Source organism: Neomonachus schauinslandi, chromosome 11, assembly GCF_002201575.2.
Source record: "Neomonachus schauinslandi chromosome 11, ASM220157v2, whole genome shotgun sequence".
Taxonomy (NCBI): domain Eukaryota; kingdom Metazoa; phylum Chordata; class Mammalia; order Carnivora; family Phocidae; genus Neomonachus; species Neomonachus schauinslandi.
In genome coordinates this window covers 95,960,517-96,028,163 of record NC_058413.1, presented here as the reverse complement: position 1 = coordinate 96,028,163, position 67,647 = coordinate 95,960,517, and the positions used below count along the sequence as shown (strand labels likewise).

At 48.1% G+C, this 67,647-nt stretch overlaps 7 protein-coding genes across 14 annotated transcripts in view; 4 read left to right on the top strand and 3 right to left on the bottom strand.

Annotated features, from left to right (window-relative positions):
• Nucleotides 1-3,599: 3,599 nt before the first annotated feature.
• On the top strand, nt 3,600-5,443 carry UPK2 (uroplakin 2). The gene is made up of 5 exons (XM_021696535.1): nt 3,600-3,675; nt 4,151-4,282; nt 4,470-4,608; nt 4,864-4,934; nt 5,307-5,443. Exons 1-5 carry the CDS (start codon nt 3,600-3,602, stop codon nt 5,441-5,443), a joined length of 555 nt encoding a protein of 184 aa, XP_021552210.1.
• A 7,855-nt stretch (nt 5,444-13,298) lies between these two features.
• FOXR1 (forkhead box R1) lies at nt 13,299-22,526 on the top strand. Its single transcript, XM_021696543.1, has 6 exons — nt 13,299-13,435; nt 19,685-19,759; nt 19,872-20,134; nt 20,351-20,577; nt 21,807-22,045; nt 22,498-22,526. Exons 1-6 carry the CDS (start codon nt 13,375-13,377, stop codon nt 22,524-22,526), a joined length of 894 nt encoding a protein of 297 aa, XP_021552218.1. The 5' UTR covers nt 13,299-13,374.
• A 6,669-nt stretch (nt 22,527-29,195) lies between these two features.
• Nucleotides 29,196-35,831, top strand: CENATAC (centrosomal AT-AC splicing factor). Its single transcript, XM_021696310.2, has 11 exons — nt 29,196-29,378; nt 29,495-29,658; nt 30,063-30,161; nt 32,207-32,273; nt 32,345-32,407; nt 32,733-32,797; nt 32,944-33,049; nt 33,989-34,019; nt 35,185-35,274; nt 35,354-35,486; nt 35,571-35,831. The coding sequence occupies exons 1-11, from the start codon at nt 29,259-29,261 to the stop codon at nt 35,641-35,643; spliced, it is 1,011 nt and encodes a 336-aa protein (XP_021551985.1). The 5' UTR covers nt 29,196-29,258; the 3' UTR covers nt 35,644-35,831.
• Nucleotides 35,749-38,122, bottom strand: RPS25 (ribosomal protein S25). Its single transcript, XM_021696308.2, has 5 exons — nt 38,010-38,122; nt 37,698-37,793; nt 36,982-37,165; nt 35,886-35,985; nt 35,749-35,790 (listed from the first exon to the last, which is right to left on the bottom strand). Exons 1-4 carry the CDS (start codon nt 38,010-38,012, stop codon nt 35,891-35,893), a joined length of 378 nt encoding a protein of 125 aa, XP_021551983.1. The 5' UTR covers nt 38,013-38,122; the 3' UTR covers nt 35,749-35,790; nt 35,886-35,890.
• A 338-nt stretch (nt 38,123-38,460) lies between these two features.
• TRAPPC4 (trafficking protein particle complex subunit 4) lies at nt 38,461-41,550 on the top strand. Of its 5 annotated transcripts, none has more exons than XM_021696353.2 (5): nt 38,461-38,681; nt 38,857-39,031; nt 39,865-39,968; nt 40,596-40,722; nt 41,211-41,550. In XM_021696353.2, the coding sequence occupies exons 1-5, from the start codon at nt 38,507-38,509 to the stop codon at nt 41,287-41,289; spliced, it is 660 nt and encodes a 219-aa protein (XP_021552028.1). In that variant the 5' UTR covers nt 38,461-38,506; the 3' UTR covers nt 41,290-41,550. The 5 variants fall into 5 exon arrangements, with proteins under 5 accessions (XP_021552028.1, XP_044775265.1, XP_044775266.1 ...); XM_044919330.1 differs by having other exon boundaries at nt 38,464-38,681; nt 38,857-38,902; XM_044919331.1 differs by having other exon boundaries at nt 38,464-38,681; nt 38,857-38,924; nt 39,920-39,968.
• Nucleotides 41,551-42,436: 886 nt separating this feature from the next.
• On the bottom strand, nt 42,437-48,859 carry SLC37A4 (solute carrier family 37 member 4). Of its 2 annotated transcripts, none has more exons than XM_021696378.2 (9): nt 48,782-48,859; nt 47,237-47,579; nt 46,197-46,429; nt 45,646-45,889; nt 44,999-45,157; nt 44,664-44,749; nt 44,040-44,153; nt 43,284-43,422; nt 42,437-43,153 (listed from the first exon to the last, which is right to left on the bottom strand). In XM_021696378.2, the coding sequence occupies exons 2-9, from the start codon at nt 47,382-47,384 to the stop codon at nt 42,987-42,989; spliced, it is 1,290 nt and encodes a 429-aa protein (XP_021552053.1). In that variant the 5' UTR covers nt 47,385-47,579; nt 48,782-48,859; the 3' UTR covers nt 42,437-42,986. The 2 variants fall into 2 exon arrangements, with proteins under 2 accessions (XP_021552053.1, XP_044775287.1); XM_044919352.1 differs by lacking the exon at nt 48,782-48,859 and adding an exon at nt 43,759-43,824 and having other exon boundaries at nt 42,506-43,153; nt 47,237-47,560.
• Nucleotides 48,860-66,975: 18,116 nt separating this feature from the next.
• HYOU1 (hypoxia up-regulated 1) overlaps nt 66,976-67,647 on the bottom strand; it is an 11,612-nt gene continuing 10,940 nt past the window's right edge. For all 3 annotated transcript variants that reach the window (XM_021696564.2, XM_021696563.2, XM_021696565.2), the window contains exon 26: nt 66,976-67,647. This exon is cut by the window's right edge and continues 779 nt beyond it. The gene's annotated coding sequence lies outside the window, so the exon portion shown is untranslated.

Genomic DNA, 67,647 nt, shown 5'->3' with positions numbered 1-67,647 from the left:
TTAAATAAATTAGCTTGAGTGATAGTCATAATATCTCAGTAAGACAAATTTTATACCCACGGGCACGTGAGCCTCTGATGGGGACTATTGTCCTCCTGTTGATAAGCGATATCATCTGACTTTAGGCGAGTCATTTTGAACCTCAGTTTTCTCACCTATAAAATGGGAAGACTCGTTCCTTTTCAGTCATCTGGCGAGATGTGACAGATGTCAAAATGCTTTAAAATAAAGGGGTGGAAGGAATGCTGGAGATCAGCCACAAAGCTGGGAGAAGATTTGGAGTAAGTGGTTGCATCATAGGGAGAATTAGAAAAAAACAAAGGAGCATCCAGGTCTCTTCCAACCCTACATGACACAGATTTTTTTCTCTCAGCCTTTTCCTCAGATCTCAAGGATAGAGGCTCTGCCATTTCGCATCAGACCAACATTTGGTGAGCCCTGCATCTTACTTCTTGGTTCAAGTGCCCAGGGTTCCCCGTCTGCTCCTGCTTAGTTATGACAATGATCTCCAGCATTCCTTCCACCCCTTTATTTTAAAGCATTTTGACATCTGTCACATCTCGCCAGATGACTGAAAAGGAACGAGTCTTCCCATTTTATAGGTGAGAAAACTGAGGTTCAAAATGACTCGCCTAAAGTCAGATGATATCGCTTATCAACAGGAGGACAATAGTCCCCATCAGAGGCTCACGTGCCCGTGGGGTCAAGTGGACATGGTTCTTTTTTTTTTTAAAGATTGTATTTATTTATTTGGAGTTAGAGAGAGAGAGAGAGAAAATGAGTGAGGGGGAGGGGTAGAGGGAGAGGAAGAAGCAAATTCCCCACTGAGCAGGGAGCCCAACGAGGGGCTCGATTCCAGGATCCTGGGATCATGACCTGAGCCGAAGGCAGACGCTTAGCTGACTGAGCCACCCGGGCGCCCCAGTGGACATGTTTCTAACTGACTGGCAAGCAGAAGAGCCGCATTATAGAACAAGAACCACTGGTACACCAGACAGACCTGGGTTCTGATCTGAGAGCCTCTGGCTACAAACCTACCACAGTTCAGGAACAAATACAAAGTACTGTAGTTCAGAAAGAGTAGGTCAGTTTTAGGAGCTAATCTTTCAGTCCAGGTAGAATAGAGAGATTAAGAACTCCCTGAGGCAGAAACTTACTTTGCCTCTGTAGACCTGATGCTTAGCACAGATCGGGTGCTTCATAAATGTTTGTTGACTTGGGGATGGGACGGGGAAGGAAGGGGGCAGAAGAGGAAACTTGAGTGAGTTTAGAATCAAGACTCCGAGGGGAAGACAGCCTAGAAAGTGTGGGTCCAAGAGAGCGACTCCAGGCATTTGTGGCCCTGGTTCCCTTACTCCAAGCCGGGAGGACATCCTCCAGAGGCACAGGGTGCTGTGGCTTTAAATGACTTCAGCGTGTCAATGAATCTGCTCTGCTAAAAGAGTTATCCTCTTGCTTCTGCGCTTGGCCTCCCCCTCCTCGCAGCTCCCCAAACCCTCCTCGCCGCTGTGATGGGATAATTAGATGCGAGAGCTCAGCACAGATGATGCTCCAGTTGCCTAGCAACTAATGGTTTCCATGGAGACCACAAAGCACAGCCTCCCGAGCAGCCAGTGAGCAGCTCGGCAGGGCAGGGAGAAGACGCAACTCTCAGTTCCTCCAGAAACCTGGGGAGGGCCGGGGTGGGGAAGGGGGGCTGGAGGGAAAAGGGAGGGCTTAAAGGCACAGGGCCCTGTTATCCCTACCCTACTCTGTCCCACTCATAATTTCAGATGGGATGTGGGCTGAGGCGTGGACCCAACACAACCCAGCCCGCTATAAACCCAGCCTCTTCTTTCTGCTTCCTGGTTTGTGACTGAAATGGGAAGAGACACCTCCCAAGCCCAAGCGTACACATCCTGCCAGGTTAGTGGTGGGATTTGACGAGCACCAGGAAGATCTCCTCACCCTCAGGATGCCAGCACCTAGTGTGTTCCCTCTCTCCAAAGTTCTCCTCAATGTGCAAACGGTCCTCTTTCAGTTTGTAGAATGATGGTAGGATCCCACCAGAAAGGGGACAAAAACCAAGGCATAGGAAAAACAGAATTCAATTCTTCACCTCAAGGCAGCCTATCCTGGGAAACTGGGGGAAAAACACCTGCCCCTGATCTCCATCAAAGAGGATCCAGAGTGTGTGTGTGGGGGGGCGGGGTGCAGCACAGAGCATGTGGCAATTCAAAGTCTGGGCCTCTCAGACTAGCATCAGTCCTTGTTACCTGGAAGCTCGATAGAAATGTAGACTTTCAGGCTTCACCTCAGACCCACTGAATCAGAAACTGCCTCTCAGCAAGATCCTTAGTGATTCAGAGGCACAGTAAATGTGGACAAGCGCTGGTCTAAGGCCCACCGACCCCTGTTTGGGTCCATGAGTTCTATCCTCACCGTCACCCCATGCTTGCACTCCAGCTTTGAACTCCCCCTCTCACCGTGGGGGTAAGAACATGACCTCCCCTTCCTTACAGGACCCTGGCCCTTCTCTGGAACTGGGGAAGATAGAAGGGTTCATGGTGCGGAGATATCCCTCAGGGCTCCCTGTGTAGCTCTCGGCCTCTCCTAGCAGTCTCCCTCGGAGTCTGCTCCCGCATCTACAAAAGGGAGCAGGTGTTGTGGACAGCCCATGATGGCCGTACGGATAGGTATGTTGGCACATGCCCTGTGCCCAGGGTGGGTACTTTCTCCTCATCGCTCCTCGCTTTCCACAAAAACTCGTCCCTCACTTCTGTCTATTGAGCACAGGGGTGGAGGATGCAGTCAGAGGGGTGGTGTCTCTCTTTATTTTCTCCTACCACGTCTCTCTCTCCTTCATTCTCAATCAGTTCAACAATGGTTGCTGACCAAGGCTGGTGGCCCATCCCTGCTGGACTGGGCTGGTGCCTACCTCTCCTGTCTTTCTGAAAGTCTTCCCTAGCATCCCTTTGCCCCTCTCCCCAGAGGAATCTGACTCCCACACGCTCCCTGGCACCAACACCGCTCTGCCTCTCCCAGAGCAGCACTGTCTGGGCCTCACTGGACAAAGTGAACTGGAACCCTTGGCTCTGCTGCCCCCATTCCCTACTACCAGCCTCAGTTTCCCTCCCATCCTTGCCCGGCCAAGGCCCTATCTGGAGCCCCTTGGCGTTCCTCTCCTCTTCGTGCACACCAGGACAATCTCAGAACTTGCTACCCTTCTGGAAGATTCCCACCATCTGTGGGGAGCGGTCCTCAACAGGCCACACTCCAGATGCACGTGCAGGCAGGAACACTCAGGCCTTAACATGTGGGAGTGCCAGGGGAAGGGGTGATTTCCACCCCCACCTTAGTTACCCTGCCCCTCTGCAGCTGACTAAGCCATCAAGATCCAGCCAGGGCATCCCTACTTCTGGCCTGAGAGCCAGTTCCCCGTCTTGAAAAACCTGTCTGGGGGGCCTGCCCTGAGGCTGTAGAGCCCGAAGGGCAGGTTGGACAGGATTCCCCTCCAGCCACTCCCACCCCAAGACAAAATCAGCCACCCCAGGGGCCTGGCCTCACTTGCCTCCGGAGGCCACAGCCTGCCAGCACCCGTTCTAGCTCCCAGCCCAGCTATGGCATCCCTGCTGCCCATCCGGACCTTGCCCTTGATCCTGATTCTGCTGACTGTCCTGGCCCCGGGGGCTTCAGGTCTCTGCCATCCCTGCTGGGGTGGGGCTAGGGACTCTGAGGCCCAGGGAGGAGGCACTGTGCCCTCCAAGGCCCTCAAAGAGGAGCTGGTCTGGCCAGTTGGGGTTGGGGGGCTGGTGACGGCAGTGACCACGCATCAGTCACTGAGCCCAGAGCACACTCCTGGTCCTCTTCCAAACCCGGGAGGCAGAGAGGTGTGGGGAAGGGCCCCCGGCTAGGAACTGGGGTAAGGTTGGTCGCTGCCCCCTGCTTGCGCCCAGAGTGTGGCCGCTTGGTGGACAGCCCAGCTTCTGCAGCCCAAGCCTGCCACCTGGTGGTCAGACCAGCAACGGCCTGTGTCCTGCCAACCCGAGGTAGAGCAGACCGGGAGGGGGCTTCATCCTTAGAAATGGCCCCCAGGGGTCAGGGCTAGATCTGATGGTGGGGAAGGGGATTGGTTGCCCCTACCCGGAACTCCCTCTTGGCCCCCCAGCAGACTTCAACATCTCGAGCGTGTCTGGTCTGCTGTCTCCGGCGTTAACAGAGAGCCTGCTTGTTGCCTTGCCCCCCTGTCACCTCACAGGGGGCAACGCCACGCTGATGGTCCGGAGAGCCAATGACAGCCAAGGTTTGCTACTCCCTCCCCAGATGGCCCCCTGGTTCCCAGAGACCCCTACCCAGGACACCACCCGCACCCCGTCCCCTGCTCCTGCCTTCCTATCGACCCTTCTCCTGGGCCACCCGTATTCTGCTGCCCTTTCTCCTTGGGGCCTCCAGAAACACACCCCTGACTTCACCCCCGATTTCCTGCCCAGTGGTGAAATCTAGCTTCGTGGTGCCTCCGTGCCGTGGGCGCAGGGAGCTGGTGAGTGTGGTGGACAGTGGGGCCGGCTTCACGGTCACCCGGCTCAGTGCGTACCAGGTGACAGACCTCGTGCCAGGAACCAAATACTAGTAGGTACCAGATCCAGGCCACCTGTTGGAGGGGGTGCAGGGAGAGAAGATGGGTCCTGACATTTGCTGGTGGGGAGGAATCTGGTCAGCTTGGGGTAAGAAAGTGAGGATACAGCCGAAGGGGTCAAGAACGGGCCTCTCCTGGAGGAGGGCACGGCTGAGAAGGGGGGAGGCCTGGGCTCCCTCCCTCTTTTCCCAAGTCCCAGATAATCACTGAGGAGTCTCTCCTCTCTCTCCCAAACCCCACCACAAAAGCATTTCCTACCTAGTGACGAAGGGGACATCCACTGAGTCCAGTAGAGAGACCCCAATGTCCACACTTCCTCGTAAGTAAATCAATGCCTCCCAGATCTTCCCTGGCCTTTCCACCCCATCCCTCCCAGCTACCCCTCCCTGGGCTCCCTTAGCTTCTTTGCGTACCTGTATCCTAGCCCTGAGCCCTTGGCCTTTTAACTGCCTGTTGACTCATCTCGTAAACTAAAGCTTCCACGTGGGTAGGGATTGTGTTCAATTAATTTCTGTGTCCTCAGTGACCAACACAGGAGATGCTTCATAAATGTTTACGCGATGGATGTGTGGATCAGTTGATTGGTTGGATGAATAAATGGGTGAAGGACAGCTGGATGAGCCAGAGAGCCTTGGGTCAGGACAGGGGCTCCTCCTGCCCACCAAGGCCTCCCCCCTCTCTCTTCCGACAGGAAGGAAGGTGGAATCCATTGGGCTGGGAATGGCCCGGACGGGGGGCATGGTGGTCATCACAGTGCTCCTCTCTGTTGCCATGTTCCTGCTGGTTCTGGGCTTCATCATCACGCTGGCCCTGGGCACCCGGAAGTGAGGAGGCCAGTGCCAGGCCGCAGGCCTCCAGGAGGTCCAGGATGCTGTCCACTTCCCCAGGCCATGGCTTTGCCCTGTGTGCCTGCCTCCTCTCCTGAAAAGACTGCCTGCTCCCAGGCCTCAACCATGGCTTCCTCGGGGCCTTCACCTCTCCTCGCTGCCCCCTCTCACCGGAGCCCTCTCCTCCCTCTGCCCTCCCCTAGGTCCCCAGTGCCTCACCTCCCAACACTCCCTATAATCCTCTCAGCCCACTCCTGTCAGAATCGACGCTCCTCCCACTTCACCCCTTTAATCCCTCCCCCCCCAACAATTCACTCTTCCCTCAGTGACAGAAATCCCCTCAGTAAAGTCTGACTGGGGACAAAGAGGGCCACCAGGGTGAGACCCTGGACAGCAGGCTGGGGGGTGGGAGAAGTGGAGAATAGGCTAAGGGGGCCTCGGAGGAGGGAGCAGAAGTGGAAGAACGCTAGGTGGAGGAGGACAAGAGTGGGAGAGTCTGGTAACTGAGGGAAAAGAGCAGGAGTGGTCCGCTTTCCGGTACACGTCCCTTATAAGGATCAGTGACCCTTGCATTAATCTTAGGGGAAATACCAGGATCTTTAAGGCGACCTTCAAGACTAGCCCTGGTCTTTCTCCTAACAGCCCCTCTGTTCTCACTGTGTTCCCTCCAATATCCTGTGTTCCCTCTTGCCTCGGGGCCTTTGCACAGACTATTCCATATGCCTGGCTTGCTCTTTTGACTGCCCCCATCCCCACCCCACTCCTATTTGCACAGGTAACCCACCTTCTCCAGGGAAGCCTCTGACCGCCATCCCCTCACTAGGTTCCCCTATCCTGTCTTGCATAGCATTACTATGGTTTATAATTATATGTGTATATGATTACTCAGTTGTCTCCCCCAGTAGACTGTATGTTCCCCAAGAGCAGTCATTTTGTTCCCAAGGGCCTACAGTACCTGTGCTCCACAGTGCCTGGGGCATAGTAGGTACTCAGTAAATGCTTGTTGAATAAGTGAACAAATGAACGAACGAATGAATGAATGAATGAATGAACAAGCCCCTGAAGAGAAGGTGGGGACTGGGAAGGCGCCAAAAACTGTGAAAACAATAAAAAACAACAAACATAGAAGATGCTGGAACAATGGTCTTAACGACCGACCCCTTTCTAGAGCAGCCCAAGAGCCTGGGAGAGGGAGGCAATGGAAGAGAAGAACAACAGTATTTATTCATTCCACAAACATTAACTGAGCATTTATTACATGCCAGATGCTACTAGGAGTAGTGCTAGGAATAAAATGTGGAAAGACATTTTTCCTCCTTCATGGAGTTTATGTGGAACTTAATGCAAGAGACAGATCCCCAAAATGCGAACAAGTAAATAAGTTAAATAAAAAATGTGATCAGTGTGGGGCACCTGGGTGGCTCAGTCAGTTAAACATCTGCCTTCAGCTCAGGTCATGATCTCAAGGTCCTGGGATCAAGCCCCACATCAGTGGGGAGTCTGCTTCTTCCTCTTCCCTCTGCCCCTCCTCACACCCCACTTGTGCTTTCTCTCTCTCTCTCTCTCTCAAATAAATAAAATCTTGTAAAAATATGGTAAGTGCTATGAAAAATGAGGGAGGAGGTGAACACTGGGACCTTCTTTGTTTGGGTCGGCCTAACAGAGCTGAGGCCTGAAGTCAGAAGAGACGGGCAGGGAGGATGTGCCCTGCAGAGAGAATGGTCTGACCTGTGCCCCCCACCCTAACTGCACCAGCCAAGGGAGGTTTGGGGGCCCAACCTTACGCTGGGGGAAGAGCACCGGACTGGGAGCCAAACTCCACTGCACACTGGATTCATCTAAGGGGCTTTTAAAAAGCCCCAACACCTAGGTCATACCCTATACTAGAATCAGAATGACTGGGGTGGCAACCTGACAGTATTTTTTCAAGATCAGGAGGTTCCAATGCTCAACAAAGTTTGGAACTTACTGATACAAACATTTTTTAAATTGTGGTGAAATATACATAACCTGAAATTTACTATTTTAACCATTTCTGTTAAGTTCAGTAGCATTAAATACATTGACCTTGCTGGGCAACCGCCACCACTATCCATCTCCAGAACTTTGTCAGTATCCCAAAGAGAAATTCTGTACCCGTTCCCTCCTCCCCACAACCCTCATCAACCACCATTCTACTTTCTGTCTCTATGAATTTGGCTCTTCTAGGTATCTCATTAAAGTGGAATCACAATTTGTCCTTTTGTGTCTGGTTTATTTCACTTAGCATAATATTTCCAAGGTTCATTCGTGTTGTAGCCTGTGTCCAAGCTTTGTTCTTTTTTTTTTTTTTTAAGATTTTATTTATTTATTTGACACAGAGAGAGAGTTAGCGAGAGAAGGAACACAAGCAGGGGGAGTGGGAGAGGGAGAAGCAGGCTTCCTGCTGAGCAGGGAGCCCGATGCAGGGCTCGATCCCAGGACCCTGGGATCATGATCTGAGCTGAAGGCAGACACTTAAAGACCGAGCCACCCAGGCGCACTGAGTTTTATTCATTTTTAAGGCTAAATAATATGCCATTATATGTAGAGACCACATTTTGTTTATGCATTCACCTGCTGATGGACATTTGGGTTGTTTCCACATTTTAGTTATTGGGAATAGTGTTGCTCCGTGGGTGCACAGATATGTTTAGGTCTGTGCTCTCAGTTTTTTGGGGTGTATACCTAGACATGGAATGGCTGGATCATACGATAATTCTTTTTTTTTTTTTTAAGATTTTATTTATTTATTTGACATAGAGAGCGAGTGAGCAAGAGAGAGAAAGCACAAGCAGGGGCAGAGGGAGGGGGAGAAGCAGACTCTCCGCTGAGCAGGGAGCCTGCCATGGGGCTCGATTCCTGGGCCCTGGGACCAAGACCTGAGCCGAAGGCAGACGTTTAAACGACTGAGCCACCCAGGCGCTCCTGGATCATATGGTAATTCTATGTTTAATTTTTTTTTTTAAGATTTTATTTATTTACGGGGCGCCTGGGTGGCTCAGTTGGTTAAGCGACTGCCTTCAGCTCAGGTCATGATCCTGGAGTCCCAGGATCGAGTCCCGCATCGGGCTCCCTGCTCGGCAGGGAGTTTGCTTCTCCCTCTGACCCTCCTCCCTCTCGTGCTCTCTGTCTTTCATTCTCTCTCTCTCAAATAAATAAATAAAATCTTAAAAAAAAAAAGATTTTATTTATTTACTTGACAGAGAGAGAGAGAACAAGCACACAAGCAGGGGGAGCAGCAGAGGGAGAGGAAGAAGCAGGTTCCCCTCTGAGCAGGGAGCCCGAAGCCAGGTTCAATCCCAGGACCCTGGGATCATGCGAAGGCAGACGCCTAACCGACTGAGCCACCAAGACGCCCTTATGTTTAATTTTTTGAGGAGCCCCTGTACTTTTTTCCATGGGGACTGCACCATTTCACATTCTCACAGGCACTGCACAAGGGTTCTAACTTCTCCATATCCTCATCAACCCTTGTTATTTCCTGTGTTTTGTTTGTTTTTATAATAGCCATCCCAATGGATGTGAAGTATTTTTATGGTTTTCATTTGCATTTCCCTAATGATTGGTGATGTTGAGAATCTTTTCATGTGGCTATTGGACCTTTGTATATCTTCTTTGGAGAAATGTCTATTCAATGTCTTTGCCCATTTTTAAATCGTGTGTGTGTGTGAGTTGTAGTTCTTTATATATTCTGGATAGTAATCCCTTATCAGATATATTACTTGTATGATAGAAACATTCTTAAATGGTAGACTAATTTGAAAAGGCCTATTAAAGAGTAGACGCATTACAATAACTTTTTTTTAACAAAACAAAAATGAAACACCCATATGGAGAAATTTTGGAAGCATATACATCAAAATGTAATCAATTATTATCTCCGAGTTGATACAAAGAATGAGTTTGGCTTTATTGTTTTTCCTTTTGTGTTTTCTATATTTCCACATTTTCTGCACTGAACATGTATTATTTTTTCAATTTAAAAATTTTTTTAAATTTTTTAGAAGATTTTGTTCATTTATGAGAGCGACACAGAGCTCGTGTGCACGTCTGCCCGCAAGCGGGGGGAAGCGCAGGGGGAGAGGGACAAGCAGACTCCCCGCTGAGGAGGGAGCCCAGCATGGGGCTCAATCCCAGGGCCTAAGGTCACAACCTAAACTGATGGCAGACGCTTAACTGACTGAGCCACCCAGGTGACCCCCCTTATTTTATTTTTTTAAGTAATCTCCAGGGGCACCTGGGTGGCTCAGTTGTTAAGCGTCTGCCTTCGGCTCAGGTCATGATCCCAGGGTCCTCGGATCGAGCCACGCATCGGGCTCCCTGCTCAGCAGGAAGCCTGCTTCTCCCTCTCCCACTCCCCCTGCTTGTGTTCCCTCTCTCGCTGTCTCTTTCTGTCAAATAAATAAAATATTTAAAATAAATAAATAAATAAGTAACCTCCACACCCAAGGTGAGGCTCAAACTCACAACCCCAAGATCAAGAGTTTCATGCTCTACCCACTGAGCCAGCCAGGCACCCTGAACATAAATTATTTTTATAATTAGAGAAATAAGCATTAAAATTACTATTATTGGTATTAAAGGTAGGGAAGCTGTTGTTTTCACAGTAGTTAAAACATTTATTGAGGGCCTCCTATTTGCTAGGGACTCTCAAAGTTTCTGGGCTCTTAGACAAGCCACAGGCAGCTCAGCGTAGGCTTTGATAGGGAACCCAGGATGCACAGAGCACCCAAAGGGGGCTAGTTCACCCACTGGGCAAATCTGGGACAATTTTAGAATTATAGAATTTTATAATTATTATAAGTTGTTATAATTAATAATTATAAATAATCCACTCTAAGAATCCTTCGGGTCCATACTGACCATAAACAAACAAATATGAGATAAGGGGTGCCTGGCTGGCTCAGGCGCTGGAGCATTCAACTCTTGACCTCAAGGTTGTAAGTTCGAGCCCCACATTGGGTATAAAAGTTACTTTAAAATCTCTACCTCTTGGAGTTAAAAAATAAATAGGGGGGCCCAGGTGGCTCAGCCCGTTAAGCGTCTGCCTCCAGCTCAGGTCATGATCTTGGGGTCCTGGGATGGAGCCCCGTGCCAGCTGGCTCCCTGCTCAGCAGGGAGTCTGCTTCTCCTTCTCCCTCTACCCCTCCCCCCAACTCGTGCTCTCCCTCTCTCTCAAATAAATAAAATCTTAAAAATAAACAAATAAATAATAGAATAAAATAAAATCTTTTTTAAAAATAGGCGCACCTGGGTGGTGCAGGCAGTTACGCCTCCGACTCTTGGTTTCAGCTCAGGTCATGATCTTATGGTCCTAGAATCAGGCTCTACATCAGGCTCCTCGCTCAGCAGGGAGTCTGCTTAGGATCCTCTCTCCTTTTCCTTCTGCCCCTCCCACTTGTGATCGCTCTCTCTCTCTCTCAAAATAAATAAATAAGTCTTAAAATATATGTATGAGATACAGAAAAAGCTCTTCTTTATAATAGAATGTCAATTAAATAAATGGAAAAGGAATCATAGATTTAGAGAGATCATCATTTTACACCCATCCTAGTAATGATTGATTCAGGCAAGAATCATAAATGGATACTAGAATTAATGGGCCTAAACTTGATGAGGAATAGGATTTTTTTTTAATTTAAATTTTTTTTTCAGGAACAGGATTTTATTTTTATTTATTTTTAAATTTTATTTATTTATTTGACAGAGAGAGTGAGAGAGCACAAGCAGGGGGAGTGGGAGAGGGAGAAGCAGGCTCCTCGCTGAGCAGGGTCCCAGGACCCTGGGACCCTGACCTGAGCTGAAGGCAGACGCCCAACCATCTGAGTCACCCAGGTACCCTTATTTATTTTTTTAAATAAAGTTTTATTTAAGTAATCCCTACATCCAAGGTGGGGCTCGATCTCACAACCCTGAGATCAAGAGTCACATACTCCACTGACTGAGCCAGCCAGGTGCCCTGAGGAACAGGATTCTAGATCAAAGTATCTCCTCACAAATTACTTACTAATTACAAAAGAGAAAGAGAGAGAAAAAAAAGGTAACTACCCTTGAGAAACCTGGTGGATAAACCAAGTGATTGAAATTAACATCACTAATAATGAGACATGCTGACATCGTGTGCCTCTTGATGTGAGTTACTGAGAAGGAAGCAACATCACTCATATGATATTCTTGCCCAGAATGCACAAGTCTAATTATGAGGAAACGTCAGACAAAGCTAAACTAAGGGACATTCTACAAAATAAATGGCCTGTACTCTTCCCAAAATGTCAATGGTATGAAAGATTAAAAAGGCTGAGAAACTGCTTGGGATGAAAGGAGAGCAAAAGACTTGAAGATGAAATGCACTGCGTGAGCCTGACCTGAATCCTAGACCAGAGAGCAAATTTATATAAAGGACGTCATTGGGACAATTAGTGAAATTTTAATAGGATCTGTATGTTAAATATAGTATTGAGTCAATGTTAAATTTTCTGGTTTTGATAATGGTCTCATTTCTGGTTTTCTGGTTTTCTGGTTATATATGCCAATATCCCTGTTTTTAGGAAATACCCAGTGAAGTATCTATGGGTAAAGGGCATTATGTCTGCAAATTACTCTTAGATAGTTCAGAAAAATACAATAAATGTCTTATATACAGAGAGAAAAATTAAAATGTGATAAAATGTTAATACTTGGTGTCATTGGTGAATTATAAGATTCAGGTATACAGGAATTTTTATACTATTCTTGGGATTTTTCTGTAAATTTGAAATGATTAAAAACCAAATTTTAGGGCACCTGGGTGGCTCAGCCGGTTAAGCGTCTGCCTTCCGCTTAAGTCATGATCCCAGGGCCCTGGGATGGAGTCCTGCGTTGGACTCCCTGCTCAGCAGGGAGTCCGCTTCTCCCTCTGCCCCTCCCCCCACACCCTGTGTGCACTCTCTCTCGCTCTCCTTCTCTCTAATGAATAAAATCTTTAAAAACCAAATTAAAAAACAAAACACTCTCCTGGGACTCCTGGGTGGCTCAGTAGGTTAAGCGTCTGCCTTTGGCTCAGGTCATGATCCAAGACTCTTAGGATCGAGTCCCATATCCGGGTCCTTGCTCAGCGGGGAGCTTGCTTCTTCCTCCGCCTGCAGCTACCCCTGCTTGTGCTCTCTCTCTCTCTCTGACAAATAAATAAATATGAACTTTATTTTTTATTTATTTTTTAAGATCGTATTTATTTATTTGAGAGAGAGAGAGTGCGCGAGCACGAGTTGGGAGGAGAAACAGAGGAAGAAGTAGACTCCTGGCTGACCGAGGAGCCGTGATCCCAGGACGCGGGATCATGCCCGCCGCCGAAGGCAGACGCTTAACCATCTGAGCCACCCAGGCGCCCCTAAAAAAAATCTTAAAAAAAACACCATCCCCCAATTCTATCTTCACCAAGTACTACGGGTAAGATCTTGGATAAGCCATGAAATCTATCAGAACCTCTAGAAAGTAGCTATTAATTCTATCATGGGATCATTCATCAGTGGTGTTGGTAGAGAAACTTACTAAACACAGGCAGAGCTTTGTGCAAATACAGAGGGGGAAGAGGGCCTGGGATCCCTCCCTTCGGGACCCTCAGGTACCCCAAGCCCCAAAATCAAAGTGTAAGGGGTTGAGGAGAGAGGTCGCAGAGAGTAGCCGGTGGAGGCCAGAGGCGATGAAGGGCGTCAAATTGGGGACTCTTCACACCTGAGCTGGCGCCAACTAACCGGATCCGAGCCCGAGCCCGGGGCTTTGAGGAAGTGGTGCGAGGCCTCAGCCTCTGTGTCTCCGAGTCTCCCACCCCCTGCCGGGCGACCTCTCCTCTCCCTGAAGGTGGACCTGAAACTCCAACACCTCGACCTCTGGGCCAGCCTCCATGGCCAGGTCCCGGGCTTGCTGGACTGGGACATGGGCAACGAGTCCTTCCTGGCCTTCACCACGGCGCACCTGCCCCTGGCCGAGCAGAACCGTGAGTGTCCGGCGCCGTGGGGGAGGGGCGAGGCGGGCGGCAGGTGGGGTCCTCGCGGGGCGCTGGGGCGCTCGCCCCCCCCGGACCCCAGCCCCCACCCTTGGGTCCCGCCGGCGAGCCTGGAGCCGGCTGCGGTTTCGGGGCCGGCACCCCTCCGCCGGGCCGGCGCCCCTCCCCGCCCCCACCCTGCTCCCACCCCGCTCCCACCCCGCCGGGGGCAAGGCAGGCCTCCACCGAGAGCCCCCTGAGGGCAGCGGGTCCGGCCCCAGCATCCGTCCGCCTGCTGCCTGCCACCTCCGTCCCAGAACCTTCTAGGCCTCGCCGTGGCCCTTTTCCATGGCGCTTACCGCCATTTGGCACAACACACATTTCACTCGTTCTGTTTTTTAAAAAGGTTATCAGTTTTGTTCGAGGCTGTAGCAACCTCTTAGTACGTTGGCTGACACCTAGAGGTGCTCAATATTTGCTGAAGGGATGGGTGACCGTCGTGGTCTTTAAAAAGAGGACTTTTTCTTGCGACCTCAAGGGCGGAGAGTGGAGGTGATCACCTCCTAGTTCGTGGTACATTATTGCCATCTGTTCCCGCAAGGTGCTTGGATTAACCTATTGTCCCCCTTCAATGCACCCCCCCCCCACCACCTTCCCTCACCTCCCACACTCCCCTGTATCTACCCTAATTGTTTTAATGTCTTTAGATAGGTGTATCTTTGAGAACTATTTAACGTTATTTTATGTTTATAGGTGACCTTAATTTACTAAATGATCATTGCTTTTTTTTTTTTGCCTACTTGCATTGTTTTTTTGTGTTTTTTTTAAGATTTTATTTATTTATTTGAGAGAGAGAGAGCATGAGGGGGAGGAGAGTCAGAGGCAGAAGCAGACTCCCCTGCTGAGCAGGGAGCGGGATGTGGGACTTGATCCCTGGACTCCAGGATCATGACCTGAGCTGAAGGCAGTCCCTTAACCAAGCCACCCAGGCGCCCCTGCCTACTCGCATTGTTTTTGAGAGCTACTCTGGTTGCTGAATGAAGATCTGGCTCATTATTTATGATGGCTGGGTGCTATTCTATCATCTGCATATACTACCTTTTGCATTTTAGTTCTCCTTACTAATGGAGACCTACATTGTCTCCAACTCTCTGCCACCATAAGTAATGCTAACGAATTCCAATATCTTTGTTGATTAAGAAATATTTATTGAGCACCTCCAATTTGCCAGGCCATGTTCTAGACCCTGGTAATGAACGAAACAGACAAGTCTAAATGGAACTTACATTCTACTGGGGGCAGACAGTCCACATAAAAAATAAATAGTATGTTATAAGGTGACAACTAAGATGGGGAAAAAGGACACAGTAAGAGGGTTCAGGAATGGTGGTGGTTGTGGGTTGAGGTGGTGGCAGCCACAGTTTTAAATAGGGTTATCAGGTTGGGCTTCCTTGGGAACATAATATTGGAGCAAAGAGTTGAAGGGGGTGAGACAGTGAGCCAAGAGGATATGTAGAAGAAAAGTTTCTCAGGCAGAAGAAATAGGGTAAAATTCCTAAGGAGGGAATATGCCTGGGGTGTTTGAGGCACGGGAAAGAGGCCAGCAAAGCTGGATCAGAGTTAAATACAGAGGGAAGTTCACAGGGTGTGGAGCAGAGATCCAGAAGAGCCCATGTGCCACTTTAAGGACCTTGGGGTTGACTTTCAGTAAGATGTGGCATGGTTGAAAGGTTTTGAGCAGAGTGACGTAATGCAGGTTTCCCAAGGGTGTGAGCCATGTGGTTGCATAGGGGGCTGGTACTCGGTTCGATGTTCTGCTATCACTGTCTTGAGATTTTTAATTTTTTTTTTAAACATTTTTTTAAAGATTTTATTTATTTGACAGAGAGACCGCGAGAGAGGGAACACAAGCAGGGGGAGTGGGAGAGGGGGAAGCAGGCTTCCCGCCGAGCAGGGAGCCCGATGCGGGGCTCAATCCCAGGACCCTGGGACCATGACCTGAGCCGAAGGCAGACGCTTAATGACTGAGCCACCCAGGCGCCCCAGATATTTTTAATTTTTGAACAAGGAACCCTTCATTTTCATTTTGCACTGGGCCCTGCAAACTATGTAACTAATCCTGCATGATCTATATTCTGAAAAGATCACTGTGGCTGCTGTGTTGAAAGTACGTTGTAAACGTGGAGCTAAGAAGCCGGTAGACTAAGCTACTACTGTAATCCAGACAAGAGATGGTGGTAGGCTAGAGGGTCAGGGTGGTGGCCGAGAAGGCAGAACCATCTGGGTTCGTTGATGGATTTGGATGTATAGTGTAAGAAAGAGAGATTAGAACATGATTCCTCCAAAGTTTTGGCTGATTAAGTAAAAGGATGGAGTGGCCTCATGCTGAGACAGGGGAAGCTTCTGGTAGGACAGATTTAGGGAGGAAGATCAGGAATTCTGTTTGGGACATGCTGAGTTTGGCATACTTTTTAGATCTCCAAGTAAAAATGTTGAGTAAGCAGGTGGATATATAAATCTGAAGTACTGGAGGGAGGTGTATTTTGAGAGTCTTTGGTATGTGGGTAGCATTTAAGGAGTGAGAAGAAGAGAAGAGAGAAGAACCAAGCATGAGCCCTGGGGACATTCCATTGTAAAGATACTGGAGAGAAGAGAGATAACCAGCCAAAATTAAGGAAATGACCACTGAGAATCAAAGCCAAGAGATCGTGGTCTCCTAGAAGCAAGTGAAGAAAATGTGTCAAGGAAGGAGTGGTTAGATGAGAGGACTGTCCCCTGTGAGGTCAGGTGTGAGGTAGACCGACAATTGGATTTAGTACAGCAGACATCATTGGCGACCATGATGATGGTGGTTTGGGTGGGGTGGTAGAGATGAAAGCCTGATTGGCAAGGGTTCAAGGGTGGAAGGAGGGGAAGTGGAGATAGAAAGAATAGGGGGTTCTTTCTAGGAATTCTGCCTCAAAGGAAAGCAAAAACATGGTGCAGTGGCCTGGCACAGAAAATGGGGACAAAAGAAGGTCTTTTCAATAAGATGAGAGAATTAACATTATACTTGAGTGCTGATGAGAATGATCCAACAGAAACACACACAAATAACAGTAAATAGAGGAGTGGTTGGTTGAACCAACATTGTCCTTGAGAAGACATGAGAGCATCAGTGCCAGGGAGGGAGGGAGGGAGACCGACAGCAGCACTATCCTTTGATCCGCCTGAGATCACCAACTTGTTGACCCTGTTACTTTCACTGTTCTCCATCCCTGGATAGTCTCCCCTCTTTAACCTGGAATTCCATGGTCAAACGTATTCTCTCTTGCAAACACTATCAATTCCTTTGACCCTCGCTGGCTTTGGAGCACTTGCTTGGCCAAACCACAACCCTGAATAAATCCAGCTCTACCAAAGCGTACTCCAAAGCCGTGGATCAATGGATTGGTGATATCATGGTATCCAAGGCTAGTTGGGAGGGAGTTAGTTGGAACGATGGGTGAAGTACTGTTTTTAAGTTTGTTTCTTTGTTTGTTGAATCAATCAATCTCTACACCTAACTGATCCTAACAAGGAAGATTAGCATAAAAGTTCCTGTATTGACTTGAATAGACCTACCCAGGAGTAGACTGTCAGGTGTAGTGATCAGTCCTTCAGTATGGAAGCACCAGTGGCTGTTCAGATCTGCAATGTGAGGAAGGATTCTATTTCCCTGCATCTTTGCCAACACTTGGTATTATCTGCTTTTATAATTCTTGTCAGTTTGATATAAAGTGTTATCTAATTATTTTATTGTGTTCTTATTACTGGTGAGGCTGAGAGCATCTTGTTAGTAATTCAGATATCCCTTCCTTGTGAATACTGATTCATATCTTTTGCCCATTTATAGCTTTGTTAGCTCCTACAACATCAATAACTGAAAGGTTGTCTATATAGAAGAGAGCTAAGAACTTTATGAGTTGAAAATTTCTTTTTTGGCTTATTTTATTGTCTAGCGATGTTTTTTGTTTTTCCTGGTTTTACTATGCAGAACATTTTAATTTTTGGGTATTATGATATCTGCATAAAATGTATAGATTAATTTGAGGGCAGTTGGGGTCTTTATAATATGTATCATGTCTTCATTTATTCAGAACTTTTATGTCCTTAAATAGTGATTGCATCTTTTTCCCATGAAGGTCTAGTTCATTCTTTGATGGGTTAACTCCTAGATAATTTATAATTTTGATTGCTACTGTAACCAAATAACATAATTTTTATTGTTTATTATTATTATTAATTATTAGTGTATTTTCTTCATGCTGCTGTGGAGGAACAGTGTTTATTAGTATGTTGTTCTTATATCTAGCAAACTTGCTGGGCCCTTATTGGTTCTAATAATTTGTATATTGATTTTGTATGGTTTCTACTTAACATTCTTTTTTGCTATAAATAATGGTAGTTGTGTCTTTTTCTTTCCAACTTTATATCTCTTTCTACTTCTTCCACTTTTCAGGGTGCCTGGGTGGCTCAGTCGGTTAAGTATCTGCCTTTGGCTCATGTCATGATCCCAGGGTCCTGGGATCAAGTCCCACATCAGGCTCCCTGCTCAGGGGGGGGGGCCTGCTCCTCCCTCTGCCTGCTGCTCCCCCTGCTTGTGCTCACTCTTTCTCTCTCTCTTGCAAATGAATAACTAAAATCTTAAAAAAAAAAAAAAAGAAATACCTGTACTTTTTCTTCTTTTCAAATACTATGTTGAACATTATTAGTAATGTGATGGGCATCCTTTCTAACTACTGAGTTCTCCAAAAAGTGTATCATCATTTTCCAGATAAAAACCTAGGTTCAACTGCCATATGATGACACTCATGGAGCCCATGGAGGGGGTGGAAATAGTTCCCCCTAATCCCAAGGAGCCAGCATAGTGCCAAGCAGATAGCTCTAATACACACTTGAAATACTCTTAGCCCGCTATGAATTCATTCATCCAGTTAAACTGAGCTCCTCCCATGTGCCAGGCATCTTAAAAAAAAAAAGATTTTATTTATTTATTTGACAGAGAGGGACACAGTGAGAGAGGGAGCACAAGCAGGGGAAGTGGGAGAGGGAGAAGCAGGCTTCCCGTGGAGCAGAGAGCCCGATATGGGGCCCGATCCCAGGAACCCGGGAATCATGACCTGAGCCGAAGGCAGACGCCTAATGACTGAGCCACCCAGGCGCCCCTATAAATAAAATCTTTAAAAAAAATAAATAAACAGAAACATGATGGGGGCACCTGGGTGGCTCAGTCGGTTGAGCACCCAACTTGCGATTTTGGCTCAATCATGATCTCATGGGTCGAGGCATTGAGCCCCACATCAGGCTCGGTGCTCAGCGGGGAGTCTGCTTGAGATTCTCTTTCCTTCTCCCTCTGCCCCTCCCCCCACTCACTCACACTCCCTCTCTCTCGAATAAATAAATCTTTTAAAAAACCCAGAAATGTGATGGGTGCCTAGCAATTAACTAGGGCAGCAGGAAAAGGGAAGAGTGTTTCTGGCAAAGACAATGGCTTGTGGGAAGGCCTGGGATCTAGAGTGTGGTGTGTTGGAGATGTAGAGAGAGCCTGGGAGGAATGACAACACTGATGAGGAGCCAGGGCCTTGTAGACTATCTCAAGGAACTTCAGTTTGGCCCTCATGGAAAACCATCAGAAAGTTTTTAAGCAGAAGAGTGACAAGATTGGATTGATATTTTGGGAAGATGCTCCCACTGCAACAGGATTAAGTTAGAGAAAAGCAGATAAACGCCGTCCGGTTATGGCTGGACTTGGGGATTGAGTGGGTGTAGCTAGACTGGAAAGAGAAGAGTTAAGAAGGCAAGAACATTTGCATGTTTCTGGCCTGAAGGACTGGTTAGGTGGTGGTGCCACTTGCCGAAACAAGGAATACAGGAGGTAGAGCAGGAAGATGGAGTTTAGTTTTAGAAATGTTGAGTTCGAAGTGCCTACATAGTAGAGACCTCCCATAGGCAGTTCTATTTACGGGCAAGCAGAGAAGTCTGGGCTAGAGGTAAAGATTTGGAAGCCCTGAGTTGATAGATGGTGGCTGAAGTCCCAGTCACAGGCATTCATGAGATCGCTCAGGGGACAGTGTGTGTGGAGTGAGGAGAATGAGAAGGTCAGAGAGGTCAAATATGGTGTCCTAACGCCCTGGGGCGGGCCCACAGCCATCTCTCAGAGAAACTTCCAGGCCCAGGATCCTGGGGCCACAGTGGAAATCCTAGGACGTTTTGACCCTCTTCTACCTTTCTTTTTGTCAGTTGCCAGATATAGACTCCGAATAGTTGAGCCACCAAAAGTACCCGTGGAGAAAACAGCCAGCCCTGATAATGATGGTGATGGTGAGTAGGGGGGAGTGGGTTCTCCGGCATGGCCGTGCGGCCCAGCGCCCCCCCCCCGCCCCTGCCGCCAGCCAGTGAGCGCACAACCTCCTTTCTCTCCACACAGGCCCAGCCCTTGAGCCCAACCTGTGGATGTGGGTAAACCCCAACATCGTGTTTCCCCCTGGAAAGCTGGAGGTCCCAGAACCTCGTAAGTGGGAGGATCTGCCAAGCACACTCCCCTCCCCTCAGCTGCCCCCACAAGAGGAAGACTTCGCCAACTGCTCCTCGGAGGCCACAGCGCCGGGGTCAGGGTCGCTGCCTTCCTCCAGCGAGCAGTCTCCCCCTCGGAAGCGGAAGCCATTTGCCTCTTCCCCCAGCCCCTGGGAGGTAGGAATTTCTGGGCCCGTGGACTGGACTTGGGCTGTAGGCAGGGCTGTTTGCTTAGGGCTAACCAAGGGTGAATGGGTTCAGAAATTAGCTGTGCGCCCTTGGGTTGGGGAGAAGCCCAGGTGGTGGCCCAAACCACCCCCCCGTCCCTGCCACCGCACCTCATGGAGTAGAGGCGGTGGAGTCAGGACCAGTTCCTACTCTGTGCTCCTCTAGCTCACAGAAGAGGAGGAGGCTGAGGACCAGGATGACAGCTCCTCTGTGGCTCTCCCGTCCCCTCACAAAAGGGTCCCCCTCCAGAGTCGGAGGCTCCGGCAAGCCAACAGCCAGGAGGGGAGGCTCTGGTCCCGGCCCCCCCTCAATTACTTCCACCTAATTGCACTGGCATTAAGAAACAGTTCCCCCTGTGGCCTCAACGTGCAACAGATCTACAGTTTCACTCGGTATGTGCCACCGGGGGGCCCTGTGAGGAGGGGGAGGGGAGGGGGCCAGGGCCAGTCTGCCCGTGGCCCTGGGCTGCTGCCTTGGTTTACCATGTGGGTCTGAAAGGATAAGTGTGTTCCAGGCCTCCTTTCCCAGGCGCTGCTTCCGGGGTGTCCCCAAATGTGTGTCCACATATCCTGTGTGCCGGAAGATATCCACGTCCACTCCCTTCCACATCTAAAAAAATCCAACCGTTTTAAGATTTTATTTATTTGAGAGAGAAAGAGAGCACAAGCAGGGGGAGCAGCAGAGGGAGAGGGAGAAGCAGGCTTCCCGCCGAGCACGGGGCCCGATGCGAGGCTCCATCCCAGGACCCTGGGATCATGACCTGAGCCGAAGGCAGACTCTTAATGACTGAGCCACCCAGGCACCCCTGTATCTTAGTTCTTTATTTTTTATTTTATTTATTTATTCATGAGAGTCAGAGAGAGACGCAGAGGCAGAGGGAGAAGCAGGCTCCCCGCCTAGCAGGGAGGCCGATGCGGGACTCGATCCCAGGACCCTGGGATCATGACCTGAGCCGAAGGCAGACGCTTAACCATCTGAGCCACCCAGGCGCCCGTATCTTAGTTCTTTAAAACATAAATTCACCTGGGTCAGAAATTCTCCCATCGTCCCTGTCAGGATTTTCCAGTGGAAAGTCTGGTTTCCCCAGCAGTTTCTCACATGCTTTCCCTTTGGGCTGGACTGCCGGCCACGCTCCCGGCACCCCCAGGGGCCAGGGGTGCCCAGTTGAGAAGGGATTTACATTTAGCTCTGAGAGTCATGTGCACATGGGTGTGAGGAGCTTCTCCGACCTTTTCCCTCTAGCAGGAGAGTCTCAGAATGTTGGTCCACAAGTGGTGTCCTTCCTTGACCAGGATTCCTCTTGCAGGAGTTGGTTAGCCTGATTCTGCTCTGTTCGCATCGCAAGTCACAGTCCTGAGCCCTCAGAGGGAAGGAGGAAAACGAGCCCGGGAATGGGAACAATAAACTGGGTTTAAAAGATGAGGGTTTGCACAAGCAACGCACCAGGCGGGGTTTTGCCACGGGTTCCACGAGCAAAGAGCCGTTCTTCTGGGCCAGCTTGCCATTCTCCACCGTGAGAGAGGGGCCGGGGCTCCTGGGCCCTGGGGGAGAACAAGAGCGTCAAGATAGGGCCTCCCCCAAAGAAACTGTGCCTTTCCTGACCATTCCTCCCTGCCCACAGACAACATTTCCCCTTTTTCCGGACGGCCCCGGAAGGCTGGAAGAATACCGTCCGTCACAATCTCTGTTTCCGAGACAGCTTTGAGAAAGTCCCGGTCAGCATGCAGGTTGGGGCCAGCGTGCGGCCCCGCTCCTGCCTCTGGAAGTTGACCAAGGAGGGACACCGCCGCTTTGCAGAGGAGGCCCGCGCCCTGGCCTCCACGCGTCTGGAAAGTATCCAGCAGTGCATGAGCCAGCCAGGTGAGAGGCCCTGTCACGCGAGGGGCCCGGGGGAGGGGACCCGGCCATCCTGACTCGAGGCTGAGTGTGCCGGGAGGGAGGCTGGGTCGCGACGTGGGGGGCGGGGGGGGGGGCGGGGGGGGCATGGCAGTGGCCCGAGACCCTGGCGTGGTGCCTGCCTGAGGTGGGACCCCACCCACACAGCCATGGCCTTGAGGTCCAGGGGGTGGATGGAAAAACCACTGAGGTGCAGTTGGCCTCACAGCCCGCAGCCTGGGGAAATGGTGGCCACGCTGCGAGAGAAGCATGGTATGAGCGGTCATGTGCAAAGGAGGCTTTTCCTTTTTCTGGAGACCTGGTGGCACTTGGGCCTTGAGGGAGAAGAAGTAGATCATCTGCTGTGAGATGGTCCGGGCTGAGGGAACAGCAGCTGCAGAGGGCAGATAGATTCCGTTGACTCTTTTTTCTTACAGATGTGATGCCCTTCCTCTTTGACCTTTAAATCCAAGAAGCAGGAGTCAGCCCATCCCTTATTAAAGTTACCTGCAGCAGCCTGGTGTGTGTGTGTGTGTGTGTGTGTGTGTGTGTGTGTGTGTATGTGGTCTCTGAGGATGGGGATGGGGCGGGGGGCGGGGGTCAGCTCTGAGGCTGGAAATGGACACCATTGGCCTGGCGTGCCGCAAAGGGAGCCCATGCTCTTCTTTCCTCAAAGGAAGAAAATACTGCACTCCCTTCAGGATCCTGGAGCCACTCCCATTTTTGTGGATTATGAGGATAATCTTGGGAGATGCTAGCTCATAGCAGCCCGCCACTCACAGGAGGGGATGTAATCAACTGGGAACAGTGGGAAGCAGCCTAAGGAAAGACATCAATTGTGGGGCAGTTGAAGGAGAGACAGACCCTCGGAGCAGGCCAAGAAGGAGCAGTGAGAAGGGCGAGAGGAAAGAGCTATTTTGGAAAAGGGGATAGTCAGGTTCGAGTCTCATTCTCCTCTCCATGTAACCATTTTGAGCAAAGGGTGGGAACTTAGAGCCAAGATGCGGACACATCCCCCTTGCTGTTTGTCTCCACCACGCCCTCGGGAGAAGCCAGAGCACCAGCGGATTCAGAGTTCTCAGAGGCTTCAGATCCCAGCCAGACTGCTGGGGCTTTCCTGGTGGCAGGAGCTGGTGTCCAGGGCAGGGCCAGGTGCCAGCCTCAGGTCCGAGGGGAATATGGAGAAGCCCCGTGGGCTGAGGGAGAAAGAACAAGGTTTAAAGCTGCATCCAGATGCCCCAGGCATTCAGACAGTGCTTGAAGACAATACTGAATTTCCCATTGGCCTCTCATTCCCTCTCCTGCTCTCCCCCTAGCCCACCCCCCCGAGCCCAGTCCTGCCTGGAAACACAGCTCCACCCTCAGAACCCAGGGCTTCGGATATCCTCCCTGCTGAAGGCAGCCTTTGACCTTGAAGAACTGACCCTTATACCTGGGGCCGTAGACAAGGAGTTCAGCCAGGAACCTAACTTGGTATTACACCTAAGCAGAAAGTATTTGTTGCATCATTTTAAGGTATACTGAACTTTTCAGGAATGCAACTGTTCTGTAAAATGAAGAATAATTGTGCCTTTTTTTTTTTTTTTTTGGTTAGGAAGTTTACCAAGAGTTGTTTGCCACTTCAGAAAATCACTTCACTGACAGCAAAGCTGCTCTAATTTTTAAGTCAGCGACACCACACGGCTGTATGAGTCTGTGTCTGTATCTGTTGTTCTCTCAGGGATGCTACCCGGACAAATAGTTATATCAGGACAGCCAATATAAAGAAAAAGTATTTTCAATAGTCATTCGAATATCCTCTCTTAAATCTAAGCTCTTCTCACCACAGGTATGTGCAAATTTCCAACCATCTCATATTCTCAAGTCTAGTTTATCCACTGAAATACACTTTATTTCATAAATTTCTCTCCCTTTATTTTTCTGTTATATTACAGTTAAAGTGTTATATCGACCTTTTAAAAATTACATGTGTTGGTAAGTTATTTTATCAGTAAGATTCAAGATGGTAAAGACAGTCTTTTTTTAAAGATTTATGTATTTATTTGAGAGACAGAGTGTGTGTGTAGAGGGGAGGGGTAGAGAGAGAGGGAGAGAGAATCTTAAGCAGACTCCATGCTGAGCACAGGGCCTGTCATGGGCTGAATCCCACGAACCTGAGACCACGACCTGAGCTGAAACCAAGTCAGACACTCAACCGACTGTGTCACCCAGGCGCCCCAAGATGGTAAAGACAGTCTTACAAATCGTTTGCTCTATTCCTAGGGCATTAAGCCTGGTGGGGCAGAGAACCACTGAACCAAGCACAGATAAAATATAGCCCCTGCCCAGAGGGGCTCACCCACAGCGACATCAGCAACCAGTGAGGACAATGCACATTTATGTCCAGCCCCACAAAGCCTAGCGTGGGGCTTTTTAGGTAGTAAGAACGCACTGTTTGCTATGATTTGTCACTAGTAACTTCTCTAAGAGGCACATTCCATATTCTCTGGAAGCACAGAGAAGAGAACAATCAGCTCTGTCTGGAGGAGCTAGGGAAGGCTTCTCACAGGAGGAGTTAGCACTGGGTCTTTTTCCCAGGTCTAGAAAAGAACAGCCACTACTTGTCCGGAAGTGCCCAAAGCCAGCCGGGCTCTGTGGGGTGCTGCTGATGCTCCGAGGAGGCAGAGGGGCAGGCTGGGGAGCAGTGAGGGGATGGGAAGAAAAAGTGACCAGTTCCAAGGAAAAGACAGCACAGACATGTGCAGGTGCCCAGTTGGAGCAAGACGAGAGCGGCCTTTCCCTAATCCACTTGCAGGTGCTTTGTGATTCTCTCCTCCCAGACCCTGTGGATGCTAATCTCTCTGTGATATGGGGGAGTGGGTAGGGGGACCAGGTCGTTCATGTCCTTCCCTCTGGGCCCACCCAGCACTGTGCAGCCAGAGCGCCCCCCCCCCCACCGCCCCCACCACCACTCGGGTCTAGCTAGCTCCCAGGAAGAAGGACAGGGTCCCAACTCCTCAGCTCTAGTTCCATCTGGTCTGGCCTCAGTTTGTCCACCTCCTCTGCACATCCTTATCCCTGCCTACATTCCTGTCCATGTCTGGTCTGAGTTGCAAGTGGATCCCAAAGGTAACAGGTCAGAAGTAAAGAACAAAACAATACAGCCTTTGTGGAAAAAGCGGCCCTGAGAGATACCTGCCTTTGCCTCTTTTGCCCTCTAATAGCATATTCTACTCCTACCCTCGGCTCCTTTTTTTTTCACTTATGCAACCATTATTTGTTTTGTGTTTTTAGATTTTTAAATTTATTTAATTGACAGACAGCAAGAGAGGGAACACAAGCAGGGGGAGTGGGAGAGGGAGAAGCAGGCTCCCCGCTAACCAGGGAGTCTGACCTGGGGCTTGATCCCAGGACCCCGGGACCATGACCCAAGCCGAAGGCAGACACTTAATGACTGAGCCACCCAGGTGTCCCAGAGAAGTCCTTTGTAAGAGATTTTAGCTGAGACCTGGATAATGAGTATCCAGGCTGCAGAATGGGGAGTAAAAGTGTTTTGTAGAGGGAACAAAGTGGACAAAGCCTGGGAGGGAGGGACCTCCTCACCTGGGCCTATTGAGGGAATGGGGATAAGGCCACAGAGGACAGAATATAGTAAGCTAGGGGAGAAAGACCCAAGGTGAGATTGGGGAGGGAGGCAGGGACCAGGCCATGTGGGCCTTTCTAGGTTATGATAAGGGATTTACATTTTTTTTCTCAAGTATAGTGAAAGTAACAGAAGCTGATTTTATTTATTTTTAAGTTTTATTTAAGTAATCCCTACACCCAACATGGGGCTCGAACTTACGACCCCGAGATCAAGCTGTCTTATGTTCTTCAGACTGAGCTAGCCAGGTGCCCCTTATTTTTTAAATTCTACTTAGCCACTCATTGGCAGTGGCTGCTAGGAGGGCACACATGGAAGCAACAGGACTTGTTAGGAGGTGATGCAGTAGTCCAGGTGGACTAGGGCAGCAGCCAGAGAACTAGAGAGAAGCAGGCTGATTTGAGATGTAGATTGGAGGCAGCATTAATAAGTCAACAGGACTGATTGGACGCAGGTGAAGTGAGGCTGAGATTTTTTTTTTTTTTTAAAGATTTTATTTATTCATTTGAGACACAGAGAGAGAGAGAGCATGAGCAGTGGGAGAGGCAGAGGGAGAGGGAGAAGCAGACTCCCGGCTGAGCCAGGAGCCCGATGTGGGGCTCGATCCCAGGACCCTGGGATTGAGTCCCACATCAGGCTCTTTGCTCAGTGGGGAGCCTGCTACTCCCTCTGCCTGCCACTTCCCCTGCTTGTGCTCTCTCTCTCTCTCTGATAAATAAATAAAATCTTTAGAATCTGTGAGACATCGGGGCAGTTACAACAGATAACTGTTATAAGTCTGGGATTCAGAAGACAAGTCTGAGCTGAAGATGTAAGTACATCTGAGAGTCATCGGGATATAGATAGTATTTATGTTCTATGTGCTAACATAGATACCCACAACACATTCTGAGGAGAGAAAAAACCCCAGCAAAATAATATGTTGGATATGACTACAAATGTGACAGAAATTATGTTCATATATATAAATGTGATGTCTAAGCATAGAAAACCTTAGTTTTTTTTTTTTTTAACATTTTATTATTTTAAGTACAATCTACACACATGGTGCTTGAACTCATGACCCCAAGATCAAGAGTCTGGGGCGCCTTGGTGGCACAGTCTGTTAAGTGACCCAGTCTTGTTTTCGGCTCAGGTCATGATCTCAGGGTCATGGGATCCGGCCCCCGTGTCAAGCCTCGAGTTAGGCTCTGCTCAGTGAGGAGTCTGGAGGATAAATGGAGCTGACATAGACCACACACTTGGAAACCAGTTAGAAATTTTACGTGAATCTAAGCAAAAGAGCAAGGGAATTGAGGCAAGGTTTGCTCTAGGAGTATAAAGAGTATAGAACAGACCTTAAACGTCTCAGAAATCCAGTAAGACAACTTGAACAGGGTGGATATGGGGACTGAGTAAAAGCAGGTGTCAAAGATAACTCTCCCCAAAACTCCAGGCTTTAGCTTGGTGGTATTCCCTGGGAGGATGAAAATAGGGGATGTTCTCAAGTGGAAGATGTTGAGTTCCATTTCACACAAGTCAAGTTCATTTGCAACTGAATGAACACTCCGTGGTGGAGAACTTTAGGGAAACAGTTTCAAAAGCAAAATTGCAGAGGGCTAAGAAGTTAGTAGAAGTTGAAGCAGTGTAGACTACTCTAAGCAGCTTGGGAACAAATGAGGGAAACAGATGGCTGTGTTGATCTGCATTTGGGGTTTGATAAAATGAGAGGTCTGGGAAGGTCAAGTGAAGTGTAGGTTGCCATGAGAGTGTAGTGGGAACGATGTTGGGATCCAGCGAAGCCAAGAGGACCTAAGACCTAGACCACTAATTTTCAAACTTGATTGAGCATTAGAATCACCTGAAGGGCTCATTAAACCATAGATTGCTGGGCCCCACTCTAGAGTTTCTGATTCAGTAGGTCTGTGGTGGGGCCCAAGAATTTGCATTTCTAATAAGCTTCCAGACGCTGATGCTGCTGACCTGAAGGCCACGCTTTGAGAACCCAGAACAAAGCAGCTGGTAGATGCTGAATAGTTTTCTGAGTGAATGGGTAAGAGTACTCATCTTTAAGACTGGAGGTCTTCCTGCAGTTAAAGACAAGATGGAAACTAATGCCACATGGGAGGATGGAAGATGGTGGTCAGAATACAACTTCAGAGTTTGAATTTAGAGAAGGAGCAATTTTGGGCAGACAAGGTCTAGGATTGACCCTGCCAGGGAAATGATGGGAGGTCAAGGAATTGAGTGTTGGGGGATCTTCAAAATGAGTCACATCTGACAGAGGCCTGAGTCTACTGGGAAGCTCCAAGAGGAGGTCAAGATCTGAAGGGGAGTCTGGCTACTTTCTGGGCCTGAATTATGTATAGTTGACTGTATGTACACCCACAGACATTGTAGCCCATCCAGGTTAATGCACCAGTACTGGTAACAAATCTAAGTGAAATTTGTGACTCTGTGTAAGTTCTGTCAGGCACATCCTGTAAGTAAGGTCTGGCCTGGGCCCCGGGCTTTTTTGGGATGCTCTAGGGTAGAGATCAGAGCCTGGGGATTTCAGCTGTGTAAGGGAGCAATTTACCTTAGGCCCTAAGGCTTAGGGGAGCAGGATAGACAGAAGGCTGTTCATTCTAGCAAAAGTAGCTTGTAAAGAATGAAAATTCCATGGGGCGCCTGGGTGGCTCAGTCGTTAAGCATCTGCCTTTGGCTCAGGTCATGATTCCAGGTCCTGGGATTGAGCCCCACATCGGGCTCCCTGCTCGGCGGGGAGCCCGCTTCTCCATCTCCCTCTGCTTGTGTTCCTGCTCTTGCTCTCTCTCTCTCTCTGAAATGGATAAATAAAATCTTTAAAAAAAAAAAGAAAATTCCACTGGATGAGCAAGTTTACAGAATAAAAATGTCTATTAACCCTCAGCAATGACTCTGCACCCTTTTTATAGCTTCCCCTTCACAGCTTCGCAGTAACCACTGCTCAGAACATCCCCTGGGAGTATGGCTGTGATTCGGTCTCAGATGAAGGCCGCCTGCAGCATGCGTTCCTTACCGCCAGCTGGAACTGAAGAGCACCAGAGGTGCTGCTTCCGATGCTTCACGCCTGTGCAAACTTCCACACGGTTACTGCCGCCCCGTGCCTCAGTTTCCCCATCTGTAAAATACCGGCAATAATAGTAGGCCACGTAGGGCTATTGTGAGGATTAAGTGAGGCAGTTAATGTGAAGCTCTCTCTAGACACAGTGAGCACCCTACAATACTATTACAATCTGTTCCACTGCCTGATGGGGGTCCATGTCAATGCCCCGACATGCGTGCGGCTTGTGGTCCTGCAGCGGCACCTAACTGTGGCGCGCGCTCCTTCCCGCGCATGCGCACAGCGGTGCTGCCACTTTCGGTAGACAGCATCTGGGAAGAGCGGTGACGGCTGGCTGCGCACGTCTGCAGAGAGCCCGGAGGGACTCGCGCAGCCGCAGATGGGTCTGCAGTGGCGCCTGCCCGCCGCTGGGGGCCGCGGGGGACCGCTGGGTTCGCTCCGCCCCCGAGGGGTCAGGAGTCACCGGATGGCGAAAGAGCCGCTGCGCGTCGCGGACACCCAGTCCTGGGCCCATGGCGCCGGCGCAGCGTTGCCCCCTGTGCCGCCAGACCTTCTTCTGTGGTCGCGGACACGTCTACAGTCGCAAGCACCAGCGGCAGCTGAAGGCGGCTTTGGAGCGGCTCCTGCCCCAGGTGCGGCCGGGAAGCGGGAAGGGGTCGCGGACGGCCTGGGGTGGGGGATGCCGGCAGTGCAGGGAGGGCGCGAGGTTGGGACGTGGGGGTTCCAGCGGGTACCCTCTCCGCCGCAGGTAGAGGCCGCCCGCAAGGCCACCCGCGCCGCTCAGGTGGAGCGCTACGTGCCCGAGCACGAGCGGCGCTGCTGGTGCCCGTGCTGCGGCTGTGAGGTGCGGAAACACCTGAGCCACGGAGACCTGACCGTGCTGCACGGGGGGCTGCTGGAGCATCTGGCCAGGTGAGATCCAGCCTGGGAGCCTCATCCAGCACTTTCGCATAGCGGTGCGTGGGGGGGGGGGGGGGGTGGGGTGAGTGAGAGGAGGAACGCTTTTGTGGCTTGGGTGGGTCGAGTCAGCTTACAGGCATGGCATCCTTGAGGGGTGGAGGGCTTAGGGCTGCCATGGTCCGGGTGGTAGTGGAGCGGCTGGGCGGCTGGCTCACGGTTACCTCCCATCATCTGCTCTCAGATTCTCCCGTTTTTATTGGAAGAGGGAGACTGGACATCTGGAAGACTAGTAACAGTATTCGCTCAGCCTTGCCCAGAGGCAGAAACCCAGATGTCAGTGTGCATTACTTACCTAATGCCTAGATGTCTGAGGAATATTCTGTAATCTGTCATTGAGATTATCCGTTCATTCTCAGCCCAGAGCACAAGAAAGCAACCAACAGATTCTGGTGGGAGAACAAGGCTGAGTTCCAAATGAAAGAGAAGTTTCTGATCTCCCCCCAGGACTATGCACGGTAAGTCACTGATAATGAGAGATGAAATAACAGAATGGGGCTTCTCTGGGTCTGTGTCAGGTACTGGCGCTTTCGCTAATTGGAAAGTTCAGTAGGGCCTTCTTAAGTATCTGTTGTCTTCATAGCACTCATTATTCTAGGCACTATACTGGACACAAAAGAACTATGACAGAGTCCTTTAAAGGTTTGTATCTAGTTGGGGGATGCGATTTACAATGCATTTAGCAAATAGAGAACTGTATATAATAAAAGTTGTCTATAATCGATTATTTAAATGTGTGGTAGAGAGAACATTAAGGTCCTTTAGGAGTAAGAGAGGCTTTTTATAGTGTGTGCAAGCAACTGGTACTCACCCAGTGCCCACTTTGAAGTTTTAGACTCTATTTTAACTAGCCTCTAGAGGACCCTGAGAAACTGGAGTGCAGTAAGCTGGTCAGCACAGAGTGGGCGTGAGTGCTGACTGCTTCAGGAAAAGGACACAGCCTCACACTACTTTTATTGGGACAATATTGAGATTATGGGGAATGGAACCCAAGGGGATCCCGGAACCAAAATTACAGAAAAGCTCATGACATCTATTATTGGTTCCTACTCAGTGTGGAGAATAATGAGGGAATGCTGAGAAATGCCCAAATCCTACTACCTTGTCTTCAAACCTGTGGTTCAGACTGGGTGGGAAATGGGGAACTGAGGCCAAAAAGCACTTACTCCTTACACCCTGGCCCAGCTCCAAAGGGTGTGTGGTGGGAATAAAGAATAGTTTAGCAATAGAAGTCGTAATTGAGAATTATGAGGATGGACTCTTTGAGCTTTTTATTAAATAGTTTGTTTTTTTTTTTTTAAGATTTTATTTATATATATAGAGAGAAAGCTAGCACGAGCAGGGGGAGTGGCAGAGGGAGAGGGAGAAGCAGACTCCCTGCTGAGCAGGGAGCCTGACACCAGGCTCGATCCTAGCATGTGCTGGGATCATGACCTGAGCCGAAGGCACTTAACCCAGGTGCCCCGGTTTTGACTTTTGAACCTTATAAATTTAAAGCTCACACGCACAAGGCAAAGCCAAGTCTGACTGATTTGGTAAAGATACCACGAGCCACTTTTAGATTTAGACAGGTTATTACTTACATAGCAAAGAGAATAAACCTGAAGTGCCAGCTTCCCAGGTCCTTGTCCCACCCACCAAAAAGGACCACTCTGAAACAAAAAGGGCTAGCTAACTGCAATGTGACACCCTGCTGCTGCGGAGCCCAGTGTGGCCTGCAGCTCTAATCTGAGAGCGGTGGGCAGAAAGCTGCATACTACATTGGAACCTGGGAGGTGATAAGAAACTCTCATGACAGCCGGGGGGTGTGTGTGGGGGAGACAAGGAGGCAAGTGGGAGATGGCCCCACAGCAGTTCCTTTCAGCTTCCTTCAGCTCCTTTCCTCTTGTGTTCCAGGAGCATCACACAGGTGCTCAGCCAGGATTCTGATGCTGGGGTTCTAGGCTTTGGCCAAATAGGTGCAAGGCTGCCAGGGCACTGTGGTAGAGCCATTCCCCTACGTGTGTTTTACCAGGAAAAAAATCCTAAAACTGATTGCAAACAATGACAAATTATCGTAGCTATATATCAAATTGATAACAATCACAAAAGAATAAGAATTCAAGTAACTTGAACACACAATTCTGACTGTATACCCTTAGGATATTTTCCAAGGACTAAAGTACTGCGGAGGAATCCTGAGCTTTGCTTAGTAGTTTTATTGTCGATGGTAGTATTAGTATTTTTCTGATACCTTTCTGTGTGTATTGTTTTATCCTACAAGTTTAAGTCTCACGATGTTCTAAAGCCCATTTCTGATTTGGCAAAAAGGAAATGTGTGCATAGTAGAGAAGAGCCAGTATGGCAGAATGTTAACAGTGAATCTGGGTGAAAGGTACATGGGTGTTTATTGTTCTATTTTGATTTTGAAATTATCCAAAATTTGAAGAAAAAATGATCTTTTGAAGATGTTTTCATAACTGGCAGGGACTGGGGTTCTTGGCTGACTTGCCCTTCTTTTTAGATTCAAGAAATCCATGGTGAAAGGTTTGGATACCTATGAGGAAAAGGAAGATGAGGTGATCAAAGAGGTGAGTTAAAAGGCCACTGAAGGACCCAGCCCCATGACCTTGTGCGTAGCTAAGCAGCCTCTCCCTCACAGATGGCAGCTCAGATCCGTGAGGTGGAGCAAAGCCGGCAGGAGCTGGTTCGGTCCGTCTTAGAGGTTGGTGTCCCTCGGAGGAGCCAGAGCAGTATCCAAATCCACTTGATCCCTGGTTCTCCCAGGTCCAGCATTTCACCTACCAGCTCTTCTAAAAGAATTCATGGACTCCATGCTTCATCTGCTCGGCTTGAATTCCCTTACCTGTCTGCCAGGGGGCAGGCCTTGTCAGTGGCGATGTGGGCAGAGCTGGGAGGGAGGGAAGTTTGCAAGATGGGCAGTACCATAGGCCAGTATACCAATTTGTTTCCTACTGGAGGGTGGGAGCATGGCCTAGGCAGACTCTTAAGCATCCAAGACACATTTATTTTTCCTGAATCAAACTCAGCCTCAGGCAGTGCCAGACCCAGAAGAAGGCTCTTCAGCACTTGGAAGCTGGAAAGGGACTAACAGGTAAAATTGTTAAGGAATCTCTTGAGAGTTTGGCCTGTTAGAGCATTCTGTAACTTTTTGGCTGGAAAATGGGAAAAGTTCATCTCTGCTATCCTCATGGTTCAAGGACCTCATCTGCCAGCCTGGCTCCTGCTTGTCTTTTTCAGTCTAGTGGCTTCCACCTCACAGCAGCCTTCGTACTTGGACCTGCCACCCGCCCCAGCACTTGACTGGATGGAGACAGGACAACCTTTGACATTCATTGGCCATCAGGTACAATGGATAAGCCATTTAGGAAGGGCCAGTGCCCCCTCAATTCCCAGGACACCCATCTCTCCTGGGTTTTGTACCTATTCTGGCCATTGGGCTCTTGTGTCTTGCTGCACCGCTCCATAGTGTTTTCTCAGACCTCTTTCCTCACCCTCCAATGATCACATCTGCCCGTTGCCCCCACTGCCACTAAGGAGTGCCAACTCCTACAGCTCATCCTCTGCAGAACCCCCAGTTCCTGCTCAATTTAGGACATTTGTAAATATCCCACAGGCACCTGAGGCTAACCCCTACCATCCCTAGATTTCCCCAACTGTGGAGTTACTTCCTCCTCTTTCATGTCCTACATCCTGTCGATGAGTAGGCCTATTTTACCTCCTGGCTAGATGTCCTCCATCACTTTTCTGGAAGTTTCTATCCCCCTGCAATCCTGTCCTGAACACAGAAAGTGACTGCCTCACCTGATGTCCTGTATACTCCAGCCATACTGTCTTGTGTTTTTTGCACGTGTCATTGCCATTGCCTTAAATAATAGGCCTTTCTTCAGCCTAGCTCAAAGGTCACCTTTTCATGGAAGGCTTATGTGAACAGGTCGCCTGTTGTAAATGTACATGGGACCATGTAAAAAGCTGTTAATCTGTGTAAATTTATGCTTAAATCTCTTCCCCTACGATACATACTGCCCTATGAGGAAAGGGTTTTGCTTACGTGGCACCTAGTAGGCACTCTGTTTTTGGACATCTTCATTACTGAGACCGTGAGTCTTTTGAGGGACAGGACTCTTTCAGTTATCTGTGCTCTTAAAATTTAACACCAGCCAAGGCACAACACCACTGTGGTGCTTCCACCCCCCACCGTGGCTTGTCCTTTTTCTAGCTAGGAACATAGTGTCATCAGTTTCTTATCTGGGATTTCTCCCCCCTCCCCCATTTCCAACTACAGGATACACCAGGAATTGGTAACATCCACTCAGGTAAGGCCCAGGGCAGTGTTTCTCAGATGCTAAGAGGTAATTATTTTAAGTATTTATTTTAGGGGCACCTGGGTGGCACAGTCAGTTCAGCGTTCAACTCTTGGGTTTCAGCTCAGGTCTGATCTGGGGGTCGTAAGATTGAGCCCCACAACAGGCTCCATGCTCAGCACGGAGTCTGCTTAAGATTCTCTCTCCCTTCTTTTGCCCCCCTCCCCCCGCTCTGAAGTAAATCTCTTAAAGACGGACACTGAACCAACTATGCCCCTCAGGCACCCCAATTACTTTTTTAAAGAATAAAGTTGATTATGATAAAGTGCTATCTGATCAAGGACCTGTATCTTGAATATATAAAGAACTCTCAAAACTCAGTAGAGGCATATAAAAAGATGTTCATCAGAGTGGCTAAAATTAAAGACTGTGTACGTGAAGAAACATTCACAAACTGCTGGTGGGAATGTAAAATGGCAGAACCAATTGGAGAAACAGTTCAGGGATTTAGGAAGCTAAACACACACCCACCATTATGATCCAGACACTGCAGGAGAAAAGCAAACATGTCTGCACAAAGGCTTGCACACCAGATGGTCACAGCTTTAGTTGCAGTACCCTCAAACTGAAACTGAAAACAATCCAAATATGCCTCAACGAAGGAACAGAGCAGTGCTCAACAAAGAAGTAACTACTGTTAAGTGCAGCATAGATAAATCTCAACTATTAGAAGCCAGACCTAAAAAAGTACATACCAGCAAATGCAAATTAGAGTAACAGAAGCATATCCATGGCTGCCTGGGGCTGGGAAAAGGTACAGAGAGGTGCAGGAAGTACTTTAAAGGGGCAGAATGATACATAGTGGTGATGTTTAGTATCTTGATTGTGATGGTTTCACTCAAAAGCTTTTCGAGTTACACACTTTACATGTGTGCAGTTGCAGGTCAGTTATGTGTCAATAAAGCTGTTAAATACCAGTACAGCATATCACATGTTAAGATAATGTTGCTTTAAATTAGCCCAGGGCCCTCAACTTCCCATGGTCCAGAATTCCTGGGTTTTGCTTTTGAACATTTCCAGTTGTCATTTAGGTTAAGAGTTTATAGCTAGGGCATGTTTCACAGTAGCCTGAAACTTGGAAGAGTGCCTTCATTCCTGCTTAATGGGTCTTTTCCAGGTGCTACACCTCCCTGGATGGTCCAGGATGAGGAACACAGCTCTGTAAACCAACAAATAGGACCATCCTATGAAGAATTTATTAAAGAAAGTAAGTAAACAAATTCAAGAATGGATTCTCTAAAATTTTCCTACTCAAAACTGTTTAAAAACAGTTTACTTCTTTGTAGAGGAAAAACAGAAATTGAAGAAACTCCCCCCAGACAGAGTTGGGGCCAACTTTGATCACAGCTCCAGCACCAGTGTAGGCTGGCTGCCCTCTTTTGGCCGGGTCTGGAATAACGGACGCCGCTGGCAATCCAGGTACACGTACAGTGCCAGGACTCCAAACCACTACCCCTTTGGAGAGGTCAGCCTTCATCCTGCTAACCCTTCATTTCCTTTCAGACATCAATTCAAAACGGAAGCTGCAGCAAGGAACAAACAGTCACATAAAGAAAAAAAGCCAATTGTTTCCTGATAACTTTTCCAACCACCATAAGGCGTAATGACAAGTCAACAAACCCATACCTATTATTTTCTGTTAACTACTTTTCCTAGGAAAGAGACATACCCGCTTATTTGATTTAATAAAGTTTTATTTTCCAAAATGTACAGTTGGTGGGATCTGCAAAAAATGAAAATAAAAGAATCAGAATTGCAGAGCCTTATATAAGTGGGATGTATACTTTCTACTCTGTGGGCCCCTGGGTTCTTGTTTACCTTGTTCATGCATCTTCACCAGCAGCTGGGGCATCTCCACCCTTGGTGTTTCTGGTGTAAATTACTTGAGCTCTGTGCTTTGAAACCAGTTTAATAAGTCCTAGAGAGAAAAAATAAGGTTTTCACGCAGTACTATGAAATACTTCACAGACGCTAGAAATACTGAATTTGGGCATGAGAGTTTAATAACAAAGGGAAACATCCCTACATTTCTTTTTTAAGATTTTATTTATTTGACAGAGAGAGAGACAGCGAGAGAAGGAACACAAGCAGGGGGAGTGGGAGAGGGAGAAGCAGGCTTCCCGCTGAGCAGGGACCCCGATGCGGGGCTTGATCCCAGGACCCTGGGATCATGACCCGAGCCGAAGGCAGACGCTTAACGACTGAGCCACCCAGGCGCCCCACATCCCTACATTTCTTGGTGATGATCTAATTTTATTTATTCTTTCTAAATGAGGGGCCCACTACCTGCTGTTGGGATGGTTACCCTCAAGCGCTTTAACTTAAAAGTCACTATTTCCACATTAGACACTACAGGGGGCTTAAAATATTTACACTCATGTATACTAATATGAAATTATGGTAACTAGATCCACCACAAAATTTTAAAAATACTTAAGTAAAAAATGCTTTACTATTTTCATAGCCACATTTCAACATCATTGGGTTTCTTCCATAATTCTTTAAAATGAAATTATTTGAAAACAAGGGATCCCGAGGCTTCACCGATGACATAGGGGTCCATGGGACAAAAATGGCCAAGAACCTTGCTTTGGGGTCTACTCTAGGATGTTAGAATATTACAACCAGTGGTCAGCCTGTGCCTATTTTAGGAAACTCCAGTAAAAATATTTAAGATGGGGGCCCCTGGGTGGCTCAGTCAGGTCTTGGGATCTAGGCCCCCCTCACCGCCCCCCTCCCGGCTAGGAGGGAGGCCTGCTACTCCCTCCCACTCCCCCAGCTTGTGTTCCTTCCCTGTCTCTGTCAAATAAATAATTTTAAAAAACAAAAAAAGACAAAAAACCATTTAGGATGGCTAATACGGGCAAGCCAATTTAACGTGTAAAACCACACCAGTACAACACACTCCTCTCACCTTTACTAAGGAGCTCCTGAAGGGCTGCCCTGGCCAGGGAACCTCGAATCTTCAGTCTCTCAGAGACAACAGCTGGAGTTATAAGCTTATAGTTGGGAACTTCCTTACAGAGTTTGTCGTATGTCGCTTTGTCAAACAAGACCAGATTATTGAGCTTGTCCCGAACTTTGCCTTTGGACCACTTCTGCTCACCAAAAGGAAAAGGAAAGTCAGTGCTCCTGGAAGAAATCACTCCCTCCCTCCCCAAACAACCTATGTCAGAGAACTCCCTTCCACAGCCGTGGTGCTATACTGCAAGGGTGGCTGTTCCCATGGAATTCAGAATTTACAGAAACTCTACAAACTAAGATTCAAGTAATTTGAAACGAGGACACAAAATACAAGGAAGCCTAGTTGCCATTAACGGCGTCAAAGATGCGTTAGACTGGGGGAAAAAAGTCTATGCGAATTTCGGATATAGGCTGAACCCCACGACACCAATTAAAATATCATGTGCTAAACATCAGAATATACACTCTTGTTTAACTTCTAAGTAGTGCGTACCACCCTACTCTTCCCAAAAAAACACAACGGTGATAAGACCACAAGCTCTAACAATCGGACTCTAGACCGCACAACCTTAAAAGCCATTTGCTCTACAGGTCACTTATTACCACAACCACATGGGCCCGGCGTCCCCAGTACTCCCCATTCCTGGAGGGGCGGCTCACTCCTACCTTCTTTTTGGCCTTGCCCCCAGATTTGTTCACTGGGTCTTTGTCTTTCTTGGCCGACTTTCCGGCATCTTTCTTCTTCTTGTCATCCTTGGGCGGCTGTAGAGAAAAAGGCAGAATGCAGCCAGGTCACAAGGCAGCCCCGCACCGCCCTAACCCCACCACCGGAGCACATGGATGAAGCCATCCCCCCGCCCGCCCGCCTGAAGAAGCGGCCCGGCGGGTCGGGGGCCCTCCGTCCGGTGCCGCCTCAACTGCGCCCCAGCACCGCCCGGCTCTCAGAACTGTACCGGCTTCCCACCCCCGAGAGCTCACCATAGCGAAGCTGGGAGAGCAGCGTCCACCCCTGCAGCCTCCCTAAGATGTCGGACAGAAAGGAAACACCGCTCCCCGACCGGCCCAGAAACCTCCACCCGCAGCGAGCGCTTCCGGGGCAAGGGGCGGAGCCCGCGGAGGAACGCCGGAGGCCCGGCCCCCTCGTGCCGCGGGGAGCGGGGCGCAGCGACGGGGCAGTCGTTCCCGAGCCGCGCACCCCGGACCCTGCCCGCGACTTATTGGGCTTTGCGGCTAGTTGTGAGGCAGCCACACGTTGTATTCCCTGGCCCTGGAAACGAGAGACAGAAGACAATCAGCCAGGCCCCGCAACGACCCCGGCGACCCCGCTAAGCGTGGTGCTTCAAGTGCGCAGGCGCCGCAACCAGCGCGCTCGGGGCTGAGAAGAGGGGGCGGGGGGCGGGTCCCACGGCTGCGGTTCCGGGGCGGGGCCGCCAGGAAGAAGCCCAATCCGCGTCTTCGGAGCCGCGGCGGCCGCAATGGCGATTTTTAGTGTGTACGTGGTGAACAAAGCTGGCGGCCTCATCTACCAGTTGGACAGCTACGCGCCCCGGGCCGAGGCTGAGAAAACTTTCAGTTACCCCCTTGATCTGCTGCTGAAGCTGCACGACGAGCGTGTGCTGGTCGCCTTCGGCCAGCGCGACGGCATCCGGGGTGGGCTAGGCTTGCGTCCGAGGGGCGGGCCCGGAGCTGCGGCGTGGGCTGGTGTCTCTGCGGGGCTGGGGAGGGCGCGGAGGGAGAAGGGAGAGGTGGGTGAGGCCGGGTCGCTAGTCCCTTCGGCGGAATCCCCACGCTGGGGCTTCGTTGACCCTTAGCCTGACCTCTGCAGTGGGACACGCAGTGCTGGCCATCAATGGCGTGGACGTGAACGGCAAGTACACGGCCGATGGGAAAGAGGTGCTGGAGTACTTGGGCAACCCTGCCAATTACCCGGTGTCCATTCGATTCGGCCGACCCCGCCTCACCTCCAATGAGAAGCTCATGCTGGCCTCCATGTTCCACTCGTAAGTCCCCCAGCCCTTCCTAGGGCCTGTGGGCCTGCACTTGGCCCTTGGGCCGGCTGGATTAGTGTGGTTCTGCGGGAAGTCTCCTGAGCGCCCGTGCTTTATCTTTCTTCGCCTCCTTTAAATCGTCAGTTCTCGCAGTTGTGAAAGAAAAAGAACTAATCCCGATGACTAGGTTTTAGGTAATACCGGCAGTGGTGTGGCCTTGCACAAGTCAACTTCTCTTCCCTCAGCTTTAGTTTCTAAATAAAGTAAGGTGACTGAATTAAATGATCCTTAAGACCTTTTCCCATTCTCAACGATAGTAGAAGGTGTGCTGGGTAATCGTAGCTGTGGGGTAAGTAACCATGGCACGCAGTCCCAGTGGTAATTTTACCCAAAGTTTTCAATGTAAAATGTTTTTTTTTTTTTTTAAGATTTTATTTATTTATTTGACCGAGAGAGACACAGCGAGAGAGGGAACACAAGCAGGGGGAGTGGGAGAGAGAGAAGCAGGCTTCCCGCAGAGCAGGGAGCCGGATGTGGGGCTCGATCCCAGGACCCTGGGATCATGACCTGAGCCGAAGGCAGACGCTTAAGGACTGAGCCACCCAGGCACCCCTCAATGTAAAATGTTTTAAGGCAAAGTATGAGTGTAAAATACATGCAGAGCTCAAATGAATTTTAAAGAAAATTCGGTGCTGTTGCTGCTGGGCAATTGACACGGCCTGTTCTGACCTCTCAGGGTGTAATGTGAACTCAGCAGAGAGGGTTGCTTCAGTGGAAAAGTTTGAGAAGCACTCCTCCCTCAAAACAGCGGGGTGCATTCCCAACCTTACCTCCTTTGCAAATAGGCTGTTCGCAATCGGTTCCCAGCTGTCTCCGGAACAGGGCAGCTCAGGCATTGAGATGCTGGAGACCGACACGTTCAAACTGCACTGCTTCCAGACACTGACAGGTAGGCCAAAGGGATGCAGTGGGGCAGGTTGGGGAAAGGGACTGACCAAAGACATCTTTGGTAAGCAAGGGGGTGGTGGTTAACTTTTCCTGGGACAATTGCACAGACACATACGTCTATTTGTTTTGTGAATCCAAAGCCAATATTTAATCTGATGCCAGTTTTGTCCACACCACCCAGAATGCTCAGCCCTGGGTATCCTGTGTGCAGATAAAACTCACCGTAATGGTATCTAATGTTGCACACGTTTCGGAAGGTGTGTTTCAAAATGAAACCTGAATGCCAAATGGAAATGACCTTTGGATCGTGTCATTGCCTCACTCCCTTAATGGGGATGATTGAAAACTGCCTGAGTCTGCCCGCTGCCTGGCACTTGCTGCTGAGGGACCACAAGATTAGGAATTAAGTGACAGAGCTAGATGTCAAAGTGTGGTCTCAGTCAGTTGGATGATGTGATAAAGTCACTTCCCTGCTCTGGTCTTACAGATTCACAGTTTTGCTTTTCCTGCTTTATGGAGCAATAAGGATAAAAATAAAAATGGGCTTATGAAAATGCCATATGCACACAGGATGATGTTATTTGCTGCATTCTGTACCCTCTTGTAACCATTCTTGGTCCTTCTCCAGGGATCAAGTTTGTGGTGCTGGCAGATCCTAGGCAAGCTGGAATAGATTCTCTTCTACGAAAGATTTATGAGATCTACTCAGACTTTGCCCTCAAGAATCCATTCTATTCCCTGGAAATGCCCATCAGGTAGGCGGTCCCCCTCCCCAGATACTGGTCAAAGTGTCCTTGCCCCTCCCTTTGTGCTCTTCCCCGAGTTCATTTTTCAAAAGGATAAGAAGAGTTACTTTTTAAAAAATTTTTTAAAGATTTTATTTATTTGTGAGAGAGAGAATGAGAGACAGAGAGCATGAGAGGGAGGAGGGTCAGAGGGAGAAGCAGACTCCCTGCTGAGCAGGGAGCCTGATGTGGGACTCGATCCCGGGACTCCAGGATCATGACCCCAGCCGAAGGCAGTCGCTTAACCAACTGAGCCACCCAAGCGCCCGAAGAGTTACTTTTAAATAAAACAAAAGTGAGCTAGTCTTTTCTTGCTATTTTGAGAGACCAAAGATTTTTCTTGTCATTCATGTCCTTCAAGCAAGTTTCCCCTGGCTCTACCTCGGCACCCAAGGATGGGGAGGAGAGTCTGAGACCTCACACTTTGTCCTCATTTGTGCCTCTTGGGTCTGGCCTAGGTGTGAGCTGTTTGACCAGAACCTGAAGTTAGCCCTGGAGGTGGCAGAGAAGGCTGGAACTTTTGGACCTGGGTCATAGGCTGAGCCCACAATGGATCCCCCAAATTTGAGAGATCCTACAGCAGGGATCCTGCTGTATCCACTCCAGTGGAGATCCCCGCAGCCTCGTTAGTGTACTTGAAACTGGGAGGGTGCTGAGCCTGATGACATGTACCGATCCCCGAGCTTTAATGCCATGCTCTCTGCCCTCCTGTATCTACCGTGAGCCTACTTCCCAACTCTGTACAGGTTTATTTATGGAGGGAGTAGGCCCATAAATGCTTAATAAACATTCCCTTGATCTGTGTTCGCTATCCTCATTAATGGTTTGGGGGGGAAAAGGCTCTGGTGGGGAGACAGGAATGATAAGGGAATTCTGGGAAGATGAGATACGTTCTAGTAGAAAACAAGTAATTGTTCACTGAAGAATGAGCATGGGGCTTTGAGTCAGGAGCCTTGGGTCTAGTTCCAGAATTGCTGACTTCTAAGGTGGTGGTGGCAGTGGTGATGACGGTGGGGTATTTATCAGGTGTTTACAGCCAGGCTTTACTGCTTTATTTAACTTAACCCTCACCCTAATCTTGGGATGCATTCTGTTACGGACAATAGATTTACCAAAGTACAGACTCTCTGTCTCAGAGTCTCAAAGCTAGTTACTAAGCACCTGAGGTTTTTTTTTTTTTTTTTAAAGATTTTATTTATTTATTTGAGACAGAGAGAATGAGAGAGACAGAGAGCACATGAGAGGGGGGAGGGTCAGAGGGAGAAGCAGGCTCCCCGCCGAGCAGGGAGCCCGATGCGGGACTCGATCCCGGGACTCCAGGATCATGACCTGAGCCGAAGGCAGTCGCTTAACCAACTGAGCCACCCAGGCGCCCTAAGCACCTGAGTTTTAAGCCAGGCTCTCTGACTACACTCTCAGGGAGCCACTGTTACACTGCCTTCCTCCATCGAATGGTTACATCTGCCTGAAACCCAGTGCTTCATCTGTAAAATGATCATTGAATTAATGAAATTGAAGGCAAAGGAGCCATAAACTTGAAGGAGTCCATGTCAGGTTTCCCATCCCAAGGAGATGAAGTTTGCCCCTTTTGGGGTGGAAAAAGCAGGTATCAAGAGAATATTTTCCAAAGAAAGCAGTCTCTGGCTTGTAGTACCCCTTTGGAAAGAATGACTCCCTGATAGTATTTAGTATCAAATCTAGTTTTAATCTGTGTCAAGTCCTCCTCCCTCCCACCCACACCCCACGGCCCCCGCCGTCCCCAGAGGGTACTGGTGAGTGTGATGGCCTCCTCTCCCCTTGGAATCGAAGGTATTGGCAATAGCCGTTGCCAGTGCTAAGAGGCCTTAGGGCAGCAATCATGGGTCCCTGGTACCCTGCAGCGGCAGGAGGAGCCTCACTCTACTGGCGATGGTGTGGGAGGGCCCAGGAGGGGAAGAAGGGTTTAGGGGACTCCCTGACTGCAGGGGTTTCCTGTTTGAAGGCAGGAAATAGGAGCTAGTGGAGTCCAAGAACAAAAGTGCCTTTTAAATGGAACACAGGATGGGGAGCTGGGACCTCATTAGCCACTGGTAACTTCCAGCACCACCTGGGCGAGGGGAAAGGCGCACAAGAGAAAATCAAAGGTTCAATGCTAGCCGGAGCAGCCCCCCTTTCTTTCTCTGCCCCCCTCTCCCCGCAGCCCCGTGCAGGGGGAAGGCCACAGGTGGGAGAGGATGCACTGGAGCCTGTACTCTTCACTCAGCCTTCTTGGGCACTCGGCCCATCTTGGTGCGGATGTTTCGTAGGAGAAAGAAGGCAGCAGTGCTGACCGCACAGATCACTTCAGCCACCCAGAAGGCTGTGCTCCAGGTATAGTGCTTGGCAATGGTGCTGAAGGGCAGCCCAGCCAGAAAGCCGCCCACTGCCAAGGAGGAGGGGAGAGCCCGGGTCACTTGGGAGGCTAGAGTCAGTGGGGCTGGCCCCAGCCTCTAGCTAGCCTATGTGCAAGGCACAGTGGGGGAGAGGTAGACACTCTGGAGGGCACCACTTACCATTGGCCATGAGTCCCACAATGGCGTGGGAGGTGCCGCACAAGTTGGGAGGGGCGCACTCATTGGCTATAACTCCGAACAAGGCAATGGGACCGTAAGAAGAGAAACCAAACGCAGCTCCCAACACCAGGATCCAGAGCTGCAAGGACGGTGCAGGGTAGCATTTAGAGTCTGAGAAAGCCTACCTACCTACCACTGCCAGAGGGGAGAAAAATGCTTGGCCCTGGGAACAGATGATTGTAGTAAGGAGACAGTAAGTGACCACCCTCATCCCGCTTCCTGATAAAACTGACAAGGCCAAGCTAGATGAGTGGGGCCACACTGAGCCAACCTGAGGGCCTGGGTGGGTAGGTGAAGGAGCGACAGAAGCCATCCCTCCCAGTTAGATGCGCTCTCTCAGAATTGATGCTAGGGCAAAGCAGACAGGGTAGGACAAGCGGGAGACAAACCAGGAGGAAAACCACAGATAAGGCACCTCATGCTCCGTAAAGCCTGTGAGCTCAGCGAGTGGGTGAAGAGCTGAAGTCCAGAAAGCAACATCCTAGAGGAGCACAGGGAAGAGAAGAAAACCGGGCCCCAGGTCCAGGAGGAGCACCAAAGTACAGAGGACATGAGGTAAACCAGAACTAGAAAGGGAAATCTGAGAGGCAGAGAAAGGCCTGGGCCAGGGTGGAGCCAGGGACAGGGAGCCTGACAGTCAGTGGCCCTTGCTCTCTCATCCTTGTGCTGGCGGCGGGCCAGGCCCGCCTCATTTACCTTGGGGGAGTCACTGCTCACAGTTACCCGGAAGAGGTACATGGACACGGTCATGCCAGCCATCATGAACAGCAACAGGCCGTGGCGGGGGTTCCCGTAGATGGACAGCCTTGCCTGTGGATACAGGCCCAGCAATGTCAGGCCCTAAAAGCAGCAGAGAACCTCCGCCTCTGGACTCTGACACGGCAGGGCTTCTGCTGACAGGTCTTTGGCAATCCCACCACAGTTCTTGGCCCGGGGCAGCTCTGGGAGGCCCTGGGACCTGCTCATTATATTCTGAGGCCAAACTCCACCACATCCCCTCCTCCACCGTGGGGACATATGCTGGCAAGCTGCACCTAGCCTCTCCTCAACCCCAGTTGCCCTGGGGCTGTAGAGAAGCCCACTGCCAGGCTGAGAGAAATTCTAGCTCTCCTTGACATCCGGTAAAACCCTCTCCCCAGGAGCCTTACCTTGCCTCCACACCCTCAGCAAGTGAGAGTAGCCTGGAATCATTCCAACCTCCCCCCACCCATATGCCAACCTGCCTGTTGCCCCGGGCTCCCGCCTCTCTGGTGCCTGTCCCGGTCATGCTGGGGAGATTTAAAGGGACCCTCCTCCTTCCTGTCCCTTCTGCGCGCTCACCTTTGCCATGGCCCGGTCTGACAGGTAGCCAGCTGCAATGCTGCCTACAAGGCCCCCAACCTCCAGCGCACTCATGTAGGAGCTACCTGGCGTAGGGAGTTGTGGTGGGAAGAGGGAAAGGAGGGGTGGAAGGGTGTTAAACACACTAGGGCTGTCCCAGACTGGCTGTAACCCAGAGAGGTACAGGGTCCCCAGGGTGACCGGCCACAGCTGTCTGGGTGGTGCCTGGCCTCAGGGAAGGAAGAAAGGGATAAAGAGAAGCTGGGCCTCAATTTCCCATCCCTTTAGTTGATTCCTGCTCCCTAGGCGCCCCCCTGCTCCAACACTCATCTTACCCACGAGGACTGACTGTCCTTTCTCCTGGATAAGGAAGAACTGGCCCCAGTCGGTACAGCAGGTCTTTACTCCAAATACCACGAGGTAGCCAATGGAGAGCACCCACAGGTAGGGGGACAGCAGCAGCTCCTGCAAGGTACTCTCCTCCTCCAAGGAGCCTGGGGGCAGGAGGAGGCCAGGCCTCAGGCTCTGCTCTTGCTGTTCTGCCCCGACTGAGCCCCCACCACTCATTAACCAGCCACAGGGCCAGAGTCCATCCACATAGCCAGGGACCAGCAGGAAGGTACCCTTCCAGCCACCGCTCTGCCCTGTCCGCTCCACCGCAAGTCTCAGCAAATGAGAGAAAAACTAAGCACCCAAGCCACTTAAGCTTAGGATGCTGTCCAAGAGCGGGAAGTCTGGCTCTGCCGTGAGGAAGGACCAGGATATAACGTGAGTCACAGCATTTGTTGCCTCTGCCACTTGTCTGGTACTTACGTGTCTCTTGGAACGGAGTTTTATTTACTCCCCACCAACTCGCCATCACCGCCCCTCTCCCTACAGCCATTGGCTAGCCCAGGGCCAGGCATCCAGCCAGTCCTCAGTGAGTCTGCCCGATGAACGACGAGTGAATCAGGCCCCATGATCAGCTTGGGTGGGGGCTCACCCTTCTTGCCCTTGGCGGGGGCGGGGTCCAAGTTTCGGAGTCCGACGTCGGCAGGCTCGTTGTGGATGAGCAGGAGGCAGAGGAAGGAGACAACCACACCGAGGGCCCCGGACAGGGCCAGCGTGCCGCGCCAGTGGTAGCTCTGGGCGAGGGTGGTCGCCAGGATGGGGCCCAGCGCTCCGGCCAGGTTCATGCTTGTGGACAGAATGGCCCACCAAGTGCCAAACTGAGATGGCTCGAACCACTGTGGGGCAGAGGGGGACAGAGTAGGTCCCCACGTTAAACACGCTGAAGGTGAGGGTCAGGTGGGGCAGACCTAGGAGCTCACGTTACAGGGGTGAGGAAGAGGGCGCTTCTACTTGGCAGGGCCAGTGCCCTCATCTGCCACCTGATCCCACCATGTTTAGCTCCTAAAATATCCTGACAAGCAATAGGAGCCGGACTGGAGCTCCCAAGGAACCTGCTCTGGGATGGGGGTGCTGGTACTCCCACATGCTCCTTAGGCATCCTCTGTGCTAGTCTAAAGCAGCTCCCCGGAAGCAGACACTCACCTTCCGCAGGATCTTCCCACACGGAGGCCAGCCCAGCCCCTGTGCCAGGCCATTGAGGAACCACAGAGCAGCAAAGACGGGGACCATGGAGCTCCAGGAAAACGCTACATTGACCACGCCAACCAGGAACAGCCCCAAAGAGAAGAGCCAGCGAGCACTCATCTGGTCGGACAGCACCCCGCTCACAAACTTGCTGATGGCGTAGGCTGCCGACTGGCTGCTGGTGATGAGCCCTGCAGGGGTGGGGGGAGAGAGCAGGAAGCAGGACACCTGGGGAGTCAGGGGCCGGGGCAAAGGCACAGGAGGCATGGAGGAAGGCATGGGGTCATGTGTGTAGGGGTGCCCGGCAGGGTGAGACAGGTTCCCTCCCGGGCAGCTAGGAAGAGCCTGTGCTGGAATCACGGGGCCCCGCTCCTCCTCACCACCAGCGCTAGCCCCAGGCTGACCCATGACTTTTCAGCCTCCTGGGGAGGTCCATCTGCAGCTGTCAGGAGGCAAGAAGGGAGAACAGGGCAGCCCCACTCCCTGGGATTTACAAAGGCCTGATGACATTTCCCCCTCACACTGGATGCCAACCCAGGGCTTCTGGAAGTTCTGTTGCCCCACCTCTGAACATGGGGTGCAGAGCTTAGAAGTGGAGTCAAGGGCCTTCTTCCTCCTAAAATGTCACCTGGTGGGCCACATGAAGTTATTTTGCCAACTCCCCAGACGCACCCCGCGGTCTTAGCATGCCCCCACGCAGTGTGGAAACTGTGCTCAGAGTGCCCCTAAACACACTCAGAATAAGCCATGCCTCTGGGGGCACTTGTGGGTCACAGGCCCACAAAGACACAGCAGATGAGCAGTGCTCCTCAGGCACACAGAGAGCACACGCCTAGTTCTTCGCCCATCCACAGGCACATGGTCAGTCCCTTCAGGCAGCACCTGCAGGCCGCTCCCTGTCCTCTGCTGTGCACAGACCCTCCACACTGCCACAGACACCCAACTTGTCCTACTGGTCCTGGGTCCCAGGGCCCACGCCCCTGCCTTCCAGGGCTCACCCAAGTCATCCTTGTCCAGAGGGATCTCCTCCACCAACGACGGCATGACAAAGGAGAAGGTCTTGCGATTGAAGTAGTATAGGCTGTAGCCTCCAAACATGGCTGAGAAGATCACAGCGCGGTAAAAGCCGTAGCCTTGGGCCGCCATGGTGGAAGGGAGCAGGCCCCACCGGTGGGGACACGGAGCCTCTGGCCACAGCTCCTGCCGGTGGCTCTTTCAGTGCCCAAATCTGCTGAGTTAGGCTTTTTCTGCTCCCTCCTCCACCCAGCCTCCCAGGCTCCCTTTATAGCCACCTTCTGGACAATCATTAAGCCTGGGGCGGCTTGTAGGGAACCCAGTGTCCTGAGGGAGACAAGAAAACAGCCGATTACTGAAGGGGAAGCGGTGGGGGCTGGAGGGGGTCCTGGAGGAAGGCACTGCCCGTGACCCAGCACCAGCCAGCATGCTGTGTCCCCAGAACTTCTGCTTTTCTCCGCTTTTCCTTGTCTGCCCACCTGTGAAACCAGCTGTGATTAAAGGCTCGACCTAATTACTTTTGTCTGCAGAGCCCAGGGGAGGCAGGGGTGGGATAAGCAGAGATGCCCTCTCTAGCCCTGCTCCCTCAGTCACCTGCCTTCTCATTCATTCAGCCACGAAGTTCAGGGAGGGCTTACTGGGTGCCAAGCATGGCCCTAGGTGCTGGGTTAGTTTCCACACACACACTCAATTAGACACATACCCCCAACAACCCGACTCCCAAGTCTTAGGACTGACTCAAGTAACTCCCAATGCTCAGCACACATTGGGGTGTAACTGTTTATGGATAGTTGCAGACCTGTAAGCAGGAGAAACTTCCCCTTTGCAGGCCCTGGGTTGCGCTAAAAGCCCCCCTAAAGGCTGGGGTCGTGGTGGGGCCACTCAGCGGTCTCTGGTCCCTTTACCCTGTAACGACAGGATGGGCTGCCCTCTGGCCGGCTGGCGGCTGCAGGGTCGGTGACAGCACGGCCCGTGGGCGGGAAGGTGCAACCCGCGGACTTCAGGCGGCAATGTCGAGCCAGCCCTCTTCCCAGGGCCCCGGCAACACGCCCCCGGCTTTTCCGCTCAGTTGGGAAAGCAACTGGAGCAGAAGGCGTACGCGCGAGCGGAGCAGGCGGCCGCACGGAGTCTCCCGGAGGCTCCCCGCTTCGGGCTCCGAGTGGCTCAGCCCGGCACGATGGGGCCAGGCGCAGGCTCTCGGCACCTGCCAAGCCCCGTGTCCTCAAGCTACCCGGGTCACCCGACTCGGGCTGGAAGCCTACGGGTGCGGGAGCTGGAGAGGTGCGGAGACACCGAACCGGTGCGACAAAAAGAAGCAGGTCCGTGCTGGTCACGGGCAGCACCTAGGAGGCCCCCAGACCCAGGAACTGCCCCCCACCCGGGAAGGGGCAGCTGCCGGAACAGCTCTGGTTTGTATCGGAAGTTAGGGCAACCTTTGTTGGGGCTCTAACAAAGGAGCCCAGACACCCGAGACTCCCCCTCCAACCCCGCCTTCAGGCGGCGCCCCTCCCCCGCATTCAGCCGGCTACCTGAACGCCGGCGGGAGCCGGAGTAGGATAGAGCGGGGCGGCAGGGCCCTCTGGCGCATGCGCGTGCGCTGGGGGCGGGGCCTCCGCCTGCTCATTGCTAGTTGAGAGCCAAGTCCACCCCTCAGCGCTTAGTCCTAGCCCTGCGGGTGGTACAGGTCCTTGGGCGAGGACAGCGCCCCTTAGGGGCTGCATTCGTATGTTCCCTTCTTAACTGGTGGGGTTCAACAAATCCGTTTTTAGTGAGTGCCTCCCGCTACCAATCACTGTTCCCGCGTTATTCACAGTCTGGGAAAGCTCTTGTAGAGAGCACAGTCTTTTCTGTAAGAAATTAAGGCAGTCCCGGAGCGCCTGGGTGGCTCAGTGGTTAAAAGCGGCTGCCTTCCGCTCAGGTCATGATCCCGGGGTCCTGGGATCGAGCCCCGCATCGGGATCCCTGCTCGGCAGGAAGCCTGCTTCTCCCACTCCCGCTCCCCCTGCTTGTGTTCCCTCTCTCGCTGTGTCTCTCTGTCAAATAAATAAATAAATAAATCTTAAAAAAAAAAAAAAGAAATTAAGGCAGTCCCCATAAGCACAATATGAACATTTAACTTGAAATCACAATGTTGTGAACCGGGTTAAGATAAAATAAACTGAGGGTTCTAGAGGGGAGGGGGGTGGGGGGAATGGGTAACCTAACCTGGTGATGGGTATTAAGGAGGGCACGTTCTGCATGGAGCACTGGGTGTTATACACAAACAATGAATCATGGAACACTACATCAAAAACTAATGATGTAATGTATGGTGATTAACATAACATAATAATAATAAAAAAAGGATATGATAGACAGAGTGTTTAAAGTACCTGGCCAGGGGCGCCTGGGTGGCTCAGTTGGTTGGGCAACTGTCTTCGGCTCGGGTCGTGATCCTGGAGTCCTGGGATGGAGTCCCGCATCGGGCTCCCTGCTCGGCGGAGAGTCTGCTTCTCCCTCTGACCCTCCTCCCTCTCATGCTCTCTGTCTCTCATTCTCTCTCTCGCAAATAAATAAAATCTTTAAAAAAAAAAAAAAAAAGAACTTCCTTAAAGCTGAAAGTGAATTTAAAAAAAAATAAAAAATAAAAAAAATAAAGTACCTGGCCAGAAATAAACCTTAAATTCTAATCCCAGACCCACTACATTTTAACAATGTCACTTGGGTAATAATCTCTATGAGCCCCAGTTTCTTATAAATCTCATAGGTTTGTTGTGAGGACTCAGTAGAAGATTTTTTTTTTTAATATTGTAATTTTTAAAATAATGTCTACACCCAACATGGGGCTTGAACTCACAACCCAGAGACCAAGAGTCACATGCTGCACCAACTGAATCGGCCAGGCACCCCTCAGTAGAAGATTTAGATAAGAATTAAGAAAATTTAGATAATTGCTTTCATAGAGACTGCTGGGGAATTGCTGAAAGAATTTTAAGTGTTCCAAAGTTGACAGCAAAGATGTTTTAAATTGGGAAGGTCATCAGGGAAGGGAGGAGAAGCCTGCAATCTGCCAAAAGCCCAAGCAGTGTCACTCCAGGAGGCCCCATGAAAGATTTTAAAACAGTATTATAAAACACTAAAGAATTATGGTAACTACTCTCAACCTACAATACTTGATTGGATTCTGATGAGAACTGTGAGTGTGATCAACGTTTTTCCTCATTTCTGTCTGGTACCTGAAATGATAAATGATGTCAGGGATTCCCATCCGCACAGGAGTAAAGCATTCACCCTCCCAGGTGAGGATCTTGGGCAGATGCTTAATGACTGAGCCAGCCAGGTGCCTTGACCTACACTCTTTTTTAAATTTAAAAAAAAAATGTTTTTAGACTATTGAAAATTATTAAAGTCATAAAAGACTTTTTCCTTTTTCTTTTTTTTTAAATGGGAAACTGCTTTCTCCTTATTTAGGCTTTAGGAAGAAAGTTAACTTTGGTTACGTATTACGTTTTAAAAAAATCAGTTTTATTTTATTTTTTTTTTAAGATTTTATTTATTTATTTGACAGAGAGAGAGCACAAGTAGGTAGAGTTGTAGACAGAGGGAGAAGGAGAAGGAGGCTCCCTGCTGCATAAGGAGCTCCATGGGGCTCATCCCAGAACCGCGGGATCATGACCTGAGCTGAAAGCAGAGGCTTAACCGACTGAGCCACCCAGGCACCCATATCTATGGATATTTTTCACATCATCAAAACTGAGAGATTTATTTATTTTTAAAGATTTTATTTATTCATTCAAGACACACAGAGAGAGAGAGAGAGAGAGAGCACGAGCAGGGGGAGAGGCAGAAGGAGAAGCAGGTTCCCCACTGAGCCAGGAGCCCGATGTGGGGCTCGATCCCAGGACCCTGGGATCATGACCTGAGCCGAAGGCAGATGCTTAACCATCTGAGCCACCCAGGTGCCCCAAAACTGATAGAGTTAAAAAGTACTTACTTATGAATACATTTTAAAGCGATACTAATAAACCTTCTAGGATATCGATGTAAATAACATTTTTAATGAAAAATAATGATATTTAAAGAATTTATGAGAATAGTGAGATTGTTTTACATTTTTGCAAATCACTTTAAATTCTGCTTTAAAAGACCACTTATTCTCACATCTGCTTCTGCATTCAGGCTGCTGCCTCTGCTGTTTTGGTTGAAGTATATGAAGATAGAGCCGCACACAGATACATAGTTGGAAAGGGAGGAGGAGTTTTATAGGCTTTCCAGATATTTGTGAATATTCTTTTTTGATACTACACTAAGCTGGACAAGTGGTAGTTTCTTAAAGATTGGCTGCAATGTGTAATCTGAAACTAAGTCAATGAAGTTTTCATATTCTAAAAAGTTAAAATCTATTGGTCTATCTTGCACTAAAAATGGATATTTTACACATGCATGATTTTTTTTTAAAGAGTGTGTGTGCGCGTGCAGTGAGGGGGAGGGGCAGAGGGAGAGAAAGAGAGAATCCCAAGCAGGCTTCACGCCCAGCACAGAGCCCCATGTTGAACTTGATCTCATGACCCCGAGATCATGACCTGAGCCGAAATCAGGAGCTGGATGCTCAACGACTGAGCCACCCAGGCACCCCGCATGCATGATTTTTTTAACATCATGTGTTGGTCATTTGGAAATGGTTCGTTCACTGAATTATGCAGATCTTCCCAATGTTAATGTATTTCATTACACAATACCCCCCAAAAATGATATTTGGTAATATCACCACTGGTTTTATTGGAAAAGCGTTAAAAGAGTAGGAAGCCATCAAGCTCAAATTTTGTTTTTGGCAACAAATACTGTCAGTTGTTTTCCTTGAAGTGACGGGATCACTGTGTACATTTTGGAGAAAATGTCTGCCAAATACCCGAGTCCCAATAACCATAGCTTGTTTCTCAGGTGTTCTTTCCAGTAAAACTGGTGTTCCATGAAAGAAGAGGCTAATTCAACTTGCAGCTCAAACAACTGCATAGATGTGTTTCCTTGGGGGCAACCACTGTACTTCCAGAAGTACTTTAATACCTTACAAAAGACGTGTACTCAAGAGTTGAAATTAGTAAGAGTAATGGTTTCCCCTTCCCCCCCCCTTTTTTTAAAGATTTTATTTATTTATTTGACAGAGAGACACACCGAGAGAGAGGGAACACAAGCAGGGAGAGTGGGAGAGGGAGAAGCAGGCTTCCCGCTAAGCAGGGAGCCCGATGTGGGGCTCGATCCCAGGACCCTGGGATCATGACCTGAGCCAAAGGCAGACGCCCAGGACCCTGGGATCATGACCTGAGCTGAAGGCAGACGCTTAATGACTGAGCCACCCAGGCGCCCCGGTTTCCCCTGCTTTATCAAGGACAATCTCAAGTGAACCTGCCTTTTTCTAACTTTGAGTGTGTGGTGGTGAAGAAAACCATGATTACTAATATTGCTCAATGCCACTGCCTTGATTCGCTCCAAGGGGTCTGCAGCTTAATCTTTCATTGCCTTTACACCATCAGGGCAGATATGAAAAGGAAAAAAAAAGGCAAATTACATCTCAGTATTATTATAAAGATATCGTGTCCTCCCTGACTCCCTAAAAAAGTCCTCAGGGGTCCAAAGATTGCACTTTGAGAACCACTGCCTTAGTCCAACCAAGATTTGAGCAGATTTGATTGGAGAGTATAGTCTTTGTGAAGGGTGATATAGTTCATGTTTACCCTTATTTCTAGAGTACAGTCCCTCGGGGGTCCTAACTTAATGCCTGGGCTGTTTTTCAGGATGCCTTCTCCTTGGCAGGCTTTGAGGTCTAATTTCTGTCCACCACCACCACACCCAGTCCTAGGAGGCTTCCAAAAGCTGGGCTTAGCCTCTCTCTCAGCAGCTTCTTTCAAATTGGCAAATCCTGTGGTGACGCAAACACCACCAAATGTTGAACTTGCTTCTTTGGGACCCTGACCCCTGTGGCAGACTGATTGTAAAAAATAGCTGAGGGCGCCTGGGTGGCTCAGTTGGTTAAGCGACTGCCTTCAGCTCAGGTCATGATCCTGGAGTCCCTGGATCGAGTCCCGCATCGGGCTCCCTGCTCGGCAGGGAGTCTGCTTCATCCTCTGACCCTATCCCCTCTCATGTGTTCTCTCTCTCATTCTCTCTGTCTCAAATAAATAAATAAAATCTTTAAAAAAGAAAAAAAATAGCTGAAATTCTTCGTCTATAGTAGGTATATACAATGGAATATTGCTCAGCCATTAAAAAAGAAGGAAATCCTATCATTTGTGACAGTATGTTTGAAATGGGAGGGCATTATGCTGAGTGAAATAGTCAAGACAGAGAAAGATGTATACAGTATGGTATTACTTACATATGGAATTAAAAAAAATAGGTGTGGGGGGGTGCCCGGGTGGCTCAGTTGGTTAAGTGTCTGCCTTCAGCTCAGGTCATGATCCCAAGGTCCTGGGATCAAGCCCTGCATCAGGCTCCTTGCTCAGTGGGGAGCCTGCTTCTCCCTCTGCCTGCCGCTCCCCCTGCTTGTGCTCTCTCTCTCTGACAAATAAATAAATAAAATCTTAAAAAAAAAAAAAAAGGAAAAAAGTACCAAATGGAAACATACCTGGAGAGAATTTAGGTAATAGTTATCAAACTCAGATTTTAAGATAAATGTGATTAGTATGTCCAAGAAATCAGATGACCAGCAGAGACCTAGAAACTGTCAAAGATACTCACTTCGATACTCTTAAACTGAAAAATACAGTAACTGGAAGTAAGAATAGATCAGACACAAGTGAGGAAAGAATCAGAAGATAATTAAATTCATTTTTGTCTAAAAAAGGCAAAGGCCAAAACAAAAAACTATATTATGTAATTGTGATGGTTAATTTTATGTGTCAACTTAGAGGGTGCTTTGGATGAGATTAACATTTAAATCAGTGAACTTTGGGTAGAGCAGTTTGCCCTCTGTAATGTGGGTGGGCCTCATCCAATCAGTTGAAGACCTGAAGAGAACAAAAAGACTGACCTTCCCTGAGCAAGAAGGAATTGTCCAGGGGCACCTGGGTGGCTCAGTTGTTAAGCGTCTGCCTTTGGTTCAGGTCATGATCCCAAGGTCCTGGGATCGAGCCCCGCATCGGGCTCCCTGCTCCACGGGAAGCCTGCTTCTCCCTGTCCCACTCCCCCTGCTTGTGTTCCCACTCTCGCTGTGTCTCTCTCTCTGTCAAATAAATAAATAAAATCTTTAAAAAGAAAAAACAAAGAAGGAATTGTCCAGCAGACTGCCTTAGGACTTCATTAGCACCATCATGTTGCCTTTGGACTGGAACTGCTCCATTGGCTCTCCTAGGTGTCCACCTTGCTGATTTTGAACTCTCTAGCCTCCATAATTGTGTGAGCCACTTCCTTATAATAAATCAATCAATCAATCTATCTATCTATCTATCTATCTATCTATCTATCTATCTATCTATCTATCTATCTATCTATCTACACATCCTATTGGCTCTGTTTCTCCAGAGAACCTTGACTAATACCATAATAATCCAGAATGAAAATTATTGGTGATATCAACACGAGGGTGGTAATTACAGGAGGTAAGACTAAGGAATTTACCTTGTTAATGGGGATAATATCAATTTTGAAAAGCTAAGGACTGACAGAAAAAACAACAACAACCATAATTCTGGGTCTTAATAATTAAAGAACAGGGGCACTTGGCTGGCTCAGTCAGTGGAGCATGTGACTCTTAATCTCAGGGTTGTGAGTTTGAGCCCCACAGTGGGTATAGAGATTACTTAAAAATAAAAAAAATCTTAAAAAAATAAGGAACAAATACCAGAATAATAAAAATAGAATGTGTTGCTTTCAAATAGGCAACAATTTTTAAAAAGTAGTCTAGCCAATAGAAAGTAGGATATGGTAAGGGAAAAAATAAAGATGGGTGAAAAAAGTCTAATAGTCTATAACTGGAATTATAATAAAGATAAATGGATTAAATTAACGTATCAAAAACAGAGATGCTGGGAATGTTAACAAAAATAAAATGCAATCTTCTGACTCTCAGTCAAGAAATTGTTAACATTATTACTCCAAAGAAGAAAACTGGATAGTTGGGAGATGAGGGGGAAGTGTAGGAGAGAGATTTTACCTTGCACATCTTTAAGAGTCTTTTGAATTTTCTTTTTTTTTTTTAAAGAGTTTATTTATTTGACAGAGTGAGAGAGAACGAGAGAAGTGAAGCAGGCTTCTCCCTTTCCCACTCCCCCTGCTTGTGTTCCCTCTCTCACTGTGTCTCTCTCTGTCAAATAAATAAATAAAATCTTTAAAAAAAAAAGAAACATAATCACACTGAAATAATATGTGGATCAAAGAAGAAGTCAATGGAAATTAGATAATATTTAGAACTGAAAAATAATAAAAATATTGCATATTAAACCTTATAGACTACAGTAACAGGATATTTGGAGGAAATTATAGACTTACATGCTTATATTGGAAAAGTGGCTGGAAATTAATAGGCTAAGTGTCTAACTTAAGAAATTTTTATTATTTATTTTAAAGATTTTTATTTATTTATTTATTTGAGAGAGAGCATGAGAGGGGATAGGGTCAGAGGGAGAAGCCAACTCCCCGCCAAGCAGGGAGCCCAGTGCGGGACTTGATCCAGGGGCTCCAGGATCATGACCTGAGCCGAAGGCAGTTGCCCAACCAACTGAGCCACCCAGGCGCCCCAAGAAATTTTTTTTAAAAGAGGTAAAATCCAAAGAAAATAGAAGAAGTCAGAAGTAAGAGCAAAAGTTAATGAAATAGCAAACAAACTACAGTACAGTGTGTCAAAGTCAGACTCTGAAAAGCTAAAACAGGGAAAAACTCTGAAAATACTGAATAAGAAAAAATGGGGGGTACCTGGCTGGCTCAGTCAGAAGAGCAGGTGACTCTTTATCTTGGGGTTGTAAGGTCGAGCCCCATGTTGAGTGTAGAGATTACTTAAAAATAAAATCTTTTGAAAAGGAAATGTCTAGGGGTGCCTGGGTGGCTCAGTCAGTTGAGCATCTGCCTTCAGCTCAGGTCATGGTCCCGGGGTCCTGGCATCGAGCCCCGCATCAGATTCCCTGCTTGGCGGGAGGCCTGCTTTTCTCTCTCCCAGTCCCCCTACTTCTGTTCCCTCTCTGTCAAATAAATAAATCTTAAAAAAAAAAAAAAAAGGAAATTCTAAACAAACCCTTTGCCAATTTTTTTTTTTTTAAGATTTTATTTATTTATTTGACAGAGAGAGACAGAGTGAGAGAGGGAACACAAGCAGGGGGAGTGGGAGAGGGAGAAGCAGGCTTCCCGCGGAGCAGGGAGCCCGATGCAGGGCTCGATCCCAGGACCCTGGGATCATGACCTGAGCCGAAGGCAGACGCTTAACGACTGAGCCACCCAGGCGCCCTGCCAATTTTTTTTTTTTAAACTGGGTTGTCTTGTTGTTGAGTTGTAGGTGTTCTTTTTGTTCTCTGGATATTATTATCAGATATATGATTTGCAAATATTTTCTCCCATTTTGTGGGTTGATTTTTCACTCTCTTGATAGGGTCCTTTGATGAACAAAGCTTTCAATTTTGTTGAAGTCAAATTTATCTATTTTTCTTCTATTGCTTGTGCCTTTGGAGTCATATTTATGAAACAATTGCCAAATCCCCCTATGTTTTCCTCTAAGTGTTTTATAGTGCTAACTCTTAAATTTAGGTCTTTGATCTGTTTGGTGTGTGTGTGTATATATATATATATATGTGTGTGTGTGTGTATATATATATATATATATATTTTTTTTTTTTTTTTTAAGTAGGGCTTGAACTCACAACCCCGAGATCAGGACCTGAGCTGAAATCAAGAGTTGGATGCTCAACCAACTGAGCCACCAGGCGCCCCTGATCTGTTTTGAGTTAGTTTTTGTATATGGCATAGGGTAAGTTTCCAATTTCATTTTTTTGCATGTGGAAATCCAGTTTCCCAGCACCACTGGCTGAAGAGCTGCTCTTTCCCTATTGCATTGTCTTGACACTTGTCAAAATTCAATTGAGTATATATGTAAAGGCTTATTTCTGGTCTCCCAATTCTATTCCATTAGTCTATATGTATATCCATATACGAGTACTACACTGTTTTGACTACCACAGCTTTGTATTAAGTTTCGAAATGGAAGTGTGGGTCCTACAACTTTGTTCTCCTTTTTCAAGATTGCTTTAGCTAGTTGGGGTCCCTTGAATTTCCACATGAATTTTAGGATCAGATGATCAGTTTCTGCAAAGAAACTCACTGAGATTTTGATAGATATTGTATTGAATCTCTAAATCAATCTGGGGAGGGGTGCCTGGGTAGCTCAGATGGTTAAGTGTCTGCCTTTGGCTTGGGTTGTGATTCCGGGGTTCTGGGATTGAGCCCCACATCAGGCTCCCTGCTTGGCAGGGAGCCTGCTTCTCCCTCTCCCTCTGCCTCTCCTGCTTGTGCTCTGTCTCTGTCTCTATCTCTCAAATGAATAAATAAAATATTAAAATATATATATAAATAAATAGGGTGGCTGGGTGGCTCAGTCGGTTAAGCATCTGCCTTTGGCTCAGGTCATGATCCCGAGGTCCTGGGATCGAGTCCCACATCGGGCTCCCTGCTCAGTAGCGAGTCTGCTCCTCCTTCTGTGCTCTCTCTCACTCTTATTCTCTCTCAGATAAATAAAAATCTTTAAAATAAATAAATAAATAAATAGATAGATAGATAGATCTGGGGAGTATTGTCATCTTAGCAATATTAAATCTTCCAATCCATGACCATGGATGTCTTTCCATTTATATAGTTCTTCTTTAATTTCCTTCAGCAAATACTTTGTATTTTTTAGTGCATAAGTCTTATGTTTCCTTGGTTAAATTTGTTCCTAAGAATCTTTTTGGGGCTATTTTTTACTAATCTCTATACCCAACATGGGGCTCAAACTCAAAACCCCAAGATCAAGAGTCACATGCTCTTCTGACACAGCCTCTCAGAAGAGGTGCCCCTCTTCTTGATGCTGTTGTAAGAATTATTTTCTTTATTTCTTTTTGTTTATTTGATCAGTGTCAGTGTATAGAAAAACAACTGATTTTTGATTGTTGATTTTGTATCTTGCAGCTTTGCCAAATTTGTTTAATAATACTGACAGATTGGGAGGGAGGCCTGGGTAGCTCAGCTGGGTAAGCGTCTGCCTTCAGCTCAGGTCATGATCTCAGGGTCCTGGGATTGAGCCCCGCATCAGGCTCCCTGCTCAGTGGGGAGCCTGCTTCTCCCTCTGACTGCTACTCCCCCTGCTTGTGCTCTCTCTCTGGCAAATAAATAAAATCTTAAAAAAAAAAAAAACTAATAGATTATCTGTGGTTTCCTTAGAGTTTCTACATAGAAGATGAAGTGACCTGTAAACAGAGATGGTTTTACTAATTCCTTTCCAATTTGGATGGCTTTGATTTCTTTTTCTTACTTAATTGCTTTGGCTAGGACTTCTAGCCAGTTAAATAGAAGTGGTGAACACAAACATCCTTGTCTTATTCCTGATCTTAGAGGAAAAGCTTTCATCGAGTATGATGTTCACTATGGGTTTTTCATATAAGGCCTTTATCATGTTGAGAAAATCCCTTTCTACTCCTAGATTTTTGAGTGTTTTTTATCATGAAAGGGTGATGGATTTTGTCAGATGCTTTTTTTTTGCAGAAGTTAAGATGATCATGTGTTTTCCCCTTCGTCCTATTAAGGTGATATATTACATTGATTGATTTTCACATATTAAATCACCCTTGTATGCCTGGGATAAGTTTCATTTGGTCATGATATATAGTCTGATTAATATGCTGCTTAATTTGGTTTGCTAGTATATTTTTTAAAGATTTTGCTTCTTTATTCATAAGGGATATTGATCTATGGTTTTCTTTTCTGTTGTGTTTTTCTTTTTGTAGTGCTTTGGTATCATGCTAATGTCTGCCTCATAGAATGAGTTAGAAAGTATTCCCTCCTGTTCAATTTGTGAATAGTTTGAGAAGGATTGGTGTTAATTCGTCTTTATTTTTTTAAAGATTTTATTTATTCATTTGACAGAGAGAGAGAGAGCACAAGCAGGGGGAGGGGCAGAGGGAGAGGGAGAAGCAGGCTCCCCACTGAGCAGGGAGCCTGATGTGGGGCTCGATCCCAGGAGCCTGGGATCAGCACCTGAGCCGAAGGCAGATGCTTAACAACTGAGCCACCCCGGGGCCCCGTTAAATTGTCTTTAAACATTCGGTAAAATTCACCTGTGAAGCCATCTTGTCCTGGAGTTTTCTGTGTTGGAGACTTTTTGGTTATTGATTCAATCTCCTTACTCCTTATAGGCCTAATCTGATTTTCTATTTTTTCATTTTTGGTAGTTTGTGTGTTTCTAGGAATTTGTCCATTTTATCTAGATTATGCACTTTGTTGGCATACGGTTATTTGTAGCATTCTCTTAACAATCTTTTTTGCTTTTGTAAAAGTGGGAGTAATGTCCCTTCTCACTTCTGATTTTAGTAATTTTCTGTTTTGTTTACCTCTGCTCTAATTTTTATTTCTTTTTGTTACATTTGAGTTTAGTTTGCTTTTATTTTTCTAGTTCTTTAAGTGGTGGAATTAGATTGTTTATTTGAGATGCTTATTCTTTTTATATGTAGGCATTTACTGCTATAAATTTCCCTCTGTGCATTGCTTTCTGTGAATCCCACAGGTTTCGGTATGTTGTGTGTATGTATGTGTGCATGCAAGTGTGTGTGTGTGTGTGTGTGTGTAGACTATTACAGCAATTTTAGGCTCACAGCAAAACTGAGTGGAATGTACAGAGAGTCCCTATACATCTCCTGCATGTCCTATTATTGGGTGAAGTCTCTTAGGTCTAATTGATTTATAGTGAGGTTTAAGTACTCTGTTTTCTTATTCATCTAGAAGTTCTATCCATCAATCCAAGTAAGGTATTGAAATCTCAACTACTGTTGTGGAATTGTCTATTTCTTCCTTCAATTCTTTTTTAAAAAAATATTAATTAATTCATTTATTCATTTGAGAGGGGGGGCGGAGCACAGAGGGAGAGTGAGAGGGAGAAGTAGACTCCTCACTGAGCAGAGAGCCTGACATGGGGCTTGATCCCAGGACCCCGAGATCACGACCCCAGCCAAAGGCAGACACTTAACTGACTGAGCCACCCAAGTGCCCCTCTTCCTTCAATTCTTCGTTGAATGTCATTGCATGCTTTATATATTTGGGGCCTCTTTTGTTTCGTACATACATTTATAATTGTTATAGCTCCTTAGTTAATTGACTCTTATTAACATATCATGTCTTTGTCTCTTATAACAAAGAAAAAATACGTATGTAACAAAAAATATATAGAGAATGTCTTTCTTAAGTCTCTTTTGACTTATAATCTACTTTGTCTGAATTAATAGAGCCATTCCAGCTCTTTTTTAGTTACTATTTACATGGAATATAATTTCCCATTTTTTCACTTCAACGTATTGGTGTCTTTGATCTAAAGTTAGTCTTTTGGGCGCCTGGGTGGCTCAGCTGGTTAAGCGACTGCCTTCGGCTCAGGTCATGATGCTGGAGTCCCTGGATCGAGTCCCGCATCGGGCTCCCTGCTCAGCGAGGAGCCTGCTTCTCCCTCTGACCCTCCCCCCTCTCATGTACTCTCTCTCATTCTCGCTCTCTCAAATAAATAAATAAAATCTTTAAAAAAAAATAAAATAAAATAAAGTTAGTCTTTTGGGGGCACCTGGCTGGATCATTTGGTGGAGCATGTGGCTCTTGAACTCAGGGTTGTGAGTTGGAGCCCCATGTTGGGTGTAGAGATTAAATAATTTTTTTAAAGATTTTATTTATTTATTTGACACAGAGAGAGAGCACGAGTGGGGAAGGGGGGGGAGAGGGAGAAGCAGGGTCCCCACTGAGCAGGGAGCCCAATGCAGGGCTGGATCCCAGGACCCCAGGATCACTACCTGAGCCAAAGGCAGACGTGTAACCAAATGAGCCACTCAGGTGCCCCAATAAATAAATATTATTTAAAAAATAAAGTGAGTTGGGGTGCCTGGGTGGTTCAGTTGGTTAAGTGTGCAACTCTTGGTTTTGGCTCAGGTCATGATCTCAAAGTTGTGAGATCAAGCCCTGCAATGGGTTCCATGCTCAGTGGGGAGTCTGCCTGAGATTCCCTCTCTCTTTCTCCCTCTGCCCCTGCTTCTCGTTCTGTCTCAAAATAAATAAACCTTAAAAAATAAAATAAAGTGAGTCTTTTGAAGGCAGCATATCCTTATTTATTTATTTATTTATTTATTTATTTGACAGAGAGAGACATAGTGAGAGCAGGAACACAAGCAGGGGGAGTAGGAGAGGGAGAAGCAGGCTTCCCGCGGAGCAGGGAGCCCGATATGGGACTCGATCCCAGGACCCTGGGATCATGACCTGAGCCGAAGGCAGACGCTTAACGACTGAGCCACCCAGGCGCCCCAAGCATATCCTTAATTATTAAGACCCACACTTACATTTACTTTTTTCTCTATTCCTTAAGCTTTCCAAAATTGATATCATCCCCTTAATAAAATAAATTCCTTGGTCTCAATTCCTCTACTTACCATCTCCAGTTGCCGTAATCTGTAATTTTGTTTCAGGATTCTTGAACTGGTTAATAACAATAGCAAACATTTAAACAGTGCTCATTAGGTGCTTGGCACTGCTCTGAGACCTTTTCTATATTATTTCTGTTAACTCTCCCAACAACCCTATAAGGTAGAAACAATTTTTATGGGAAAACTGAGGTAAGAATCGAAGAAACTTGCCCACATCATAGGGCTAAAAAGTGGCAGTCAGGATTTAAGTCCACTCTTTCTTGCTACCTCTCAGATCAGCCAATTCTGAAGCTGTTGGGGAAAAAATAAGCAAGATTACCCAAGAAAAAATTCTAAAGTGTAATAAGATTATTAAAAAGTATAAAACTACAATAATTAAACCTGTACATTATTAATTTTTTTATTTAAGTAATCTCTACACTCAACATGGGGCTCAAACTCATGACCCCGAGATCAAGAGTTGCATGCTCTTCGGACTAAAACAGCCAGGTGACCCAAACCTGTACAGTATTAAAAAGCATCACTGAAACATAATTAAAAATTCCAATATAAGCTCAAATCCATCTAAGAACTTGTTATATAATAAAGGTGGCTCTCCATAACAGCCTAGGAAAAACAGATTTCAGTAAGTGGTACTGGAATACTGGCTAATTGGATCACTACTTCATACCTTACAATAAAACTCTAGGTGGATCAAGTCTAAACACAAAAAAATAGGGGCGCCTGGGTGGCTCAGTTGGTTAAGCGACTGCCTTCGGCTCAGGTCATGATCCTGGAGTCCCGGGATCGAGTCCCGCATCGGGCTCTCTGCTAGGCAGTGAGTCTGCTTCTCCCTCTGACCCTCCCCCCCATCCTCTCTCTCTATCTCATTCTCTCTCAAATAAATTAAAAAAAAAAAAAAGACCTTACCAATTCTAAAAAAAATAAAAATAAAAAAATAAACACAAAAAAATAGAACCATGAGTACTAGACGAAAGCATGGAAACATTCTTATAATCTTGGAATGGGGATGGCCTCAGCACAACAAATACCTAAAAGCCATACAAAAATATGGTACCTAAAATAAATTTATGCTGAAGACCATATACAAAGTCAAAACCTAAACTGGGTAAGACATATTTACAAGTCATGGACCAAGGACTGATTTCCTTAATAGAGCGAGAGTCCTGAAAGATCGTTAAGACCAACAGAGTCTAAAAGAAAAAGGGACAAGGGGTAGGGAGCAATAGCTCACAGAGAAAGAAAATACAAGCAGCATTTAAGTAAGATGTTCAACCTCAATCCTAAAATAAAATTGAGGCCACTTTTTACTTTATCAGATTGGCAAAATTAAAGTACTAATACTGTATTGGTTTTAGAAACCATGTGAGGTTGGGTCTCATCTTGCTTTAAAAAGAAAAATCACGGGCGCCTGGGTGGGTCAGTTGGTTAAGTGACTGCCTTCGGCTCAGGTCGTGATCCTGGAGTCCCGGGATCGAGTCCCACATCGGGCTCCCTGCTCAGCGGGGGGTCTGCTTCTCCCTCTGACCCTCTTCCCTCTCGTGCTCTCTGTCTCTCATTCTCTCTCTCTCAAATAAATAAATAAAATCTTTAAAAAAAAAAGAAAGAAAAATCAGGGTGCCTGGATGGCTCAGTTGGTTGGGCATCTGCCTTCAGCTCAGGTCATGATCCCAGGGTCCCGTGATCGAGTCCCACATCAGGGTCCCTGCTCAGTGGGAGTCTGCTTCTCCCTCTCCGCTTGTTCCTCCTCCCTGCTCGCGCTCTCTCTCTCTTTCTCTCTCTTTTTTTCTGTCAAATAAATAAAAGCTTCAGGAAAAAAAAAAAAAATCAAAGCCAAATGATTTGTCTCAGGAGTAGGTTACTACCTAGTTCCTAATTTGTTGGACACCAAAACCCATGTCTTTAATCAACGAACGATGCTGCTTCCCATACATAATAGCAAAGAATTCAAAGAAGATAATACTTGAGAATTTAGATTAGGGTTTCTCCGTATCAACACTATTGACATTTTGGGCGAGGTAATTCTTTGTGGTGGGGAGGGCTGTTCTGTGCACGGTAGGATGCTTAGCAGCATCCTTGACATCTATCCACTAGATACCAGGAACACCTCTCCTCCCCTCTTCCCAATTTTGACAGCCCAGAATGTCTCCACACATTGCCAAACGTCCTCTGGCAAAGTTGCCCCAATTGAGAACCGCTGCCTTAAATATTCCTACTTTCTAATGTAACCTACGAGATCATGAAAACAACATTATGCCCAAAGGTAGTCACTGTTGTTTGTAATAGTGAAAAGCAGAAGCACCCTGTGGGTTGCAATAATAGATGAAAGATTAAGAAAACCATGGAATGTCTATTCAGTGTATTACAGAGTTGTTAATAATGCCCATCTGATGGGGCGCCTGGGTGGCTCAGTCGGTTAAGCGACTGCCTTCGGCTCAGGTCATGATCCTGGAGTCCCGGGATCGAGTCCCGCATCGGGCTCCCTGCTCGGCGGGGAGTCTGCTTCTCCCTCTGACCCTCCTCCCTCTCGTGCTCTCTGTCTCTCATTCTCTCTCACAAATAAATAAAATCTTAAAAAAAAAAAATAATAATGCCCATCTGATGATGGAAACTAGAGAACTCAAAACTGATCCTTCAGAAAGAATGGCTATTAAAAGGTCACTACTTTTATATTTAAGAATTACTAATGACATGCTTATGATGTTAATTTAAAAATATATGTAAAATTACATACCGCTATGAGTTGAAAACGTAAAACCTGGACACAAGAGATTTATAGCAGCTTTGTTCATGATTGGCAGAACCTGGAAAAGCAAACAAGATTCTTTCAGTAGGTGAATGGCTGCACTGTGGTACGTCCAGAAAACGGGGTATTATTCAGAGCGACAAAGAAATGAGCTGTCGAGCCACGAAGACATGGAGGAAATGTAAACGCATATTGCTAAGCAAAAGTAGCCAGTCTGAAAGGCTATATGCTGTCTGACTCCCAACTATCTGACATTCTGGAAAGGCAGAACTATGGAGACAGCAAAAAGATCTGTGGTTGGGCGCCTGGGTGGCTCAGTTGGTTGAGCGACTGCCTTCGGCTCAGGTCATGATCCTGGAGTCCCGGGATCGAGTCCCGCATCGGGCTCCCTGCTCGGCGGGGAGTCTGCTTCTCCCTCTGACCCTCCCCCTCTCATGCTCTCTGTCTCCCATTCTCTCTCTCAGATAAATAAATTAAAAAAAAAAAAAAAGATCTGTGGTTGCCAGGAGTTAGAGGGGGCAGGGAGGGATGGACGAAGAGACAGAGCATGGGAGATATTTTGGGCACTGGAACTACTCTGTATGACCCGTAATGGTGGGCACATGTATCTTAAATTTGTCCAAAGAAAAAGAATGTATAATGTCGAGACTGAAACCTAACGTTAACTATACTTTGAGTGATGACAATAATCACTATAGGGTCATAGATTATTATAACTGTACTACTCTGGTGTGGGACGTGGATAGTCGGGGAGGCTGTGCATGTATGGAGCCAGAGGGTATGGGAAGTCTCTGTACTTTCTGTTCAATTTTGCTGTGAACCTAAAACTGCTCTAAAAAAAGACTTCCAGGCTTAAAACTTGTCTGACCTGTTCAGCCTTTATTTTTAAAGATTTTATTTATTTATTTGCCAGAGACACAGCGAGAGAGAGAACACAAGCAGGGGGAGTGGGAGAGGGAGAAGCAGGCTTCCCGCCGAGCAGGGAGCCCAAAGCGGGGACCAAATCCCAGGACCCTGGGATCATGACCTGAGCCAAAGGCATATGCCCAACGACTGAGCCACCCAGGCACCCCATGACCTGTTCAGCCTTTAGAGAAAAACATAATCATCATGGTCATTACTTATTTAATTTCTTAGACATGTGATTAATGACTGGAGTGATCTTCCTTTTGTCAAATACGGTTCCATCAAGACTGATGAACAACCCAAATTTAATAGTGCTGGTGAATTGAGTGGTGAATCTCTAGCAACACATTCTCATATCAGAGCAGTTAACAGCAAGGGCTAACAGATCAGAATTAAGTTCAGACCTAGCCGAGGGACTTAACACCTGTGATTCCTTGGATCCATTACTGAAACCCTTATGAACTGTCAACTGTCAATTTCTTTAGTTAGTTAGTTAGTAGGCTCCACACCCAATGTGGGGCTTGAACTCATAACCCTGAGATCAAGAGTCACATGCTCTACTGACTGAGGCAGCCACACACCCCATGAACTGTCAATTTCTTATTTGCAAAATAGGGTTGTCATCTTAAAAAGTGATTGTCGGGACGCCTGGGTGGCTCAGTCGGTTGAGCATCTGCCCTCTGCTCAGGTCATGATCCTGGAGTCCTGGGATCGAGTTCTGCATCTGGCTCCTTGCTCTGTGGGGAGCCCGCTTCTCCCTCTGCCCCTCCTCTGCTCATGCTCTCTCTGACAAATAATAAAGAAGTGATTATCACCTAAAAAAGTCTGGGACAGGGCACCTGGGTGGCTCAGTTGGTTAAGCGACTGCCTTTGGCTCAGGTCATGATCCTGGAGTCCCGGGATCGAGTCCCACATCGGGCTCCCTGCTCAGCAGGGAGTCTGCTTCTCCCTCTGACCCTCCTCCCTCTCATGCTCTCTGTCTCTCATTGTCTCTCTCGCAAATAAATAAAATCTTAAAAAAAAAAAAAAAGTCTGGGACATAGAGGTCCAAATGATGTCAGCGGAAAAATAAAACCACAACTTTATTTTCATGAAAAACAAAACTTACACATATGAATCTCAACTAAGTCCAAAATGTTAATACTGTGGTGGTACTTTTTAAGTACCACCACAGTATTTTAAGTGGTAATTTTAAGATTCAAACTCCTGTCTTACCAATTTTCTATAATAAACATGGACTGTCTATATTCAGAAAACATTTTTAAAAATCACGGCACAAGGGGCGCCTGGGTGGCTCAGTCATTAAGCGTCTGCCTTCGGCTCAGGTCATGATCCCAGAGTCCTGGGATCGAGCCCCGCATCGGGCTCTCTGCTCGGCGGGAAGCCTGCTTCTCCCTCTGCCGCTCCCCCTGCTTGTGTTCCTTCTCTCGCTGTTAATCAATCAATCTTAAAAAAAATCACGGCACAAAACTGTAGAAAAGAATATTTTATTGAAACAGTTTCTCAATTAACAATGGACCAAAGTACAATTTGACTCAAACCTGTCCAACCAGCCTCAACCACTAGTGAAAGAACTCAAACATACAGGACGGGGTGGGACCCTGCGGTCTCATTTCTGCCAATGTGGCAAAAAAAAAAAAAAAAAAGGCAAAAAGACAACAGACAGACACAGCCAGGTTCCCCCTTGCCCTGGGAGCTGGGTGGCAGCTGCAGCTCCCGTTCCAGATGCGATACTGGAGGACAGGCTCCCCAACGTGGGCACAGTGGGTCGAGAGCCCCCATCTTAGAGCAATGCAAGAAAGGCAGGCCAGCCCCCACCCCCTTCCGTCCCCCACAAGGCCTGCCCTAAGAGGGAGAGGTGGCCTTTTTACATTCACACCCCGGCCTCGCCTTCCCCCAGGGTCTTGGGATAGGGGCTCACAGTAGAAAGCACATTTTGGTCAGCCCAGGGGGCCAGGGGGCCAGGGAAAGCCTATGTCTGGGCGGGCAGACGAGAGGAGAGGGCCAGGAGTCACAGGCTGCCGGGCAGATGCACACTGATGATGCCTGCAGGAAGGTGGCATCCCACGCCGGCCACTCCACACGCTCTCCCGCGCCCGGGAGTCCGCAAGTGGGAGCTCTGGGGTTTTCACATGTTTCTCCC

Bases quoted from the DNA above. Each gene is read 5' to 3' on its own strand.
- CENATAC (XM_021696310.2), top strand. From the start codon at position 29,259: ATGGCGCCGGCGCAGCGTTGCCCCCTGTGCCGCCAGACCTTCTTCTGT. The intron at 33,050-33,988 runs GTACAATGGATA...TTCCAACTACAG, and splicing joins TGACATTCATTGGCCATCAG to GATACACCAGGAATTGGTAA. The intron at 34,020-35,184 runs GTAAGGCCCAGG...GGTCTTTTCCAG, and splicing joins AATTGGTAACATCCACTCAG to GTGCTACACCTCCCTGGATG.
- RPS25 (XM_021696308.2), bottom strand. The intron at 37,166-37,697 runs GTAGGAGTGAGC...TTTGGTGAGCAG, and splicing joins GGGGCAAGGCCAAAAAGAAG to AAGTGGTCCAAAGGCAAAGT. The intron at 35,986-36,981 runs GTGAGAGGAGTG...TTTTCTCTCTAG, and splicing joins TCAGGAGCTCCTTAGTAAAG to GACTTATTAAACTGGTTTCA.
- FOXR1 (XM_021696543.1), top strand. From the start codon at position 13,375: ATGGGCAACGAGTCCTTCCTGGCCTTCACCACGGCGCACCTGCCCCTG. The intron at 19,760-19,871 runs GTGATGGTGAGT...CTCTCCACACAG, and splicing joins AGCCAGCCCTGATAATGATG to GCCCAGCCCTTGAGCCCAAC. The intron at 20,135-20,350 runs GTAGGAATTTCT...GTGCTCCTCTAG, and splicing joins CTTCCCCCAGCCCCTGGGAG to CTCACAGAAGAGGAGGAGGC.
- TRAPPC4 (XM_021696353.2), top strand. From the start codon at position 38,507: ATGGCGATTTTTAGTGTGTACGTGGTGAACAAAGCTGGCGGCCTCATC. The intron at 39,032-39,864 runs GTAAGTCCCCCA...CTTTGCAAATAG, and splicing joins CTGGCCTCCATGTTCCACTC to GCTGTTCGCAATCGGTTCCC. The intron at 40,723-41,210 runs GTAGGCGGTCCC...GGTCTGGCCTAG, and splicing joins TCCCTGGAAATGCCCATCAG to GTGTGAGCTGTTTGACCAGA.
- UPK2 (XM_021696535.1), top strand. From the start codon at position 3,600: ATGGCATCCCTGCTGCCCATCCGGACCTTGCCCTTGATCCTGATTCTG. The intron at 3,676-4,150 runs GTCTCTGCCATC...GCCCCCCAGCAG, and splicing joins CCTGGCCCCGGGGGCTTCAG to ACTTCAACATCTCGAGCGTG. The intron at 4,935-5,306 runs GTAAGTAAATCA...CTCTTCCGACAG, and splicing joins CCCAATGTCCACACTTCCTC to GAAGGAAGGTGGAATCCATT.
- SLC37A4 (XM_044919352.1), bottom strand. From the start codon at position 47,384: ATGGCGGCCCAAGGCTACGGCTTTTACCGCGCTGTGATCTTCTCAGCC. The intron at 45,890-46,196 runs GTGAGTGTCTGC...TCTGCCCCACAG, and splicing joins GTGGGAAGATCCTGCGGAAG to TGGTTCGAGCCATCTCAGTT. The intron at 44,154-44,663 runs GTGAGCGCGCAG...CTGTATCCACAG, and splicing joins CAGACCGGGCCATGGCAAAG to GCAAGGCTGTCCATCTACGG.